Here is a 68,709-nt window from a genome sequence, read left to right as displayed (position 1 = left end):
TCTGTACAATAGTGTTACATTGAACTTGGAAAAGTTGTAACTCCATTGTGTACTGTGCTGTTATCTTGAACTTGAATGCACTGTTCTCTACAAGTTGACTAAGTGTTGCCATACAGCATTTCACAATTTTTAGGCAGATTGCTGTTGTGTGCTTTCAGGATTGTAGGCACTATAGCTGCATCACTTTGGTATGTTATTATGACAGCTTAATTGTTTTTCGCATATGTTTAATGTTTGAATCATTTGCGGAATAGCCTTAAATGTGCAAATCACCTTTGGAGTAACAGGGAGTACGCGGGGGAACCTTTACAGGGGCTGGAGATGATAAAGAGGGGGGAGATGTTGGGTATTGGGCAGGTGGTGCCTGCGTGCACCAGGGCTGGAGTCAGGGAGGTCACAAGTATCTGATGAGGCGGTTCTAGATTCTAGAACCCTTCCAATTGTGAGAACAGAAGTGCTGAGCTGTGTGCGTGTTCCACGGTGCAGAGTCCAGAGTCATTTGGTGCCCGGTGTCTGTGCTGAGCAGCATTGAGGTCTTTAGGATCATAGGAATCTGCCAGAGAGGAATCTGTTGTGTAGGTACTAAAGGTAAAAAGGCAGCATTTCTATCAGTATTGTAGGAGGGAAGGAAACTTTATCCTTAACTGCTGTTTTTGTTCCCTTTGTCATGCAGTCAGTCCAGCAACTAACTTGAGAACCCGACTTCTCCTCTCTTTAGTTTAGATTTGGGAAATTCCCTGAAAAAAAAAATTATTTTTTGGAAAATTCACTAGTGTCTGTGTGAGTAAAAGGTTCCAGCCTTTCCTTACTGACTGTAGGAAATGCTTAGCACAGAAAAGTGCAGCACTTTAATGATAGAGTTCCGAATCACTTGAATTTGATCTTCTGTCTGTCCTGGTTGTAGGTTTTACTGCATTTGATACCTTAAAAAAAAAAAGCAACCAACAAAACAAATCTAAAATACCAAAATATTTGATTTTTACATCAGAAAAGAAAAAAAACCGACCCAAACCCTTGTTGTGGCTGAGCAGAACGTGCTGCAGCTCCATGCAGTGCTGAGTTACAGTATTCAGGCACATGTGTGTGGATTTGTGTATTGATACGCACTGGCATGCTTTTGCTGTACAAGTAACAAAGACAGGGGAAGGTTTTAGTGTTTTCTTCGTAGGTGAAGAAACCTTGAAGACCAGAAATTCCAACTTACAGAATTTGACATTGGCAAAGTGAGGAGGAAAATTCTTCCTACCCCATTATTCTTAATTGACGGATTCAGTGTTGGTTCAGCCTACAGGAGAAGTGAACTGCAAGGCTTGGAAGATCGCTGTCTTTGCTGAGGTTGTCCAGGTGGTTGAGCTTGAAGACCTGCAGCGGTCAGACAAATGTGTTGGGGTTACTCACTGCTGTCACTCGTGGTGTTGAAGGAGGGGCTCCATTGGAGGGCTTGCAGCCGTGCAGCCCAGGGGCTCTGTGCTGAGTCAGGGTGATGTTACTAGAGTTTGACCAGTGTTGAGGAGGGCAATGTTTTGAAACAACTGCTCCTGAGAGACTGATTGAATGAACAGAAGAAAGCTGGGAAGATGATAGATAGGAGCACAGCTCAACTTTATGTGCTTCTGATATTTCAGTTTTTTCTTGCATGCTCAGCTTCTTTCTGCTCCTGTGGCCTTTGCCTTGTAGGTTGTTTTCCTGAATTTAAGCTTTTACTGGGTGAATGTTGTGTAGGGGGGAATTTCTTTGTTCGCCCAGTAGCCAGTTGGATGGGCAACTGGAGACTCAGCATTTATCTGTGCGGGTTTTCAGCCTTGCCTGCCATCTTTGTGCAGTGGTTGTAAGGTTAGGATCAAAGTTTTAAATTGATCCTTTTCTTCCTGTAGCTACTCTGCTGAGTCCACCAGAGTCTGCAGGTGACGATCCGAGGGCAGCTCAGATAACAGTGCAGCAGAGCAAGCTTTCTGTGCACTCCGATCGCTTTCCACAGTCATTGGAAGTGATGGAAGTGGAAAAATCAGAGACTGTCCCAAGCCCGACACATCCTCCCGTTGTCATCAATTCTGCACATGGTGACAAATGTGATGGTGAGTGTGGTTGATTTCCTGGTTCTCTAGTAGTTAATCTATTCACATAGGCTGCTTCTATGGGTTTACCAGGTAAGTGTAGCTGTTTAAATAAAGAACCCATCTGTAGTCACTTACATTTGTACTTAAGAATATTAACTGTGGGCTGAAGTGTCATTGTATGAGCTACATAAATATGGGAAATCTGATTGAATTCCTACCGCGTAACTGAAGAGACTGATTTTTTCTTTCCTTGTACAGACCAGCTTTCTAAGGAGGGAGAAGGAATAAAAACACCTGTCCAGCAACCAGCTAAAGAAAATCATCATGGATCGCGGATCATTTCCATCAGGAAATCTAATGCTGATACCAAACAAGGTATTCCAGGATTAATCAGAAGCACTTGCCAATTAACTCCAAAGCAATTTATTGAACAAACACAACAGAACATAGGGTTGCTGAATGGAATCAGCTATTTCCATGATCTTGTTCGTATCTTCATGTGCCTTTCAGATTAGGAAGGTAAACTCCTTTGTTTACAGCATTAGAGCACGACGAGGCCACAGCATGGAGTTTAAGTGCCTGTATGTGCATCTTTCCAACCAGTGGTGAAAGCCACATTTGCTGATAGAGGAATCTAATGTCGTGTGGATGGGATAAAGTAAGGGATAAAGCCTACTTTTAATATCCAGAAGGATGAAAGGAGGGCAGCAGACAGACATCAGGTCCATGGTGCTCTTAGCTATGGGGAGAGCCGACAGGGTTTGTTCTGCATGCTTCTGAGCAGGAGGCAGTTTGCAGAGCTGTGGTCCTCAGCGTGTGCCTCTGTCCTTCAGTCTCATTCACTGCTCTGTGTTCCCAGATGACAGTCTGAATTTTGGAATAAAAACACTTGAAGAAATCAGACTGAAGAAACAAAAGGATAAAACCAAACAACAAAGTGGTGAGTTCATATGCCCTACTTTGTTATCCTTCTGATAATACTCAGATAGCTGGCACTGTGTTGGGGAATAGAGCCTTGCAGTGGTTGTTGCACATTGGACAGTAGTGAGTAACAAATGTGCTTTGGTCTTTGTGACGGTTCTGTCAGGTTTGTTTTTGTTGTTGGCAGTGGCTTTTCTTTTTCCTGTTGTAAACACTGTCTGTTTGTTCACTTGGATCAGAAGGGCCTTCAGGAGCTCCTGCTCATCAGCTCCAATCTCAAACTGTTCCTGTGCCGAAGAAGGAGAATGTGCGGACACTGGTCAGAACTGTGACGCTGTCTGCAAAGCAGGGTAATGATGAGTACCTTTGCTTCCATTTGGTGGCTCCTAAGTGGAATGGATAAATTACAATTGGGACTTACCCTGAGTGCATTACAGTTGCAATATTATTTTGTGTCAGGGCTGTCAAAGTGGTGTCTTTGTTTTGGGTGGGAAATGAGCTCACAGGTCAGTAATTCTGTTGGTTTCTGTCAAATAAGCACTTTGTTTTTCTTTGTTTTAGGGGAGGTGCCTGTGATTCAACTGAATATTGCTGATAAACCTGGAAAACAGGAATCCTCTGTAGGTAAGGGCTGCTTGTGAGCTGCTGTTTGGCTGCCTCCACGTAAATGGGAGGGCACTGCTGAAGCAGGAGGGAGGAAAGTGTGTCGTGGGTCTGTGATGACTCCAAGTGGCACACAAGTGTAGCAGCTGAAAGGTGAATTTGAGAACATACACTTGGAGAAACCAAAGTTTGTGGTTGACTTGTAAAAATCTTTCTCCAAAGGAATTATCTTAGGAATGTTGTTGTTTTCTCTCTGTAGCTGATGTCAGTGGCCTTCCGCTGAAGCGCAGCCTCGCAGAAAGGCTGGGGAAGAAGATCAAGATTGACAGAGCACCAAGGAGAGGTAAATTGGTGTTTGCTGCACAGATTCTCTAGGCTTTCTGCTTATTCTTTCTCAGGAGTGTTGTTGTTGGGAACACGTATATTCTGTAATATTATGACAAATCTGGAAACTTAAGCTCTCGTTGGACTCTCATTTAATCATTATGCTTCTCCTTTCTTGATGATGACAGAGAAGGGTGCCAAGCCAGCAGGGGAGATCCATGTCAAGACTCTGGAAGAGATCCGTCTTGAAAGAGCGAATCAGCGAGGAGAAACCCCAGCTGCCCCCCAGGCAGAAGGGTGCTGTAAGGTGGAGGATCCCAGCTCCGGGGTGAGGCCTTCCCCTGCAGTTCACATTAAAACCTACTCGGAAGCCCTGGCTGAAAGGAAACACAAAGGACTGGAGGATGAGAAGCAAAATGTAGAAGAGCTTCTTACTGAGAAGAGAATTGAGGGTAAATGCAAGAACGAGAGAATTATCCCTCCACCTGGGCCGGGTAACGTGAAACTGGAAGAGCCACGGCGTAAAATCAAGAGATTGGAAGAAATTCATATTAAAACTTTGGAAGAAATCAAGCAGGAGAAAGCCCTGCGGATGCAGCAGGTCGCAAAGCCAGCAGGTAAGGAGGTGCTTCACTGTCTGCTCTGCCAAAGTGCTTCCCCTGTCAAGCAAATGGAGTTTGCTTAGAATTGCCTGGGCTGTTTCTTACAACATGCAAAGGCAGGAAGTGCCAGGATGTCCATCCATGTGTTTTTCCATTGAATCCGTGGTGTCTGTCTGCTTTATTCTGGAAAATTCATTCGCTGTGAGGTTTTGTAATTCAGTTTCTCTTGTACATTTTTTTTTCTGCCATGTTTTTGGTGTAGCATGTCCTGTGTGTTGATGCCAAGGTTGCCTTCATCTTTGGCGTGTGTTGCTTAGTTTGATATGTAAATGTATTTGAAAAGCAGGGATTGACTCCTCAACATGGGGGCCAACCTATGTCAGAAAGGTCAGGGGGGTGAATTATTCATTGGGGAGGTGAGAGAGGCTTTGTGATGAGACAGCATGTGAAGGAGGGAAGAGCTTGGATACTGTATGGACTGCGAGATGTCGCCTCTGTGCTTTGTTATTGAATGTGAGGAAATAAGCACATGGAGGAAACACTGGCACTCAGGTTTCTTTCTATGCTTGCTGTTGACCAAGTGATTTTCTTTTTCCTTGTTTTAAAGCACCTGGAAGAGAAGAGAAAAAGACTGTGGAATGGAGCAGGGCTGCTCCCAAAGCTGTCTCTTCACCCGCAGAGGTGAGTCCCTTCTGTAGATGGACACAGTGACACAATTTCTTCACATGTTCTCATGTCTCACTGCTCACCATGTGCCACCATCATGAGTGCATTCCTACCTTCCTGCCTTTGGTGAAGAGCTGCAGCCATGTTTCACAATCCTGATACTTTCAATGGCTTTCCCAGACAGCTTTGCACTCCTCAAACTCAGAATTGATCTGATTGTATCTGGCAGTGAGGCAGTAACCCTGCTGGCACCAGGTACAACATGTGAGGTTAACGTGGGGGGCACTGGATACAAAAAGGCCACGATGGCTTCGTGTTCAATGAAATCAGACTGTGGGTGGATGTTGTGTAGGGGAACAGGAATGACTTTCTGTTGCTCAGATAGAATGTGGTAGGTAACAACTCCAGTACTGCGCTGATTTAAATGAGCTTGCTTTGTTAATTGCACACGTTTGAAACAGTGTTTTCACAGCAAAGCATGGATCTTGTTATATGCAGGCATTTATGAAAGGGTCAGTGACCCAAGTGACAGGAATGTACTGTTCCAGGTGCAGCCGTTTTTGCAATATCTCCAATCTGATTTCCTTCATACACTTCCCCTGGTGTTTGTTCTTATTTTGCACTTACTTTATTTCTTTTTAGCCCTGGGATCAGAGTACACCAAATTCTAGAGCTCAAGCAAAGAGCCTTGAGGGGGCAATAAAGGAGAAGCTGCAGCTGAGACAACCGGAGAAGCTGAAGAAGGAAGTGGCTGCTGTGCCGGCTGCAGCTAAAGAAACAGTCAAAGGTAAAAGTGCAGAGCTTAGCAGTCCTGAATCCACCCTTCATGTTCAGCTTATCAGCTTGCAAAGGCCTAAGTGAAATCTCAGCACGGTGGGCAACAGCATTGCCAGGGAAACCATCAGCCCAACCTCAGGAGCAGAGAACTATGAATGAGTGTTGAGTGTGAGGTGGTCCTCGGAAGTAAAGGGACCTGAGTGCTCATGGTGGGTGCATGCCTTTGCTTAGTGCTAGAAAGGGAAATGCTTATTTTCTTAGTTCACTTGTGTTCCTTCCAGCCAGACTTCAGCTTGAGAACGAGGGACAGACAGTGGCACTGAGCTGCAGACTTACCTGTGTGATAAACCCCTGGATGTATTTTGTGGGTCTGTTGTGGCTTGCACAGTGTCTGGTTGCACACTCTTGTCTGTAGCTCCTGCTTTTTCCTTTCTCTAGAGGGACCATGTATTGCTTTCTCCTGCTGTATGGCTGTTTCCCTTGTCTGGGTTATAATATGGTGTAGCTGTGCAGTTTCTTTGTTCCTTTGGTGGGACTGTTGGTATGCAGCACTTACTGTGGAAGATACTGCTGAGATTTGTGGAAAGAGCAATGTAATTTTGCTGGCCGGATGTATTTAACTGTGGAGAAGAGCTGTGGGAATGACAGGACAACCTGGACTCCTCTCAAGGCACAATTGTACCAGCTCTCTCTTCTTCCTGTAGCCAAGGGCAACATGTGTGAGAAGCCTTGGGATGGCAAAGCCAGCAGCCCCACGAAGCGAGCAAGGAAGAGGAAGGCTGCTGAGATCTCTCCTTCTGCTGTGGCAGCTGTGAATCGTCAGAGAAGCACTGAAGAAGAGGAGCCTCCAGCTAAAAAAGCTAAAATAGCAGCTTTGGTAAGGAGAGGAGGAAGCATGAGTGCTGCCCTGGTCAGGCTTACAGATAAGGTCCTTCAGGAGCCCCTTGGCCCCCGTGTTGGGTTAAGGCTCAGCAGTGCTGAAGGAGAAGTGCTGCAGAGGAAGGATCTCCTGAGCAATCATTGACTTTGTCTTCCTTCTTTCCAGACTGCTGCTCCAGCCCTGCCAGAGGTCAGCCTGCTCACCAAGGCTGTAGAAGAAAATGACTTTGAAAAGTTCATCTCAGAAATCTTAGCAGGGGAACTGGAAGCCAAGTGCAACGTGTGTGAGAAGCCTTGGGATGGCAAAGCCAGCAGCCCCATAAAGAGAGCAAGGAAGCGGAAGGCTGCTGAGATCTCTCCTTCTGCTGTGGCAGCTGTGAATCCTCAGAGAAGCACTGAAGAAGAGGAGCCTCCAGCTAAAAAAGCTAAAATAGCAGCTTTGGTAAGGAGGGGAGGAAGCGTCAGTGCTGTCCTGGTCAGGCTTACTGTTAACGTCCTTCAGGAGCCCCTTGGCCCCATGTTGGGTTAAGGCTCAGCAGTGCTGAAGGAGAAGTGCTGCAGAGGAAGGATCTCCTGAGCAATCATTGACTTTGTCTTCCTTCTTCCCAGACTGCTGCTCCAGCCCTACCGGAGGTCAGCCTGCTCACCAAGGCTGTAGAAGAAGATGACCTCGAAAAGTTCATCTCGGAATTCTTAGAGGAAATGGAAGGACAATATGACTTGGAGCTGGAGAAGGACGTGGATGAACTCCATCTTGAACTTTCTAAGATGATTGATAGTATATCTGAGTAGTCTTGTAGTATATATATATAAAAATAAATATTTTAAAAGGCTTCACAATGAGTCTTAAAGCACAGCTGAACTGGTAAAAGATTGGCAGACTGCATTCCATTGTCCAGAGTTTTCCTGCTGGTCAGAGTTGAGGTCCTGTGCATCCATTCCCTGCTCCTGGTTGGCTCCTTTCAGCAGCAAGAGGACAAAGCAGTTCTGTGACAGCCCAGAAGGACGTCCATCTGTGTGCTGCAGTGCCTGGCAATTGATCTCCTGATCCAGTGATGCTCTGAAGGCTTCAACCTCAAGCTCCTTCCTTCCTCCTCCCTTGGCCATGCTCAGCGTTGGGTGCAGCTGGAAGCTTCTTTGGGGCTCCCATTTCTTGGGTAGTCCCTATGTCTAGCTTGGAGTTCTGCCAGCTCTTGAGTTTTGTTGGTGTATGCTTTTGTTTTTGACTTGAATCCTTTAAGGCAACTTAATGACAATGTGGGGGTGGGAGGGAGCAGAATTATTCTTTTGTTTTGGACCAAATGTGCCTCCAAGAATGGGGGGTGCTCCCTGCCTTCCAGTTATCAGCAGTGATGCAGCAGCAGTGTGAGAAGCGGGAGCTGCACACCACAGCTGCGTTATTCCCCCCTTTCCCTTTTTCTGGACTTAATAAGCCTCCCTGCTTATTAAGTGGATAATGCAGAGAGGTCTGGCTGATGAAGCTTCTCACTGTGTCAGTCGGTCAGCATTAGAGAAAGCCAGCATGGAGCTCTGTGAGCTTGTGCAGGGGATGAAGAGCCGCAGAAGCTGCTACCCGCCCTTGGTGCTCTTAGAAAGTTAACTGAATCGGCCAAGGAGGAGCGGGAGTTATGGCTAACCTGTTTCCTGCAGGGGTGAACCCCAGAGGTTTGAGACCAAATGAGGTTTGGCAGATGGATGTCACAGACTTCCCAGAGTTTGGGTGTTTCCGTCACTTGCATGTCACAACTGACACATGCAGTGGTTTTCTCTGGGCTGTGGCACAATCTGGACAGACCGCCATGCATTACATGAAAGCGTTGTGCATGGCCATCGCTGTCATGGGTGCACCTCATGAGTTAAAGACTGACAATGACCCAGGATATAGAAGTGCATGTTTTGGACACTAGTGCACAGTTTGGGGCATTAAGCATATCTTCAGCATTCCTGGCAGCAGCACCGGCCAGGTTATTGTGGAGTGTGCACATCAGAACTTGAAGGGGCGTCTTTGTGCACTTAAAGAGGGGGGAGGGCTGGAGGGGCCTGAGCTGTGCCCACACGCTCTCCTCCTGCGTGAGAGAATCGGATGGGAGACCATCAGCTGACCGAATGGACACCAATAGGTCAGGTCCTGATCAGACCCGACGGAGGGCCATGGCTCCCAGACCCTATGGCACTCCTCGTCATGGGCAGGAAACACGTCTGTGTCGGGACCCCAAGTGGGCCCTGCTGGCTGCCGGCACGTTGGGTTAAGCCGGCACCAAATGATGAGCCATCCTGTGCACCGTGAGGATCCGAACATCTCAGCACCGGTTTTGGTCAACAACTCCTTGGTTAATGTCTCCAGTGCAGCCAGTGATTTGACGTCAGCACTGGGCAGCGGCTGCTGGTAACGGCACATGAGACAGCGTTGCTCCCAATGTGCCTGAAGGTCCGAACTGGGAATCCAGCCTTCATGCCGGACTGATAGTTCGTGAGCGGGGGAGACCTTGTTCCTGGATAGTCCCCCAGTGGTGGACATTCAGAACGATTCTGCACAGCCAATATGTTTTTGTCTTCTTATTTGGTTATGGAGTGTGACATTATAATGCACACTGGACAGAACTGGATTGCCACGAAGATTCTGTACAATAGTGTTACATTGAACTTGGAGAAGTTGTAACTCCATTGTGTACTGTGCTGTTATCTTGAACTTGAATGCACTGTTCTCTACAAGTTGACTAAGTGTTGCCATACAGCATTTCACAATTTTTAGGCAGATTGCTGTTGTGTGCTTTCAGGTTTGTATTCACTGCAGCTGCATCTCTTTGGTATGTTATTATGACAGTTTCATTGTTTTTCGCATATGTTTAATGATTGATTCATTTGCGGAATAGCCTTAAATGTGCAAATCACATTTGGGGTAACAGGGAGTACGTGGGGGAACCTTTACAGGGGCTGGAGATGATAAAGAGGGGGGAGATGTTGGGTATTGGGCAGGTGGTGCCTGCGTGCACCAGGGCTGGAGTCATGGAGGTCATGGGTATCTGATAGGGGTGGTCACCTGTACCACTATATAGGGTTTGTGGTGCGGCATTAAACTGGTACTTTCAGCGTTACACACTGTGTGTTCTGGTTAGCATTTGGGCTGCTGTGCTAACAGATGTGTCTGGGGTTATCTTGTTTTAAAATGGAAGGGCTCGTAAGGAGCAGAGGGATGTGAGGTATTTCTAGTCCGCTTCATGCTCCCGATTCCAGAACCCTTCCAATTGTGAGGAAACAGAAGTGCTGAGCTGTGTGCGTGTTCCACGGTGCAGAGTCCAGTGACAGTTGGTGCCCGGTGTCTGTGCTGAGCAGCATTGAGGTCTTTAGGAACGTAGGAATCTGCCAATCCGTTGTGAAGGTACTAAAGGTAAAAAGGCAGCATTTCTATCAGTATTGGAGGAGGGTAGGAAACTTTGTCCTTAAGTGCTGTTTTTGTTCCCTTTGTCATGCAGTCAATCCAGCAACTAACTTGAGAACCCGACTTCTCCTCTCTTTAGTTTAGATTTGGGGAAATTCCCTGAAAAAAAATTAAAAAAAAAAAAAAAAAAATTCCTCGAAAATTCACTAGTGTCTGTGTGAGTAAAAGGTTCCAACCTTTATTGACTATCGGAAATGCTTAGCTCAGAAATGTGCAGCACTTTAATGAAAGAGTTCTGAATCACTTGAATTTGATCTTCTGTCTGGCCTGGTTGCAGGTTTTACTGCATTTGGTACCTTAAAAAATACAACAACAAAACAAATCTAAATATCAAAATATTTGATTTTTACATCAGAAGAGAAAAAAAAAAATGAACCAACCCAAACCCTTGTTGTGGCTGAGCAGATCGTGCTGCAGCTCCATGCAGTGCTGAGTTACAGTATACAGGCACATGTGTGTGGATTTGTGTATTGATACGCACTGGCATGCTTTTGCTGTACAGGTAATAAAGACGGAGGATGGTTTTTGTGGATTCTTCAAAGGTGAAGAATCCTTGAAGACCAGAAATTCCAACTTACAGAATTTGACATAGGCAAAGTGAGGAGGAAAATTCTTCCTAACCTGTTATAATTAATTCACGGATTCAGTGTTGGTTCGGCCTACAGGAGAAGTGAACTGCAAAGCTTTGAAGATCACTGTATTTGCTGAGGTTGTCCAGGTGGTTGAGCTTGAAGACCTGCAGCGGTCAGACAAATGTGCTGGGGTTACTCACTGCTGTCACTCGTGGTGTTGAAGGAGGGGCTCCATTGGAGGGCTTGCAGCCGTGCAGCCCAGGGACTCCGTGCTGAGTCAGGGTGATGTTACTAGAGTTTGACCAGTGTTGAGGAGGGCAATGTTTTGAAACAACTGCTCCTGAGAGACTGATTGAATGAAGAGAACAAAGCTGGGAAGACGGGTGGGCATTCCTCATTCTTTTCTGCTTTTTGGTGTTTTGCTTAGGGTTCCTTTTCAAAAGAAGATTTCACTTATCAAGACTGTAGAAGACTTTCAGTCCAAGGAAGCACGAGCCAGCTCTTTGAGCAGCACAGGAAGAGCTGCACAGAGATCCCCGAGACCAGAACTGCTTCTGTGCGCTCGTCCAGCATGTCGATTAAAGGAAATGATTGCTATTTCTACTTCTATTCCACTTGTAAAAAGGTCTGCTTGGGTTTTTTCCTTCATTTTTTCTTTCTTTCAGTTCTGAAGTTAAGAGGAATGGGTAGAATAAGTAGAAGTATTACTGGTCTTCAGCAAACTTCATAACTAATTGCATTGTACAATAGAGCAACTCGCTAAAAATAAGCTCAAAGCATGGCCAGTTCTCAGGCTGTACTATTTCATTTTCCTCTCTTGGTTTCCATTGGGTTACAGGGAGACAACTGTCCCTTCAGGCACTGTGAAGCCGCTTTGGGCAATGAAACCATCTGCACGCTGTGGAAGGAGGGCCGCTGCTTCAGGAATGTCTGCAGGTTCAGGCACATGGAGATCAGTGTGAGTGTTGGCTCCTCAGAGTTTATCACCAAACCCACTTCTCATTTCTTTAGGTGGGCTGAATGTGCTTTTGCAGATTAGGTTCATTTGCTTTGAAATGATGATGGTTCCTACGGTTAAGAATAGGGGAGGAAGCAGAGGGAAGAGAGCTCAATGGCATTGGTATATCATAGCAGAATATTCTTGTAGTTGATACCAACAGTGTTCTATCAACAGATACTAAAGAACCACATCAATCAGACAAGCATTCTGCAAGGTGTGTTAGTTTAACCCCTTCTAAACTGGTGTCCTCACCCACAGAATGCTAGGAAAGCTCAGTGAGCCTGGTGCTCCCAGCCTGCGCACTCTTCAGAGTGGTGTTTGAGTGCTGCTTTGTGGCAGTCTGCTCACTGGCACCATCTGGAGCTCAGTCTCCCTTTGCAGATCTTAGGTCCACGTTACCATCAGCTCTTCTTCCTTTCTGTCTTCAGAAAAAACGCAGCATGATTTCCTGCTACTGGGAGAACCAGCCAGCAGGCTGCCAGAAATCCAACTGTGCCTTCCATCACACCAAGGGACGTTACCTCAATGGGGTTTTCTTTCCACCAAGCCAAAGTGAGTTTGTCTTTTTTAGGTACGAAAGATTAACTCTATTACTCACAGGTGGGTATAGTGTCATAAAGAACGCCAGGTAACGTTCACTTGTGAGCTGATAGATAGGTTCAGAGCTGAACTTTGTGTGCTTCTGATACCTCAGTTTTATCTTGCATGCTCAGCTTCTCTCTGCTCCTGTGGCCTTTGCCTTGCAGGTTGTTCTCCTGCATTTAAGCTTTTACTGGGTGTCAGGGAGATGAATGTTGTGTAGGGGGGGATTTCTTTGTTCACAGAGAAGCCATTTGGATGGGCAAGTGGAGACTCAGCATTTATCTGTGTGGGTTTTCAGCCTTGCCTGCCATCTTTGTGCAGTGGATAATCTGATTGAATTCCTACCGCATAACTGAAGAGACTGATTTTTTCTTTGCTTGTACAGACCAGCTTTCTAAGGAGGGAGAAGAAACAAAAACACCTGTCCAGCAACCAGCTGAAGAAAACCATCTTGGATTGCAGATAATTTCCACTACAAAATCTGATGCTGATACAAAACAAGGTATTCCAGGATTAATCAGAAGCACTTGCCAATTAACTCCAAAGCAATTTATTGTACAAACACAACAGAACATAGGGTTGCTGAATGGAATCAGCTATTTCCATGATCTTGTTCCTACCTTGTAACTTCATGTGCCTTTCAGATTAGGAAGGTAAACTCCTTTGTTTACATCATTAGAGCAAGACGAGGCCACAGCATGGAGTTTAAGTGCCTGTATGTGCATCTTTTCAACCAGTGGTGAAAGCCACATTTGCTGATAGAGGAATCTAATGTCATATGGATGGGATAAAGTAAGGGATAAAGCCTACTTTTAATATCCAGAAGGATGAAAGGAGGGCAGCAGACAGACATCAGGTCCATGGTGCTCTTAGCTGTGGGGAGAGCTGACAGGGTTTGTTCTGCATGCTTCTGAGCAGGAGGCAGTTTGCAGAGCTGTGGTCCTCAGCGTGTGCCTCTGTCCCTCAGTCTCATTTACTGCTCTGTGTTCCCAGATGACAGTTTGAATGCTGGAATAAAAACACTTGGATCAGAAGGACCTTCAGGAGCTCCTGCTCATCGGCTCAAATCTCAGATTGTTCGTGTGCCTAAGAAGGAGAATGTGCGGACACTGGTCAGCACTGTGATGCTGCCTGCAAAGCAGGGTAATGATGAGTACCTTTGCTTCCATTTGGTGGCTCCTAAGTGGAATGGAGAAATTACAATTGGGACTTACCCTGAGTGCATTACAGTTGCAATATTATTTTGTGTCAGGGCTGTCAAAGTGGTGTCTTTTGGTTGTATTTGTTTTGGGTGGGAAATGGGCTCACAAGACAGTAATTCTGTTGGTTTCTGTCAAATAAGCACTTTGTTTTTCTTTGTTTTAGGGGAGGTGCCTGTCAGTCAACTGAATACTGCTGATAAACCTGGAAAACGGAAATCCTCTGTAGGTAAGGGCTGCTTGTGAGCTGCTGTTTGGCTGCCTCCACGTAAATGGGAGGGCAGTGCTGAAGCAGGAGGGAGGAAAGTGTGTCGTGGGTCTGTGATGACTCCAAGTGGCACACAAGTGTAGCAGCTGAAAGGTGAATTTGAGAACATACACTTGGAGAAACCAAAGTTTGTGGTTGACTTGTAAAAATCTTTCTCCAAAGGAATTATCTTAGGAATGTTGTTGTTTTCTCTCTGTAGCTGATGTCAGTGGACTTCCGCTGAAGCGCAGCCTCGTAGAAAGGCTGGGGAAGAAGATCGAGGTTGACAGAGCACCAAGGAGAGGTAAATGGTCATCGGTGTTTGCTGCACAGATTCTCTAGGCTTTCTGCTTATTCTTTCTCAGGAGCGTTGTTGTTGGGAACATGTATATTCTGTAATATTATGACAAATCTGGAAACTTGAGCTCTCGTTGGAATTTCTTGTAATCCTTATGCTTCTCCTTTCTTGATGATGACAGAGAAGGGTGCCAAGCCAGCAGGGGAGATCTGGAAGAAGAGACGACTGGAAGAAGAGAAGCAAAAAGTAGAAGAGGTTCATACTGAGAAGAGATCTAAGGATAAGCGCAAGAAGAAGAGAATTTTCCCTCCACCTGAGCCTGGTAACGTGAAACTGGAAGAGCCACCGCGTAAAATCAAGCGATTGGAAGAAATGCATATTAAAAGCTTAGAAGAAATCAAGCAGGAGAAAGCCCTGTGGATGCAGCAGATCGCAAAGCCAGCAGGTAACGAGGTGTTTCACTGTCTGCTCTGCTGAAGTGCTTCCCCTGTCAAGCAAATGGAGTTTGCTTAGAATTGCCTGGGCTGTTTCTTACCAAATGCAAAGGCAGGAAGTGCCAGGATGTCCATCCATGTGTTTTTCCATTGAATCCGTGGTGTCTGCCTGCTTCATTCTGGAGAATTCATTCGCTGTGAGGTTTTGTAATTCAGTTTCTCCTGTACTTTCTTTCTGCCATGTTTTTGGTGTGGCATGTTCTGTGTGTTGACGCCAAGGTTATCTTCATCTTTGGCGTGTTGCTTGTTTTAATATGCAAATGTGTTTGTAAAGCATGGATTGAGTTTTTAACATGGGGGCCAACCTCTGTCAGAAAGGTCAGGGGGGTGAGTTATTCATTGGGGAGGTGAGAGAGGCTTCGTGAAGAGACAGCATGTGAAGGAGGGAAGAGCTTGGATACTGTATGGACTGCGAGATGTCGCCTCTCTCGTGTTCTTTGTTATTGAATGTGAGGAAATAAGCACATGGAGGAAACGTTGGCACTCAGGTTTCTTTCTATGCTTGCTGTTGACCAAGTGATTTTCTTTTTCCTTGTTTTAAAGCACCTGGAAGAGAAGAGGAAAAGACTGTGGAATGGAGCAGGGCTGCTCCCAAAGCTGTCTCTGCACCCGCAGAGGTGAGTCCCTTCTGTAGATGGACACAGTGACACAATTTCTTCACATGTTCTCATGTCTCACTGCTCACCATGTGCCACCATCATGAGTGCATTCCTACCTTCCTGCCTTTGGTGAAGAGCTGCAGCCATGTTTCACAATCCTGGTACTTTCAATGGCTTTCCCAGACAGCTTTGCTCTCCTCAAACTCAGAATTGATCTGATTGTATCTGGCAGTGAGGCAGTAACCCTGCTGGCACCAGGTACAACTTGTGAGGTTAAGGTGGGAGCACTGGATACAAAAAGGTCACGATGGCTTCGTGTTCAATGAAATCAGACTGTGGGTGGATGTTGTGTAGGGGAACAGGAATGACTTTCTGTTGCTCAAATAGAATGTGGTATGTAACAGCTCTAGCACTGTGCTGATTTAAACGAGCACTGAAGAAGAGGAGCCTCCAGCTAAAAAAGCAGCTTTGGTAAGGAGGGGAAGAAGTGTCAGTGCTGTCCTGGTCAGGCTGATACTGAGATACAACTCCTGTAGAAAGTGTGGAGAACTGAAATGTTCTGCAGGTTTCCTTTCAAAGCAGTCGCTTTGTGCAGGATGCTGGATGAATGACAGTGTGTGCACAATGCTCTGCAGCCCTGTGATTCCTCTGTAGTGTGAAGGAATTTGTCCATTAATGCTGCATTGTTAAAAAGACCTGAGGTGCTCTGCAGCCTTCACGTGGTTGTTAACATCCTTCAGGAGCCCCTTAGCCCCCATGTTGGGTTCAGGATCAGCAGTGCTGAAGGAGAAGCACTGCAGAGGAAGGATCTCCTGAGCAATCATTGACTTTGTCTTCCTTCTTCCCAGACTGCTGCTCCAGCCCTGCCGGAGGTCAGCCTGCTCACCAAGGCTGTAGAAGATGACACTGAAAAGTTCATCTTGGAAATCTCAGGAGGGGAAATGGTAGCAGAAATTGACTTGGACCTGGAGAAGGATGAGGATGATCTCCTTCGTGAACTTTCTGAGATGATTGACAGTTGAACTGCATAGTAGTTATTATAGTATGTTTAAAAAAACAAAAAACAAAAAAAAACAAAAAAAACCCCTTTAATTTAATAAAAACCTTTTCTTTTTGGTTGGATACCCCAGGGTGGTACTTTACTAAAAGAGTCTTTGCAATAATGAGTCATAAAGCACAGCTGAACTGGTAAAAGATTGGCAGACTGCATTCCATTGTCCTGAGTTTTCCTGCTGGTCAGAGTTGAGGTCCTGTCCCTGATCCTGGTTGGCTCCTTTCAGCAGCAAGAGAAGAAAGCAGTGGGGATCTGTGCCCTGGGATGTGCCCAAGCCTCCAGCCTGGCACCCACCTGCCTGGTGCTGCCCCTGGCACGTGTGGTGCTGGGATGAGGGGGGAGCCCAGCGGGTTCTCCCTGCTGCTCCCTTCAAACCAGTGTGCGAGGTATGACCCACTGACGCCATCACCCCGGAGTGGGGCACAACGCGGTGCCAGCATCATCATCTCTGCGGGCACTGCAGCGCAGTCAGCGCGGCTCGGGGGCGGGGGGGGGGCAGAAAGGAGTTGGGAGGGAGGGAGGAACCTCACAACATCCCGCAAACGGCCCCGGTGCCAACACCGCCCACCGCCCGCCGTCCCCGCACCGCAGCCCGCGCTGCCACCTGGCGGCTGTCCCCGCAGCGCTGCCGGGGGTTCCAGCAGCCGGGCCGCCCCCAGGATGGGACAAATGCGGGGGCAATTAAATTGGATGGAGGAGCCGGAAGGGACCGAGCGGGTCCTGAGCGCTTCAGGGCTGCCCTGAAGTTAAGCACCACATTCGGGGCATTGTCCAAACGCCACTCGGTCAGTGACGGGCTCGGGGCATCCACCACCCCCCAGAAGGGCCCGTGCCTGCGTTGGACCACCCCCACGGCAAAGACGCGTTTCTCAGCCCTCCCCCGCTTCCTTCATCAGTTACGGGCAGCTCTGTGCCATTCCCCTGCTTAGGAAGCCACAACGAGCAACGGGACGGATTCTCAGCCCCATCTCCTGCAGCTCGGACGAGCCGGGGGTCCTCAGCCTCTCCTACAGGATGAACCTCGTAGCCCTTACCAGCTTTGTCGCCTCCTTGCGATGCTTTCAAGGACCTTTTTGTAGGGTGGAGTGCCCCAAAATGCACTTTGCTCCCTGAGCTGGCTCACTGAGCCCAGGCAGCTGCTCAGGTACATCCCAGAGCCACGGGGACATCCCTGCAGTCCCTGAGGACCCTGTTCCCATGTGCTCACTTCCTCACAGCACCCACGGCACAGAAGGACAGGATGCACATCAGGACGGGCGGCTCCCAGCTCTGTTCTTCCCCATAACAGTCAGCACTGCTTTGTCTCTTCCTTTCAGTAACGCTTTATTTGTGAAGACAAAGAGGCGAGGAACAAACACATCCATCGGGAAACAATTCAAACCAACGTACATCATGAGAGCGAAATAAGTTACACTATTTACAGGAACACATCGAGGGATCAAATATTTGTACACACCTTGACAAACCCAGAGCGCAGTGCTGGGCTGCACCACCCAGCAGAGAAAAAAAGCCTTCACCAACAGGAGTTGGGCTCTGTACAACAGCTCTGAGCAAGAAAAGGCACCTGCTGCTGTGTGGGATGGGCTGATGGAGCAGGCAGTGCAGCACTGCAGAGCAGGGAGCAGAGTGCAGGGTGGTGGTGGGATGCAGAGCAGTGAGCAGCTAAAGGGGCAGAGCTGCTCCACTGGGAATGGGGACAAAGGCCCGGGGTGGCAGGAAGGTGAAGGGCAACGCTTTGCTGGAAAGGCCTGGGGGGGGAGTGGGACTGTGCTGGGATCCCTCACAGTTGGGGTGGGAGCAGCACGAGGAGAGAGGGGCAGCTGGTGGGAGCCCTGGGGAGGGTGATGCTGCCTGCAGGATGGAGCAAAGCAGGGGTGAGCACGCTGCAAGGCAAGGGGACAAGTGACAGGTGCTCTGTGGGATCGTACCTGGAGCCCATCCAGTGTGGGATGGGAGGGCATCCCTGGGAGCAGACTGCCCAGGCAGGGAGCCCAAAGCAGCTGTGCTTTTGGAGGCGCTGGGGAGGAACAACGCATCCTTGTGCTTCTCGCAGCTGGCCAGGCTGGGGACAGCCCTACAGCCTTGTCTTTTGTGCCGGGAGAGCTGCAGCTCCCTGGAGGGGCTCACAGTGGTTGGTTTGGGGGCCCAAACATTTGGACTTCTGGGTCAACTCCAGCCCTTGTGTGCAAAGCTCAGCTCCAGGCAGTGCAGTGCCCTTAGCAGAGCATGAAGCTGGCTCCTGTGTGCTGGGAGGAGGAGATCCAGGAGCAAGAGGCAGAAGCCAGGAAGAAGAAGTCCCCCAGCTCTCAGCAAAGGAAGGAGCTCCCTCCCTGGACAGCAGTTATTATCTCCATGCTTGACACCACCAAAGGCACCGAGAGAGAAGCAAAATTAGGTGCACAGAGGCTCAGAGACCACAAGAAAGCAGTGCAAGTCCTGAGCCCTAAAGGAGCACCCAGCACAGTGCGAAAGGACGGAGCCCATCTGCAGCCCAGCCCTGAACCTTCACCCTCTGTGGCCAAAGCCCTCAGCCCCAGCACGGGGCCTGCAGGCACCGTGCTCTGGGGCATGGAACAGATGGCAAAACAGGCAAGTGCAGCCCCAGGGCCTCCTGCTGCCTGCCCACAGGCAGAGGCAGGGCAGCAAGGGAAGGATCTGAAGAAGCAGAGGCCAAGAAGCCACGCTCACTGGACTGCAGCTGAGTTGGGACTTTGTGCTTTAGCATTTGGGGGACCTGCCCCCCCAACCTGACAGCATGGCTCAGAGCTGCCCCCCCACAGCCCCCTGTGATGGGGAGCAGGGCAGAGCTCTGTGCCAGCTTCCTGGGGCTGTCCTCATCATGTTCAGTGCCTGGGACAGGATCTAGATTGAACTGCATTTTGGGGACAACAACTCTTAACAGCATTACGAGATTCAGTTTAACTCAGATTGCCTCGACCTCAGGCAGAGGCTGTTACAACACCAGAAACCCTTGAGCTCCCCAGCCCACCCCCAAAATGAAATCAATGACAACAGCACCCAGCTTGAACCGTGAGGTAGCTACACCAAATCAACACACACCCTCCATCTCCCCAGATCAACACCCCCCCACTCTTCCACATGGGAGATACCGACCCACACAGGTACTGAGACACCAGTACCTATGGTACACCCAGCTACAGCCACACGAACGCAGACATACACATCCCAATGGAAAAAAACAGGCTGAGAGGGCAGCGTTGCCCCCACCTCCCAGTGCTGTGCGTCACAGGGCAACCATGGGGCCTGTGATCCATCCTGCCCAGCCCCACAGCACAGGGCTCAGCTGTGACCCAGGAGCAGCCACCATCCTGTCCATGGCAGGGTGACCCTGTGCATGCTTACATCCAACTAATTGGGACCTGAAAATATAACCATGCATCATTTTAGAGGAAAGTGCACGCTAATAGAACTAAATTTGATAGTTTATTCTGTTTTCCAAGCAGGTGTTCCACTTGGGCTCTATATCATGCACTGGCCATGCGGATGTGGTGTACAACTGGAAGAAATCCTTCAGACCCTGAATGCAGGAGAGAATCTGTGATGGGTGAGAGAGGAAATGTGCGCCTTGAAGCAGGGGACGCCCTGCTGGCACTACCTGTTACATCCAACACCAACATGGCTTGCTGTTTCTCAAGGGTCAGTAAGTAATAATGCCCCTAGTGATACTCTAGTACATTTGTCCTCTAAAATTGGTTCTATTTGACATGCTATTCCATTAAATTGCGCGATCATTAATCAATTATTAGCCCGGATAACTCAGTCAGTAGAGCATGGTTATGAGCATCTTAAAAGCATTTATTGCACAAATTTTAGTGGTCATTAAAAAATCAATGTATCAGAGTATATGAAAATTGAAGACTTTTCCAAATCAGGTACAGATTAACACAATGGGACCCTCACAGATTTATTTTCAGGTTGCAGAAACTTAGGTTGCAGTACAGACATATTTGTTCTTTTTAGTGGGTTTAACAGTAATGTTGTTATGTTGTATTTGACTTGTCTCTTTTTTCACTTTTAGAGTATTGTCAATCAAGGCCTTGATTGAGTTATCATAGTTATGTTATTAATATAAGTAGTGTTGTTATTCTATAGGCAGTATCTTGAAATTGTTGTAATACAAGAAGAATTTTATGGAGCAGCAGCCATGGATCAAGATAAGGAGTTCACAGAGCAGCAGCTACGGAGCAGGATAAAACTACATGAGAACTAATTGAACAAATGAACTGAATTGCTTGTTAAATATGGTTAGTCGGTCGGTAAACTGAGCCTTTTCAGCCTAAAAGAAAACGAGGGAAATGTAGAGAGTGTTTTTTACAGCTAGTTAGCTGAGAAGGGTCGTAAACACGGTGCAGTTAATCAAGCAGCCATAACACCTGCAAGGACAGTGAGAACAACAGGATGCCCTGGGATGGTGAGAAACTAACCATGGTTCTGGGAACTCAGCAAGGGAGTAGCTTTCAGGATGATAACAAGAAGCTGCAAAGATACTTGGGGATGGTATGTAATTGGGAACCAATGATGAGCTCCACTTTTGCAATATGTATGAGCTAATTATCCGTATTATAAATGTACACGCAGCCAAGGAATAAACGAGATTAGCTGATCATATGTCAATGACAGGTGTGATCGTTTGCTTTTCTCCCGCCGTTCTGCAACAGGTGCTGTTCTTTAGAAAGCTCTGCCTGATTATGCACATCGCTCTGCATAGAGTTGGGCTTCTTTTGACAGAGGGCCCTATTACAATCTTGAAAAAAAACACAGAACATGATAACTGGAAAACTCACGTTGTAAAGCTAGATAACACCAATTTTTAACAAAGCTTGCAGCTGCACTTCCCCACAGAGAGCATGGCAAAGCTTTGATGACAGGGCTTAACAGACTTAGGAAAACTCACTGCAAGAGACTGAATGTGTCTCACTTTGTCCATTCTTCATAGGTGCCCTGCCCGCAGCAGGAGCAGAGCAAGAGGAAGACTGAATCTCCCCAGTACTCTGAGGTACTTTCTCTGAAGGATGTGCAGGGACCCCTGTTGGCTTGCTTACTTCTTGGCTTGCTTACTTCTAGGCTTGTCACCTCTGGACCCACCTCCCTCTGCTGCTGCCTCTGCCTTATGCTTCTGAACAATGAGACCTTGAAATACTTAAGCTCTAGGCCAGCTGTTCAAGGTACATAATGCTGCTAGCAGGCCTGGGTGCTTTTCACAAGCTGGAGGGGCAAAGCAGTGTGTTAGAAACAGCCTTCTAGTGGATACACAGAAACACTTTGCTCCCCCTGCAGGTTTCTGCACTGAAGCTGACATGAACCTAACAGTGGATGAGCAATGGGTATTTCTGAATTCTCCCCATCCCTGATTCTAGGAGGAGCCCAAGCTCCTGCCTTCAATGCCCAACTGTGAATTGGCCCTTTTGCTAAGCTTGTGCCACATGAAAGACTGCAGCCATATTGGGGATGTTTAATGTAAACAGGCACCAAATTACACGACAACACAAGCCATATACTCACATCAAAGCTCTGGACTCTGAGGTTTCTCCATGTCCGTCCTAAGTTTCCACGTAGTTCCCAGAGAGTGGTGCTCAGGTCTTTGCTGTAACAACCCAGAGTGGAGAGCTGATTCCTTCTCTGGGACATTTCTGTAGCTCAGGATGCTTCAGCGTGCACTCAGCTATGACAGTGACTGGGAAGGAATGGGGCTGCTGCATTCCGTGTCTGCTCCTATGAGCAGCTTAAGGTTACAGTGGGGGCATGAGCTCAGGTTGCTGTAGCACACTGAGCATCGTTTCAGCAGGGTAGATTCAGTGATATGAAAGTTGGTTGCCTTGTTTTACTAACCTGTAATTAGGAGGGCTGCCAATCAAGAAGTTGCTTTTTCCATGCTGGGAGAATTGTGTGCATGTTCCTTTCAAAAAGCTATTTTTTGAATTCTAATAGAAGGGAATGCAATTAAGTAACGTGAGTTTTTGAAAGTAGAAGTTGTCAGTTTCCCTCCATAAAGACTGCTCTTTCAGAAGTTGTGCTCTTGTGAATGTCCACAGCAAGGCCTGTCTCTCTTTCAGGCTCAAGGCTGGAAGTGACAGACTGGAAACCACAGCTCAGCAACAAAGCAAAACGAATGAAGCCCCTCAGGACAACCTTCAAGCCTTTGCTTCAGTAAGCTAGTTAAAAACCTCTGTGGGTTTTGCAAGCTCCTGAGACTAGTTAAGTAATTCTGTGAGGAAAATGCATGATGACATTTTCCTGGAGGGCCTAGGAGAGCTGAATTCCCAAGCTGTGCTGACCATAGGCTACTCTGAAAATCCTGCCATTCGTTATTTCCCCACGTTTGTGGTTTTGAGACTTGCCACGATGCTATGGCAAGCCGTAGTTAACACTAGAGAAGGTAAGGGTTTACACTAACATGCTGGTGTAAGTATTTTCAGGTTTAGATCTGCTTTAGTTGTGGTATCGAAGACCTCAGGCTGCACATTAGACATTCCTCCTCATTAGAGGTATTTGCCAAGTTTGTAGAACTGCACAGCACTGACTTAAAGTGTCTCACTGTCCTTAACGTGGTTAGAGTTGTTATAAAATAGTATTTTCATCTGAGGCCTATGAGAAGCAAATGATTCATGGATTTGGTCTGGGGAGGTAGGGAGGTGACTGCAGGCCCTGCGCTGTACTGATACTGGCAAGAGTGGCAATAAGGTGTGAACTTCAGGAAGAAACACTGCATATACAAAATAACAAAACTTAATTTTTAGTCTTTATTATTAAAGCATGTAAAAAAGAGACCAAAAAACCCACAAAACTAGTGGGATATGTGATCTTGTTTCTGTGAAACAACCACATGAGGCTGCTTTAATGGCAGTGATTGCCATTCTCAGTGAGAACTCCAGGTTTTGATCACAGTTTTGATGAAATTTTACTCTTCCTGTGCTTCAGCCTTGAAAAACAGTCACTCACAAATGTATTTACTGCCAGAAGCGGTGACACAAGTAAGAAGGAGGATATTTCTCTCTGGTAAAATGAGACTTGTAGAGGTCTGGTAGAGAGACATGATCAAACTTTTAGTTGCAACTCCATATATTCCATTTGAAAATCTGCAAGTCATGTATTTATGTCAACTGAAAATGGAGTCATAAAGAAAGCAAATAAATGATATATTTTTTTTTTCAATCTTGAAACCTATTCTTAATTTTCATTGTTAAAATGGGAAGCATAGCTGCATCTTTTTCATTTAGAGTAAGCCAAAAGGAATTCTTTCAGCATTATCAATAGAAACTAGCTGTTAATCCAGCTGAGGATTAACAGACCATGTGCATGAGATACAGTGTGAGAGCTTCAGACTGGACCAGGAACAAGCAAAACTGTATTTAAGCATACACATTGGCTGCATAGGGAAGCAAGAGTGTAACATCAAAAGCACCACCTCAGCTCCAGCTCTCCAACCTAGACAGAGCTGGAGCTGCTATAGTCTCTACCTGCAACTGCCCAGTTCTCTTCAAAGCCCTGGAGCAAGCAATGCAGAAACATGCTATCTGCCCAGCCAGATTTCCCAGCTTGTAAACACATCAGCTGCAAATCAGGCGTAGTAAATCACCTGTGGATACTGATAGGACAAGGGGAATGGTTTGAAACTAAGGCAGGGGAGGTTTAGGTTAGATATTAGGAGGAAGTTTTTCACACAGAGGGTGGTAACTCACTGAAACAGGTTGCCCAAGGGGGTTGAGGATGCCCCATCCCTGGAGACATTCAAGGCCAGGCTGGATGTGGCTATATCCAGGGGGGTTGAAACTAGATGGTCATTGTGGGCCTTTTCAATCCAGGCCATTCCATTCTATGATTAAAAGATTCTATGACCAGACAACACGCAGCACACAAGCCTTTACTGCCATTGTTACTCTTCAATAAGCAAAATACACACAGTGATTTAATAGGGGAAAAATAAAGACTGCAAAAAGAGAGCTTCAGACTGCCATTTTGTACCTCAGAGCTGCAAGGATTGTGAGCTAAATTATCCAGCCGTATTGTTATGTCAAAGGAAAGGTGAGTCTTTAGCAGACTAACCCAAATGCCAATGCTTACGCAACACTTAAGCCACACTTAAGCCCTTACTTGAAAATCTTACTGTGCTACGTGGATCTAGTACTGGGTAAGAGAAGAGGAATCACCTCACGCAGACAGCAACAGGAATAGCAATTGCTCAATGGTTCTTAGAGAAAGCTCCAGATTACCAAAGAGAACACACTGAGAATATGAGGAACTGTGACAGGAAATACCAATTTCTGAAGAAAAATAAAAAGGGGAGGGGAAGATGGGAAAACTGAAGACAGAAAGCTGACAACTGGTTTAGTAACAGGTTAAAAACGCGTGCTTTGAGATCCCTATTAAATAATACCCACAAGTAGGGCAAGAAATAACCCTGCAGACGGTTATCCCCGTGACTATTCCAAAGGCAACGGCCCCAGGACACACCGTTGCCAACCGCTTTCTGAGGCAGCCGAGCCTACAGACGCGCACACTCCTGCTCTCCGCGGGTGTGTATCCTCTTGATATCGCTTACTATCGCTTCATATCGCTTAGCATCGCTTAATATCGCACGTATAACGCATACGTGGGGCTCCCGGCTCCGGCTGGGAGCCTGAGGCTGCCCTGCAGCCTGTGGGTTGGGCCGCGGCTTCCTGAGCGTGCGCCGTGTTTCCGCGTCCTGCTCGGGGCTCGGCCCGGCAGAGTTTTAAGACGACATGAAGAAGATACTCAGCTTCGTAAAGAAGAAAAAACGGGATCCGCCGCCCGGCAGCGCCGCCTCGGCGTGCTCCGCCGGTGCGTACGAGATCCGCCGGAAGGAGCTGACCAAGCTGCACCGAGGGGCCGCCGCCGGAGACCTGGCCCTGGTGCAGCAAGGACTGAAGAAGCACGACATCGACGAGCGCGACAAGGCGCAGCGGTAAGGGCGGCGGGCCGGGCCGGGATCCCCGCTGCATGACCTGGGCACAGAGGGCTGCTGTTAACGGGGGCCGCGCGTGGCTGGGACGGCCGGTAGAGGCCGCTCCGATGTGCCCTCCCGGCCTGGATCCCTCGTAGGGCTGCTCGGCATTCCTCCGAGCTGGGAGCTCTGTTGGGGGCTGGTGAGAAAGGGCAGCGATAAGGCTGCTGGCTTCATGAAGGCTTTCTTGCTTGCGAAGCTGATGGTGGTTCCTTTAGGTTGTCATATTCCCCAGTGCTTGGTAACGGCTGCTTTTGGGTGAGGAGGGGCTCCTGCACAAAGTTGTGTTTGTTACAGTTAAATTACTCATTCGAGCTCTTTGCAGTACACTGTGCTAAATAAATAATAAATACAGTGCTCAGATCAATATTGTCAGGCTTCTATTCGGAGGTGAAGGATCTTGTATACTTATTTGGGAATTTCTCAGTGGGAACAGTCACTCTCGAGTTGTTCCATGTCTGTGACAAGGCATGATGAGTTATTTGACGTTCTGCCTGTTATTTCGTCCTCATCTTATCTGCCTTGGAGGAAGCTGGTCTTATGGAGGGTACTCATCAGCCTGCCCGTGATGGGAGCTGTTAGGACAAGAGGGAACAGCCTCAGCTTGCACCAGGGGAGGTTCACGTTGGATGCTAGGATAAGCCTCTCCAGAGAGTGGTTGTGCACTGGAATGGGCTGCCCAGGTTGGTGGTAAAGTCACCGTCCCTGGAGGTGTTCAAGAAACATGTAGATGTTGTACTAAGCGACGTGGTTTGGTGCACGCTGGTAATGGAATAAGCTTGTTTTTATTTGATTTTGTTTATTTTGGGAGGTAATTGGGATAAAGAAATTCAATTTGCCCTGTTCATGTACCACAGAGTGAAAATATTTGTTTAGCTGTCTGTTTCAATTTACACGTTTCACTTTTAGGACACCACTGCATCTTGCTTGTGCAAATGGACGTGAGGATGTCGTTACGTTTCTAGTAGAAAACAAGTGTAAGCTAAATCTTTTTGACAGTGATAACAGATCTCCACTGATGAAGGTAAGTAGAACATACTATGTTGCTGCAAGTAGGAATTATTGATTATGTATTAAATGATGTCTTTCCAGATTCTTTAAGTAAGTCTGTGTAGAAGCATGCATGCTGTAATCAGTGTGGCTTTGGCATGTGCTAGCTAATCTTGGCAGATGCTTTTATATTCCAGGAATGGGAAGTTGTAGTAGTAGTGACACAGTGAAATATGACTGCTGGAAATTTTACCTTTTTTTTTTTGTGTGTGTGTGTGTGTGTTGTTTCCAGGCAGTACAATGCCAGAAAGAAAGATGTGCAGTGATCCTGCTAGAGCATGGTGCTGATCCGAACCTGGCAGATGCTGGTGGCAACACTGCCCTTCACTTAGCTGCTGTAACTCCTAACACATTTCTAGCAGGGATGTTAATTGAGCACAGTGCCCGTATCAATGCTCAGAATAAGGTACATTTCGAGATTCAATAGAGAAGTTCAAAAAGTTGCATTGATATTTTTATTGTAGATTTTTTGTTTGTTTCTTTTTGATTTTTAACTTGAATTATTTCTGTTCTTTCAGGACGGATGTACTCCTCTTACTCTTGCTATCTCTGAAAATCACAAAGAAATGGTAGAGCTCCTTCTTAAAAAAGGAGCTGATGTTCACACTCGAGATCCGTGTGAAAGGTGAGGAGATGGTCTAAACTCTGCAGGTCACCTTAGTTGTCTTCAGGTTGGACTGATGGGAGGGATGGGAATGAGCATTGAAGTAGAAAGACACAGAGAAAGAGCTCGTTGAGTGACTGGCGAAAGCAGGTCTCAGCTTGGCAGGTGACATGCATTATTGCATGTTTTCTGCATTGAAAACTGCAAGAAAACATTGTTTCTGGTAGCCGCTGTGGCAGGAAAATTGCTATTGTGCCAGCAACATTGCTGTTATGCCAGAGAGAGTTTTTCAAATTGATGCCAAGTTTGTATGCAAGTGTTGTTAATATAGAAGCTTTTTTTTCTGTTCATAAAGTGATTTTATTTTTCTTTGAGATTGAGCAAATGGGAATTAAAATAATTACAATGTCTGACTAAATTGTATGGTTTGTCTTGTATTTTGGATGCTGTAGAACCCCACTTATGACTGCAGCGGCCGGTGGGGAGCTTAAGTTGGTAGAAATGCTTCTTCGCTATGGTGCTGAAATTTTCCATAAAGACGTTAATGGATGGACAGCTGAGGACTATGCTATCCTTCATGGAAATGCTAGGTAAACTTTTAAATTTATTGCTAGGTTTTTAGTTATCAGTGTTGAGTTTGAACCTTTTTGGTAACAGCACCAAGTTTAACGGTGCTATTTTGAAGATGTGTTCATTGACATCTTCTCACGTATACTGTTCATGTGTCTGGTGTTAATTTGAAAGTTGAGAAAAGGGCTTCTGCTCAAAATTCTCTGTAAGATTTCAAGTGTTTGTTTCTAAGCTGATGTCTGCCTGCTATACACTATTAAAATGTGTCTGTAGCCCACAGACGCAGAAGTTCAACTTGAAAAACTGAAATGTTTGTAAATTCTTCTCAAAACAGAACCCTTGTTATTACTGTCTTCAGTTCCACTGAGCAGGAACCACCTGTTTTGTTTCAGAGGAGATCTAGCTGTTATTTCTTTTGTTAAATTACTAAGCAGTTTAACTCCTCCTACACATAAGTATTTTACCCATGGGTGTTCATTCATAAGAGTGGTTGTATTTGTAAAAACTGGACTGCAAAGGGTACCGAGCAGAAGTAAATAACTTCATAGATCTGGATGTGCATCTATAAAATAGATGTGTCCATTATATTTGAGTATGTTACGGTTTGCAAAAAGTAGAGTATGTTACACTTACTGAATATGAAAATTGTTTTGGCTATGGTTAAAGCTCCCTGACTGTTTCCCAATTGATTCTTGCAGGACTCGGAGGGTTTTGAGTATCAGACTTGGGAGACAGTGAAGAAACCCAAGGCAAGTGCTGCTCAGCTGAGCAAGAAAGCCAAGAAGGAAAGCAAAAAGAAACGATAAGGGCTTGAGCAGAAAGGCACAAAGGACAGCAGAATCGCCTGGATTGCGTCCTCACAGGTGCACCAAAGGACACACACTGTGTGGTGCGGTTTTCAGGCCTGGCTGTGCTTTCCCTTTCATGGACTCCAGAGGGGAACTAAGGAAGCTGTGTCTTTAATCATTACCAGTATTCCGCCTTTTTGATTTCATATTGAAATGTATTTTGGATGCATTTGGCTTCTCTTTGTTGTAAATAAAAGCGAAACAAACATTTGATAAGTGTTGCTGCCTCTTTCAGTAGCTGCTCAATACAGTGCCTGGCTCGGGCTGGCAATTGCAGGGCCATGAAGTGGTCGGCTTCACGTCCCTCCCGGAATCACAGAATCACAGAATTGTAGGGGCTAGAAGGGACCTCTAGAGATCGTCGAGTCCAACCCCCCTGCCAAAGCAGGCTCCATATACCACATCACACAGCTCGGCGTCCGGGCGGGTCTTGAATATCTCCAGCGAAGGAGACTCCACCACCTCCCTGGGCAGCCTGTTCCAGTGCTTCGTGACCCTCACTCCCCCCCACCTGCAAGTGCAGCAGTACTGAAGGCTGAGGGCTCTTTTCGTAGGCAGGCGGGCAAAGGCAACTGAAATGCAAGTTTGCTGTCCCTCTTTGTTCTCGCGTCAGTAGGCCCTGGATATCTTCCCAGCACCTCTCTTAATCAGCCTGGAAATGTTTGCTAGCAGGAAGTAACCCCATCACATTGCCTGAGACTAATGATGCCTTTTTCCCCACTCACTGCAGGCAGCCTCTGTGATCATTTTAGACAAAAGTGCACGCTAATAGAACTAAATTTGATAGTTTATTCTGTTTTCCAAGCAGGTGTTGCACTTGGGCTCTGTATCACGTACTGGCCACGCAGATATGGTGTACAACTGGAAGAAATCCTTCAGACCCTGAATGCAGGAGAGAATCTGTGATGGGTGAGAGAGGAAATGTGCACCTTGAAGCAGGGGACGCCCTGCTGGCACCGCCTGTTACATCCAACACCAACATGGCTTGCTGTTTCTCAAGGGTCAGTAAGTAATAATGCCCCTAGTGATACTCTAGTACATTTTTCCTCTAAAATTGGTTCTATTTGACATGCTATTCCATTAAATTGCGCGATCATTAATCAATTATTAGCCCGGATAACTCAGTCAGTAGAGCATGGTTATGAGCATCTTAAAAGCATTTATTGCACAAATTTTAGTGGTCATTAAAAAATCAATGTATCAGAGTATATGAAAATTGAAGACTTTTCCAAATCAGTTACAGATTAACACAATGGGACCCTCACAGATTTATTTTCAGGTTGCAGAAACTTAGGTTGCAGTACAAACATATTTGTTCTTTTTAGTGGGTTTAACAGTAATGTTGTTATGTTGTATTTGACTTGTCTCTTTTTTCACTTTCAGAGTATTGTCAATCAAGGCCTTGATTGAGTTATCATAGTTATGTTATTAATATAAGTAGTGTTGTTATTCTATAGGCAGTATCTTGAAATTGTTGTAATACAAGAAGAATTTATGGAGCAGCAGCCATGGATCAAGATAAGGAGTTCACAGAGCAGCAGCTACGGGGCAGGATAAAACTACATGAGAACTAATTGAACAAATGAACTGAATTGCTTGTTAAATATGGTTAGTCGGTCGGTAAACTGAGCCTTTTCAGCCTAAAAGAAAACGGGGGAAATGTAGAGAGTGTTTTTTACAGCTAGTTAGCTGAGAAGGGTCGTAAACACGGTGCAGTTAATCAAGCAGCCATACCACCTGCAAGGACAGTGAGAACAACAGGATGCCCTGGGATGGTGAGAAACTAGCCATGGTTCTGTGAACTCAGCAAGGGAGTAGCTTTCAGGTTGATAACAAGAAGTTGCAAAGATACTTGGGGATGGTATGTAATTGGGAACCAATGATGAGCTCCACTTTTGCAATATGTATGAGCTAATTATCCGTATTATAAATGTACACGCAGCCAAGGAATAAACGAGATTAGCTGATCATATGTCAATGACAGGTGTGATCGTTTGCTTTTCTCCTGCCGTTCTGCAACAGGTGCTGTTCTTTAGAAAGCTCTGCCTGATTATGCACATCTCTCTGCATAGAGTTGGGCTTCTTTTGACAGAGGGCCCTATTACAATCTTGAAAAAAAACACAGAACATGATAACTGGAAAACTCACGTTGTAAAGCTAGATAACACCAATTTTTAACAAAGCTTGCAGCTGCACTTCCCCACAGAGAGCATGGCAAAGCTTTGATGACAGGGCTTAACAGACTTAGGAAAACTCACTGCAAGAGACTGAATGTGTCTCACTTTGTCCATTCTTCATAGGTGCCCTGCCCGCAGCAGGAGCAGAGCAAGAGGAAGACTGAATCTCCCCAGTACTCTGAGGTACTTTCTCTGAAGGATGTGCAGGGACCCCTGTTGGCTTGCTTACTTCTTGGCTTGCTTACTTCTAGGCTTGTCACCTCTGGACCCACCTCCCTCTGCTGCTGCCTCTGCCTTATGCTTCTGAACAATGAGACCTTGAAATACTTAAGCTCTAGGCCAGCTGTTCAAGGTACATAATGCTGCTAGCAGGCCTGGGTGCTTTTCACAAGCTGGAGGGGCAAAGCAGTGTGTTAGAAACAGCCTTCTAGTGGATACACAGAAACACTTTGCTCCCCCTGCAGGTTTCTGCACTGAAGCTGACATGAACCTAACAGTGGATGAGCAATGGGTATTTCTGAATTCTCCCCATCCCTGATTCTAGGAGGAGCCCAAGCTCCTGCCTTCAATGCCCAACTGTGAATTGGCCCTTTTGCTAAGCTTGTGCCACATGAAAGACTGCAGCCATATTGGGGATGTTTAATGTAAACAGGCACCAAATTACACGACAACACAAGCCATATACTCACATCAAAGCTCTGGACTCTGAGGTTTCTCCATGTCCGTCCTAAGTTTCCACGTAGTTCCCAGAGAGTGGTGCTCAGGTCTTTGCTGTAACAACCCAGAGTGGAGAGCTGATTCCTTCTCTGGGACATTTCTGTAGCTCAGGATGCTTCAGCGTGCACTCAGCTATGACAGTGACTGGGAAGGAATGGGGCTGCTGCATTCCGTGTCTGCTCCTATGAGCAGCTTAAGGTTACAGTGGGGGCATGAGCTCAGGTTGCTGTAGCACACTGAGCATCGTTTCAGCAGGGTAGATTCAGTGATATGAAAGTTGGTTGCCTTGTTTTACTAACCTGTAATTAGGAGGGCTGCCAATCAAGAAGTTGCTTTTTCCATGCTGGGAGAGTTTTTGAAAGTAGAAGTTGTCAGTTTCCCTCCATAAAGACTGCTCTTTCAGAAGTTGTGCTCTTGTGAATGTCCACAGCAAGGCCTGTCTCTCTTTCAGGCTCAAGGCTGGAAGTGACAGACTGGAAACCACAGCTCAGCAACAAAGCAAAACGAATGAAGCCCCTCAGGACAACCTTCAAGCCTTTGCTTCAGTAAGCTAGTTAAAAACCTCTGTGGGTTTTGCAAGCTCCTGAGACTAGTTAAGTAATTCTGTGAGGAAAATGCATGATGACATTTTCCTGGAGGGCCTAGGAGAGCTGAATTCCCAAGCTGTGCTGACCATAGGCTACTCTGAAAATCCTGCCATTCGTTATTTCCCCATGTTTGTGGTTTTGAGACTTGCCACGATGCTATGGCAAGCCGTAGTTAACACTAGAGAAGGTAAGGGTTTACACTAACATGCTGGTGTAAGTATTTTCAGGTTTAGATCTGCTTTAGTTGTGGTATCGAAGACCTCAGGCTGCACGTTAGACATTCCTCCTCATTAGAGGTATTTGCCAAGTTTGTAGAACTGCACAGCACTGACTTAAAGTGTCTCACTGTCCTTAACGTGGTTAGAGTTGTTATAAAATAGTATTTTCATCTGAGGCCTATGAGAAGCAAATGATTCATGGATTTGGTCTGGGGAGGTAGGGAGGTGACTGCAGGCCCTGCGCTGTACTGATACTGGCAAGAGTGGCAATAAGGTGTGAACTTCAGGAAGAAACACTGCATATACAAAATAACAAAACTATGTTATGTTTAGGATGGATAGTATAAGGCTCTTATTATCCCATTAAGTGTTTATGTAGCTATGGGATTATTTTTCCCAAATGCATTTCCTTTTTTGCTCTCCATAGTCTTAGTAAAACACTGGCAGAATATGCAGACCATGAGAATGCAGGGGAAGCTTCTGCAGGTGCTAAAGGAGGCATCCCTGTGCCAGTGACTCCTCACCAGGCAAGAGCTGCTGGCTTTACGTTGGGTGCAGCTGCTTCGAGCAGAGGAGGTAGGATACTTAACTGTGGTAGAGCTAATGGGCAGAATCGTGGTGGCCCCTTCCTTAGGTTGGTTTGCATCTTTTAAATTCACCGTGCTCAGTGTGGACTTCAGTGGAAGCATCAGGTGGACTGTAATAAGAAGTGTTATGAATGTGTTTGCTTGCTGCTAGTTTACACTGCATCTCCACAGGCTGTGGGGACAGTTGTGATTTGTGTGCACTACATCCATCTGCTCATACAGTTGTCACTTTCAGCACATCAAGTTGCCCATTTATTTAAATTGTCCCTTTAGCAAGGGGGAGGAGGGAAGAGAAGAAACAAAATAGGTTAAAGTAGCCTTGTTTTATGGGTGTGCAATTTTTCTTAGAGATGCTCATTTAGATTGTTGTTCAGAAAATCCAATTGCAAAAGCTGTAGTTTCATCCCAAATAGTAGTTTTATCTTCTGTAGCAGCGAAGCAGCAGATGAATTGCAAGAAGATGCATCTTTTGTTGATTACCACTGGATTTCTGTCACTTTGTTTTAATTTTAATAGTTTCACCTGCATAAAGCTCCTTTTTTGGGAGACATAATTTCTCACCTTCAATTACAATTGCTTTTGTTTGTGTTGTGGAGACGTAACAAAAATTGTCTTGGAAAAATAACTTCATAAGCAACAACAGTACATTGTTTGTATACACCGTATCTTTTTGGACATGGTTTGATTTATAATCAAATAATGTTTTTTTCAATTACTTTTATTTAAAAAAGAAAAAAAAAAACAACTGAGAAAGACTTTGTGATCCAGAAAAACTGTTACATTTTCTCATTGCCTTGTAAATAAAAGAAATACATTCCTTCAATGAATTTGTAAAATCCAGGCAGCGTTTATAAGCTCAAATTGCCCTAAATGAATCTTAGAAAGTTGCTATTTTAGTATGAATGAGATTGCCTTGCAGTTTACGTTTCAAGCCCCAACGTACGAGGTTTTATTTGTTCCTTATTTTTAAGGGTTTTGTGAGAATCATGTGTCAGATGGGCAGCAGACTGTTCAAACACAATTCATTACTTTTTTATTATAAAGACTTAGAAATATGAACAAAGAATACATGGCATATTTTTTCTTCCTGGACTTATCCCAGATGGAAGTATAGATTTTAGACCCAAGTGATGTTGCCTTTGACTTAGGAGCAGTTACTTTGAACTAGAGAGTGGTTGAAAAAGTTTCTTCGTAGCTTGGTTTTGAAGTTTTGTTTGCTTGTTTTTCAGTGGGGCTCGATACAGTTGGTTTAATCATTGAAATACTTTTTTTTATCCAAATCCACTCAGTTGCTACCTTCCATGCACGTAGATAGTTGCTCTGGTACCCCATTGTAAGGACTAACAGGCCTGGGTTAATTTAAAATATGTGATTTGAGGGTTTCTTCTTCCAAGTAGAGGGTACATTTAGACTAGATATCAGGAAGAAATTCTTTACTGTGAGGGGGATGAGACACTGGAACAGGTTGCCCAGAGAGGTTGTAAATGCTCCCTCCCTGCAAGCATTCAAAGCCAAAGGTGGATGGGGCTTTGAGCAACCTGGTCTAGAGGGAGGTGTCCCTGCCTATAGCAGGGAGTTGGATTTAGATGATATTAAAGGTCTGTTCCAACTCAAACCATTCTGTGATTCTCCCTGTGCTCAGTCTCTTAAAGATGACACCAGCATGAGGAGTAGGAGGGAGCAGAGAGAAAGTTCAGTAGCGTAGTAGAAACAATATTGGAATTAATTCTGCAGTCTCTGATTGCATCCACACCCTGAATCATGAGAGTCCTTTTAATATGCCACAGTAACAGTCTTAAAAGTGTCCTTTAGAGGAGAAGCCGGGATGTTGAGAGAGAGACCAGAGAAATACCCACTTTGGAATTCTTTTATTGTCTTTTGCTCTTCTGTTTTATTTTTCTGCTATCTAAAATTTTGACCTTATCCTTTCTGCTACTTTTGTACCTTCTAATTAGAAGAGGAGATTCTGAAGAATGTTGAACAGGTCAGCATTTTTCAACAAGTTTGCTCATGATTATTTGGATGTCAGAACATGAACCCTTTTATTAATCACGTACAGATTGGCTTCCAGAACGTATTGAATGACCGATCTCTTAGATTTTAAGTAACAATTTCTTTTTGAGGAAAACAGTAGTTGTGCTATTTCTGTTTCTAGTATGTTTGCAGTGACACTATGTTTGGCCACTGCAGCACATACTAGTGTATTGTTCAGTGTTTCCCTGAGTCATTTGCAATTGGACTTGATAATCTTTTCCAACCTTAGTGTTTCTATGATTAGAGGAATTGTCTCAGAATTGTAAAACTCTTTACAAAAGTAAATTATCACTTCTGTGTGATTTTTATCTCCTGAGGTCAGATAAAACTTTTCCTGTATTCCCTCTTAAGGAAACAGAGAAAAGCCAGAAGGGATGAGAAATCATCTTGAGGTTCTTTTCAACCCAAGCCATCCTATGATTCTTTTAAACTTTCTCTTAAGTGTATGTTTCTGATAGTAGCTGTTTTTCCACAGCACTGCATGTGTATGTGATAAAATCCATGTAAGTAGGACAACCTTCTGCTCCAGAGAAAAGTAACAGATTTATTGTGAAAGAATTTGATGTCAAGGTAGTGTTCCACAGTTTCTCTTTTGACACACAGATGTACACATGCACACAAATGCATGTCATAGTCACAGCACATTCTCCCAGTGCTGTAGCTTTGTGTGTGTGCTTTTTGTATTTTCCAAACTTGTGAGATTCCGCATTTATTCTGATGTCATTGTTGTCTGTCCTTTCCATGCCTTTCCCTTAATGGATATAGAAATGCAACGGTCCCCTGAGCAGACTCTGAGAACAGGAGAATCGAGTGAAGGTATTCATTCTGCACAGCAGTATTTTAAATACCACACATGTCTTGTGATACACAAATACTTATTCATCATAGGTGCTTATTATCTTGCAGATCTGTATCTTGATGATTTAAGATCTATGAGTTAGAGTGGATTTGGGGCAGCTTTTGTTTCTTTGCATGTTTTGCATGAGTCCCTTATTACTGAATTCAGCATTTGCTTTTATCACTTGTGATAGTGTTGGTTTTGGGGTTGTTTGTTTTGTAATCTGTTCTCCTCTTGCTCAGAAATGGTGATATAGGCTTCAGTTAAAGTGGAAACGGGTCCCTGGAGACTAGATCTCATTTCTGTGTCAGTGCATCATGGCTGTGGTTTTGGTCTAGCTGAAAGCTATCTCATCAAATTCCTGTCTCACCTTCTAAAGGATAGCAGGATCATTGGCAGTATTTATATGTTGAAAGCAAAAGTGTAGGTAATTTAATGAGCTGTTTTCCTTACTTCTAGTGGTACTCATTGAAGATGTAACTGAAGTCGTTCGTCCAGAGTTTAACTGTTCCACACAGCAGCAATTTTCTGTTCTGCGTGGAAAGTTAGCAGATAGAGTCATAGTACTGAGTTAGTTATTTAGCTTTACATACAGCAGGATTCCATTAGCATTTAAGAATATTCTGTGTTTTCTGTAGTGGAAAACATCAAAAATCAGATTGTTAGCATTTGAACCATTTAAGATGCCCTCAGATGGGAAGTTTCAGCCTCTAGCTTTTTTCTACATGAGATTTCTTTGAACATTTATACTGTACTGCATCTCAGAAAGCTGTGTTCAGATCAGGGAATATTCTCGCATACTGTGTTTAGGAAAGGCAAAATTTGAACACTCATTTGTAGGTTGTTAGTAGTAACCCTTCTTTTTGTTATAATATTTAACAGTTCAGAAACTTCAGGAATTATGATTTCTATGTGGAGATCAGATATGTCTGTTTTCCCTTCTGTGCTGGGAATCAGAAAGTCCTTCTATTATGTTTTAGTTGTTAAGAGGTGTTAGCGCTTCAAAAATTGTGTTCCTAGACTGCAGTTTTCATTAGAACGGTGACCTGAAGGATTTACTGCAGGGCGCTCTCATCAGGGTTGCTAATGATCTGAAGTAAGAGCGATTGTTGGATATGCTTCAGCACAGAGCTGGCATTCAGAGGGACTTCAATGAGCCAGGGCAATAGACTGGCAGGCATCTTAAGAAATCCATCGGGGGCAAATACCAAGACCCATTTGGGGTGAAAAAGCCCCTTCCTACAAAACATGATGGGACTGCATGGCAGGGGAGCAGCTCTGCTGAGAAAGGACACAGACCTGTCAGAAGGCAAGCTGAGCATGAGGCAGCAGGGTGCTCTGGCAGCTAAGGGCTGCAGCTTGCACTGTGCTAAGAGTAGCAAAGCCAGGAGACTGAGAGAAGAGATTGTCAGCCCCTGTTTAGCACTCACTTGACTGTGCCTTGGCTGTAATTTTGAGTTCCTTCTACGTGAGAGGTCGATGGATCAATAGCAAGCTAATTCTCTAGGGAGCCATCATATTTGTGAAGGAGTATTTGCCCTGTGAGAGAGGGCTGAGAAAGTGGACTTAGCCTGAAGAAGAGGCAGCTTTGAAGGGCCCTAACTGCAGCGTCCAATGCAGATGAGAAGACAAAGCCAGATGCTTCCCTGTGATACTTGACAGGAAGCGAAGATGGCAAGAGGTATAAATGGAAGCAAGATGGTTTCTAGCTGGAGATGAAAAGTGTTGCCATGATAAGGATGGCAAAATAGAGAAGTTGTGAACCTTCTCTTGGAGGTGTTCAAGACTAGACTGAATAAAACCCTGACCAACTTTTCCTGACCTCAAAGCTGAGCTGGCTTTAAGTAGTTGGCTGAGAGACTTCCAGAGATCCCTTTTGACCTGACCTATCCTATAGTCTTAGGTGTGAGTTACTACCTTCACTGAACTGATAAAAACTTGGGGGTGTAGTATAGCATGCCCTGCTAATGCTCCTTTTGTCTCAAGTATATCATTTTTTGATTCACTGTAGAGAAATGCTGGTGATTCTTCTAGCTAGGGATAACCTATAGCTCCTGAGTATGCTTTTTGATTTTCTTTGTATTTATAAATATACTTTATATTTATTTATAATCCATAGCAAGGTACGGCAGCAAAAAATGGTAGATATTGTAGATATGTCTGATTTGTTTTTCAGTATAATTTGAAAAAGCATTTGTTTTGTAAATACTTTCCTTCATGCTGTTCTTATTGAATTGGCCACTTCAGCTTCTGTACTCTTATGAGCTGTTTTCATGTTAAATGTCTGTATTGGTTAATTTTTAGTATGCAAAATCTAATCTCAACATGTCGATTTATATTTGAACAGCAATGGATGACTTTTTCGAAGGATACTCAACAAGGTGAGTCTTATAAAAATACCAAATGCTTATTTGAGGAATTATTTGAGAGGACCAGTACTTACTTTTCGTTGTTTTTGAAGTTCTGAAAAAGAGGGCAGTAATGGCACCTGGAATAATTCTGAGGAAGAAGAACTGGATTTTACAGCCAAGGTATGGTGCCTTTATGGGAAAATAGTTGTGTAAAATAAGTGATTTGAAGGCAATTTCCTATGAGATAGAAGGAAACTCTTTTTCCAGCCAATTCTTTTTTTTTTTTTTTTTTTTTTTTTTTTTCCTCCTTAAGAAGAGTCTCTCATCTGCCAACCTTTCTTCTGCTGTAAGTTTTTCCTAAAAATTGTTGCTTTGGCAGAACATGCAGTAGATTTGTGGTTTGAGGCAAAAGAGTAGATATTAAGATAAACTACCACATTGTATTAGTTGTTCATTGAGTGAGATTTGCCAACCCTAGGAATTGATAAGTTAATAAATAACCTGTTCTGTTCTCTTTCAAACTTCACAATTGTTTCCCCTAATTTACATGATAGGATGATTAATGAAAAAAGAACACGATAATGAAAAAGAACATTTATTTATCAAAATCTAGTGAAATTGTTCATCACCTGGTTCTCTTTCCTTCCTCACTAGGTTCCTCAAGTGTTCGATACTTGAGTTGCTCAAATAATTATTCTTTCTTTCTTTTTTCCTTCTGTGGGATGACATTCCGTGCTTGTATATAATCTCACACTGTATGACTATCTTCATTTTTTGAATATTTGGATTTTTCTCTTTATAAGCTCCATGTGCTTATCCTGCTGTTTTTATGAATGTTCCAAAGGATTACCAGTTTTTTCAATGGCGTCTGGAGTATTTAGTCTGTTGCACTGGGATTCTGCAGTGATTAGGAACTTTAGTTTGTTAGTTCAGCACACTCTGTAATGCTGGAGATGTAAGCATGTGTACTTTAAAATTTTTTCTATTTTCTTACATTGATTTTAGGGGAAGTGATTCAAATTTCTAGCATTATTTTGAAATTTACAGATATTTCACTAAGTGGAGTTATATTAACTAATTTATTCTTCAAGCTTCAGGAACTTTAATTGATACTTGAGTTGTGCATACTTACAAGTAAGTAATTGCGAGTGTAGTTGTATTTTACCAATAGATTAAAGTACCTTTTTAGAATTGTTACGCATTTACAGATAGTTTTGAATAGTCACTGACTTGTACACAAGAGGAGAGGAATGTTTGTGTAATTAAAGTTGAAGGATCTAGCAAGTATCTGAGTCCTTTCAAAAGGGGACAGCCTGGTTGTATTTACTGTTCAAGATTTGATGTAAGTAAAGGATTTGCTTTAAAACAAAAAAGCAAACAAAAACAGATCAAATAATTCTTTTAAAATGTGTTTTTATTTGCAGAAGCCACAGAAGCCAAACTTGACATCGTTAATGAATGTTCCCCAAAAGTTCAGAAATACTGGTAAGTTATTTGGAAAGTACTTCATAATACAATGACATACAAAAGTAAACTTACTAAGTAATTTCATTTCGGTTTTTGTTGTTGTTGTTTTCACTTGGCTGTAGTAATTGAGGAAAGTAGTGTTATAAGAACAGAACAGATGGTCATGTCAGAATAAAATAAGTAAGATAATGGAAATGACCATACTGAGTCCCCTCCTAAGCCTTTGTGTCTGATGTGTCCTTCTCCCATCCTGCCCTTACCTGGCTTCTTTTCCATACAGTCCCAGATGACTACTTTCCTGTGTTTTTAATGGGTAAAATGCCTGCTGCTATTTATATAACCCATTTGATTCATATTCCTCTTTCCCTTTCTCATGCTTTAAGGTGGTGGTGATAGTTCTAGAATTGAAATTCCTAAGTCACAGAAGAAAAGCCTCAAACAAAAAAAACCAACAGGTGCAAATCTGAGCAGAGGAGAATGTGGACAGTTGTTGAAACAAGATGTCTCAGATTCAGGCAACCTTGAGGAAGATGAATTGGTGGAAGAGGAAGAAGGGCAGTGCAAAGAGGTACATAATAAATTCCATGAAACACTAAAACAAGAAAGTGAAAACCTGGGCCTAAATAGATATGAGGAAAATCTATGGGCAGCATTTCCCTCAAGCACAAAAGTAAGTGTACAGGGATGATTCAATTGGAAGAGTTTGTTAAGGGTAATACAGGGAAGCGACAGTAAACTATTTTCCTGTTAATACTCAATCACGTATCTGTATTCAATCATTGTATTTTGATACTGAAAACATCTTGTTCATAGCCAAACTCAGACATTATTTTCAATATTTTTATTATGAGATTGGAGAGTTTTGGAAGGAGAAAGACAGGAAACTTCATTCTTTCTGGAATCTGTGCACTTTCTGTTATGTAAAACTGAGGGAATGGATAATATCCATTAGAAGTTGTAGCCATTTAGTAGAATTCATGAGGTAATGACTGGAAATGAAGAAACAAAAGGAAGTTTTGAATGAAATTGAGGGCAGGAAACTAGTGAAATTGTGAGATATGGAGGCAGAAAGAAGACTTTCTGAATAATATCAATGAAACTGCATTTAGATTGACACAAGGAAGTGCTTCTCATAGCCAGAGATGAAGTTTACAACATGAGGCACTGCAGTTTAATTGTGCAGATTCCCACTAAAAATTGTAGGCCTTTAGAAACCATGTTGCACTTTGCTTCATTTAAGTCTTACCCAAGAAAACCGTTTTCCAAGTTGTTAATGGGTGGTGAAGTAGATATTGATTTCTGTGCTTTTCAGCTGTTTTGGTCAATCTGTTTTAGAAGGAGTCACCTAAATGGAAAGAAGAACAGGAGAAGGAAGATACTAGAAGGAAGCTGCAAACGACAGTTTTGGGGGATGTGAAACATTCTGTTTCTAGTAATAAACATCAAGTCCGTAAAGTTTCAGAAGACACAGCTTATGCGAGAAGTGAGTTTAAATATGATCCTGATTGCTCCTCTATAAGTATTGATGTTCAGTAAATAAAGTAAAATGATGATTATCCACAAAGATGATAAACTTTCCTGTTACCTGTGAACCCTAGCCTGCTGTGGTAGAGAAGGTCTGCAGCTTTTGTTTTTTTTCGTTCTTACCTAACGGTCACAAATGGTGGTGCTGGATTCCTAATGATTACGTATGATGCAAGTTTCTTTATTAATTTTGTTGCTGTGTTCTCCTTGATGCCGTCTGAACAAAACAAGAAGCTAATCTAATCTATCTTCTGTGTGACAATATTGTTTCCCTTTCCGATGCTACTATCTGATTGAAAAGCTGTGGTTTTTCAGGGCTTCAGCCAAAAGCAGACCTGATTCAAACTCAGAGAAGACTCTTCCAGTACCTCAACTTGTTCAGTTGTAGAATGTAGGAGATCTCTCCTTTGCTAAACCTCTGTGGGCTTGAGAGCATGACCAGCTCAGAGAGAGTTGGGTAATTTGGCATAGACCCCAGGGTGTGAAAGCAGAAGATACTATTTCCATTGTCTGACTCCAGAGCACTGCTTGTTGCAGTAGACTTCTTCGGAGCATGTGTAGCTATTGGTCAGATGCTGCACAGAACATTATCCAAACATGGTGAACGTAGCCATGTCAGCTGTCCTGCTTGGGCATCTTCTGCTGGAAAACAGATGAAGAGGAGTGAAGAGAATACTGTGATGTGACTTGGTGTAAAGTTACCCTTGAGTGGGACTCACTGTTTGGTTTGTTCTTTGCTGTAGAATTACTGCTCGTCTTTCAGATCCTTTATTTGACTGATGGGGTATAAAAGTGTAGTGCAGTATATTTCTCAGTGTCTGTATTTCTCCTTTTTTTTTGTAGAAGCCCAAACCACAGTAGGAGCAGAGAAAAAGGAAGAGTCTGATTCTCCCTGGGATTCTGAGGTACTTTCTGTGATATGTGCATCTCCCCGGTCTGTGGGAGAGCCAGATGAGAACTACGTGAGAGCTTGCCTTTGCGTTGAGCCCTGCCCCTGGTGAGGCTTATTTACCCCATATTACTGCTGCTCGATGTCCTGTATCTGAGGGTCAACGAAATACTTGTAGTGTAGGTTCTGTGTGGAGATAGTACTGGGACAAAGTTAGGTTAAGCTTCTTGTATCGGCCCTTTGGTTGCAGGCTTTTGAGTTGATTTTCTAGCACAGTAGTGAAACAGAATAACTACTTCCCCTCTAGCCTTTGTTGTTGGGAAAAAAACTAATTCCCCACTCCTTTCTTAAAAATACGAGACTTTCTAGATAGCTTAATCGCTATCAGCTTTGCCTTTTTGGCCTTTAAGCAAATCAAATCTTGCTTTTGCAACGTAGTGATGCACTCACTCAACATTGTGGGACATGTGCCCCAGCAATGTGGGCTGATATTTGAATGCCAGGTGCAAATTTGATGCCAATGTTCAATCAACACAGAGCTGCAGCTTCTTGTTCACAATCAACATCTTGATTTCCTGTATTAATTTCTTGTGTGGCTCTGTGATTTGCCAGCCTTAATCAACATTATGGAATAGTTTAGATGAATTGTGAGGATTTTTTTGCCCTTTTATTTAAAATGCAAAAGCCTTTGTTAGATTTTATTTAAAAAAAATTGTTTTGTACAAATTCTTACGCGTATGTACTGTATTGTACAGCCGTGTTCTGAAGGTTCGAGGAAAGCATCTCCTCCTGTGTTTCTCCCACCTGCAGTTGAACATGGAGTACGCTTGCAGAGTGTTTCAGGGGAGCACAACAAGGGTAACTATCTCATAGATTGGATTTGTCTGTGTTTATAGACAAGTGAACTTTTTCTTTTGTTTTCCTTGTTAGTCCTGTTGTTCAGTGAGTATGTGCTGTAGCAATGAAGTGCTTGGCTGATGTTAATTAACAGCAGTGAACACTGAACTTGCTGGCCTGCTTAATTAGTCCAGGAGGTTCTTGCGTTCATTATGTATACTTTTTGGATATGTATTTGTTCGGGTGTTTTTCTTTGCTTTAAGTGGTTGCTTAAAGTGGTGGGAGTGGTATCTGGTTTAAGATTTAGCTGTGAACCCTAGCCTGCTGTGGTAGAGAAGGTCTGCAGCTTTTGTTGCTTTTCGTTCTTTCCTAAAGGTCACAAATGGTGGTGCTGGGTTCCTAATGATTATGTATGATGCAAGTTTCTTTATTAATTTTGTTGCTGTGTTCTCCTTGATCTGCACAAAACAAGTAGGTAGTCTAGTGTGCCTTGTGTGTGACACTATTGATTCCCTTTCTAATGGGTACTATCAGATTGAAAAGCTGTGGTTTTTCAGGGCTTCAGCCAAGAGCTGACCTGATTCAAAGTCGGAGAAGACTCTTCCAGTGCCTCACCTTGTTCAGTTGTAAAATGTAGGAGATCTCTCCTGTGCTACTCGTTTGTATGCTTGAGAGCATGACCTGATCAGAGAGAGGTGGGTGCTTAGGTACTCACCCCAGGGTCTCAGAGCAGAAGATAGTATGTCCGTCTCCAGAGGATATCTTGTTGCTGTAGATGTTTTCAGAGCTCGTGTAGCTATTGGTCAGTTGCTGCTCAGAAGGTGTGGAAGCAGCACTCACGGTGCATTCACTTTTCTCTTAGTGCATTTTATGTGCAAAAAGTTTATTTTGGAAAAGCGTGAATAGTCAGCACTCAGGCTGGAATCAGCAGTTATGGTTTTCCAGAGTGGACGCCATTGCTCCTGTCTGGCTCATTCCTGTAAATTTTCCTTGCGTTTCTGTGTGAGTCAATCCTGAGTTTGTTTTACATAATGGAGTAGCTTAGAAGAGAGAACTGACTGTGGTCTGCTCTAGATGGGAGTTTGGTGGTCAGAAGATACTAGACTTTGAAGTGATAAGATTTAAAATGCTTGCAGTGTTCTGGACTGTATTGGAGCTGTGAGCTTCTGTTTCATTCCTAAATGTCAGTTTCTTATGTATGTACCTGGTCAGAAGTTGCAGGATTATGAATCATGGTCAGGTGAGGTATCCCTTGATAGCACTAAGCAAGGAGCCGTGTGTGTTGGCAGCTTCCTCTTAGTGTGAGGTTGTTTTGTATCGTGCTTTTGTGGTATGTCCTGTAGAGTGGAATGTGATAGTAAGTGCCAGATGATGGAGGTGTAGGCAAGAGGGAAGATGACTCAGGGTGTCCATATGCTGAGACTGAAGCATGCTGGAGTTTCTTCCTTAACGTTGTCCCAACACGAGGGACATTGTCATGTCAGCCACCATTCTTATGCATCTTTTGCTGGAAAAGAAATGAAGAGGAGAAAAGAGAATAATGTGATGTGACTGGGTGTAAAGCTACCGTTGAGTGTAACTCATTTCTTGGTTTGTCCTTTGCTGTAGTACTGTTACTCATCTTTCAGATCCTTTGTTTGACTGATGGGGTATAAAAGTGGAGTGCAGTAAATTCTCAGTGTCTCTCTTTGTCCATTTTTTTGTAGGTGCTCTGCCAGCAGTAGGAACAGAGAAAAAGGAAGAGTCTGATTCTCCCTGGGATTCTGAGGTACTTTCTGTGATATGTGCATCTCCCCGGTCTGTGGGAGAGCCAGATGAGAACTACGTGAGAGCTTGCCTTTGAGTTGAGCCCCGCCCCTGGTGAGGCTTATTTACCCCATGTTGCTGCTGCTCGATGTCCTGTATCTGAGGGTCATTGAAATACCTGTAGCGTAGGTTCTCTGTTGAGATAGTACTGGGACAAAGTTATGTCAGACTACTTACGTTGGCCTCCTGGCTGCAGGCTTTGGGGTTGATTTTCTAGCACAGTTTTAATACAGCAGTTTATTGCTGCTTTTAAACTTATGAACTTCTCAGGCATATTTTTGTGAGAATTTTTTTTTTTCCTACTATTCAGATCTATTCTGCTGATCCAGTCAGAGTTTAACGGATGCCAATACATTGAGCAACCCAGACATTTAGATTTTTCTGTATAGAACCTCTGTCTTCTCTAGATAGACTTAATCCGATTTTGAAAATCATGTTCAGCAGACACCAAGTGTGCTGGCTGTGTTTATCCTTTCTGTCTGATAATTCTCAAGATGAGAGTGAGCAGGGTCTGTAGCTACTACCCCTCTAGCCTTTGTTGTTGGGAAAAAAACTAATTCCCCACTCCTTTCTTAAAAATACGAGACTTTCTAGATAGCTTAATCGCTATCAGCTTTGCCTTTTTGGCCTTTAAGCAAATCAAATCTTGCTTTTGCAACGTAGTGATGCACTCACTCAACATTGTGGGACATGTGCCCCAGCAATGTGGGCTGATATTTGAATGCCAGGTGCAAATTTGATGCCAATGTTCAATCAACACAGAGCTGCAGCTTCTTGTTCACAATCAACATCTTGATTTCCTGTATTAATTTCTTGTGTGGCTCTGTGATTTGCCAGCCTTAATCAACATTATGGAATAGTTTAGATGAATTGTGAGGATTTTTTTGCCCTTTTATTTAAAATGCAAAAGCCTTTGTTAGATTTTATTTAAAAAAAATTGTTTTGTACAAATTCTTACGCGTATGTACTGTATTGTACAGCCGTGTTCTGAAGGTTCGAGGAAAGCATCTCCTCCTGTGTTTCTCCCACCTGCAGTTGAACATGGAGTACGCTTGCAGAGTGTTTCAGGGGAGCACAACAAGGGTAACTATCTCATAGATTGGATTTGTCTGTGTTTATAGACAAGTGAACTTTTTCTTTTGTTTTCCTTGTTAGTCCTGTTGTTCAGTGAGTATGTGCTGTAGCAATGAAGTGCTTGGCTGATGTTAATTAACAGCAGTGAACACTGAACTTGCTGGCCTGCTTAATTAGTCCAGGAGGTTCTTGCGTTCATTATGTATACTTTTTGGATATGTATTTGTTCGGGTGTTTTTCTTTGCTTTAAGTGGTTGCTTAAAGTGGTGGGAGTGGTATCTGGTTTAAGATTTAGCTGTGAACCCTAGCCTGCTGTGGTAGAGAAGGTCTGCAGCTTTTGTTGCTTTTCGTTCTTTCCTAAAGGTCACAAATGGTGGTGCTGGGTTCCTAATGATTATGTATGATGCAAGTTTCTTTATTAATTTTGTTGCTGTGTTCTCCTTGATCTGCACAAAACAAGTAGGTAGTCTAGTGTGCCTTGTGTGTGACACTATTGATTCCCTTTCTAATGGGTACTATCAGATTGAAAAGCTGTGGTTTTTCAGGGCTTCAGCCAAGAGCTGACCTGATTCAAAGTCGGAGAAGACTCTTCCAGTGCCTCACCTTGTTCAGTTGTAAAATGTAGGAGATCTCTCCTGTGCTACTCGTTTGTATGCTTGAGAGCATGACCTGATCAGAGAGAGGTGGGTGCTTAGGTACTCACCCCAGGGTCTCAGAGCAGAAGATAGTATGTCCGTCTCCAGAGGATATCTTGTTGCTGTAGATGTTTTCAGAGCTCGTGTAGCTATTGGTCAGTTGCTGCTCAGAAAGTGTGGAAGCAGCACTCACGGTGCATTCACTTTTCTCTTAGTGCATTTTATGTGCAAAAAGTTTATTTTGGAAAAGCGTGAATAGTCAGCACTCAGGCTGGAATCAGCAGTTATGGTTTTCCAGAGTGGACGCCATTGCTCCTGTCTGGCTCATTCCTGTAAATTTTCCTTGCGTTTCTGTGTGAGTCAATCCTGAGTTTGTTTTACATAATGGAGTAGCTTAGAAGAGAGAACTGACTGTGGTCTGCTCTAGATGGGAGTTTGGTGGTCAGAAGATACTAGACTTTGAAGTGATAAGATTTAAAATGCTTGCAGTGTTCTGGACTGTATTGGAGCTGTGAGCTTCTGTTTCATTCCTAAATGTCAGTTTCTTATGTATGTACCTGGTCAGAAGTTGCAGGATTATGAATCATGGTCAGGTGAGGTATCCCTTGATAGCACTAAGCAAGGAGCCGTGTGTGTTGGCAGCTTCCTCTTAGTGTGAGGTTGTTTTGTATCGTGCTTTTGTGGTATGTCCTGTAGAGTGGAATGTGATAGTAAGTGCCAGATGATGGAGGTGTAGGCAAGAGGGAAGATGACTCAGGGTGTCCATATGCTGAGACTGAAGCATGCTGGAGTTTCTTCCTTAACGTTGTCCCAACACGAGGGACATTGTCATGTCAGCCACCATTCTTATGCATCTTTTGCTGGAAAAGAAATGAAGAGGAGAAAAGAGAATAATGTGATGTGACTGGGTGTAAAGCTACCGTTGAGTGTAACTCATTTCTTGGTTTGTCCTTTGCTGTAGTACTGTTACTCATCTTTCAGATCCTTTGTTTGACTGATGGGGTATAAAAGTGGAGTGCAGTAAATTCTCAGTGTCTCTCTTTGTCCATTTTTTTGTAGGTGCTCTGCCAGCAGTAGGAACAGAGAAAAAGGAAGAGTCTGATTCTCCCTGGGATTCTGAGGTACTTTCTGTGATATGTGCATCTCCCCGGTCTGTGGGAGAGCCAGATGAGAACTACGTGAGAGCTTGCCTTTGAGTTGAGCCCCGCCCCTGGTGAGGCTTATTTACCCCATGTTGCTGCTGCTCGATGTCCTGTATCTGAGGGTCATTGAAATACCTGTAGCGTAGGTTCTCTGTTAAGATAGTACTGGAACAAAGTTATGTCAGACTACTTACGTTGGCCTCCTGGCTGCAGGCTTTGGGGTTGATTTTCTAGCACAGTTTTAATACAGCAGTTTATTGCTGCTTTTAAACTTATGAACTTCTCAGGCATATTTTTGTGAGAATTTTTTTTTTTCCTACTATTCAGATCTATTCTGCTGATCCAGTCAGAGTTTAACGGATGCCAATACATTGAGCAACCCAGACATTTAGATTTTTCTGTATAGAACCTCTGTCTTCTCTAGATAGACTTAATCCGATTTTGAAAATCATGTTCAGCAGACACCAAGTGTGCTGGCTGTGTTTATCCTTTCTGTCTGATAATTCTCAAGATGAGAGTGAGCAGGGTCTGTAGCTACTTCCCCTCTAGCCTTTGTTGTTGGGAAAAAAACTAATTCCCCACTCCTTTCTTAAAAATACAAGACTTTCTAGATAGCTTAATCGCTATCAGCTTTGCCTTTTTGGCCTTTAAGCAAATCAAATCTTGCTTTTGCAACGTAGTGATGCACTCACTCAACATTGTGGGACATGTGCCCCAGCAATGTGGGCTGATATTTGAATGCCAGGTGCAAATTTGATGCCAATGTTCAATCAACACAGAGCTGCAGCTTCTTGTTCACAATCAACATCTTGATTTCCTGTATTAATTTCTTGTGTGGCTCTGTGATTTGCCAGCCTTAATCAACATTATGGAATAGTTTAGATGAATTGTGAGGATTTTTTTGCCCTTTTATTTAAAATGCAAAAGCCTTTGTTAGATTTTATTTAAAAAAAATTGTTTTGTACAAATTCTTACGCGTATGTACTGTATTGTACAGCCGTGTTCTGAAGGTTCGAGGAAAGCATCTCCTCCTGTGTTTCTCCCACCTGCAGTTGAACATGGAGTACGCTTGCAGAGTGTTTCAGGGGAGCACAACAAGGGTAACTATCTCATAGATTGGATTTGTCTGTGTTTATATACAAGTGAACTTTTTCTTTTGTTTTCCTTGTTAGTCCTGTTGTTCAGTGAGTATGTGCTGTAGCAATGAAGTGCTTGGCTGATGTTAATTAACAGCAGTGAACACTGAACTTGCTGGCCTGCTTGATTAGTCCAGGCGGTTCTTGGGTTCATTATGTATACTTTTTGGATATGTATTTGTTCGGGTGTTTTTCTTTGCTTTAAGTGGTTGCTTAAAGTGGTGGGAGTGGTATCTGGTTTAAGATTTAGCTGTGAACCCTAGCCTGCTGTGGTAGAGAAGGTCTGCAGCTTTTGTTGCTTTTCGTTCTTTCCTAAAGGTCACAAATGGTGGTGCTGGGTTCCTAATGATTATGTATGATGCAAGTTTCTTTATTAATTTTGTTGCTGTGTTCTCCTTGATCTGCACAAAACAAGTAGGTAGTCTAGTGTGCCTTGTGTGTGACACTATTGATTCCCTTTCTAATGGGTACTATCAGATTGAAAAGCTGTGGTTTTTCAGGGCTTCAGCCAAGAGCTGACCTGATTCAAAGTCGGAGAAGACTCTTCCAGTGCCTCACCTTGTTCAGTTGTAAAATGTAGGAGATCTCTCCTGTGCTACTCGTTTGTATGCTTGAGAGCATGACCTGATCAGAGAGAGGTGGGTGCTTAGGTACTCACCCCAGGGTCTCAGAGCAGAAGATAGTATGTCCGTCTCCAGAGGATATCTTGTTGCTGTAGATGTTTTCAGAGCTCGTGTAGCTATTGGTCAGTTGCTGCTCAGAAGGTGTGGAAGCAGCACTCACGGTGCATTCACTTTTCTCTTAGTGCATTTTATGTGCAAAAAGTTTATTTTGGAAAAGCGTGAATAGTCAGCACTCAGGCTGGAATCAGCAGTTATGGTTTTCCAGAGTGGACGCCATTGCTCCTGTCTGGCTCATTCCTGTAAATTTTCCTTGCGTTTCTGTGTGAGTCAATCCTGAGTTTGTTTTACATAATGGAGTAGCTTAGAAGAGAGAACTGACTGTGGTCTGCTCTAGATGGGAGTTTGGTGGTCAGAAGATACTAGACTTTGAAGTGATAAGATTTAAAATGCTTGCAGTGTTCTGGACTGTATTGGAGCTGTGAGCTTCTGTTTCATTCCTAAATGTCAGTTTCTTATGTATGTACCTGGTCAGAAGTTGCAGGATTATGAATCATGGTCAGGTGAGGTATCCCTTGATAGCACTAAGCAAGGAGCCGTGTGTGTTGGCAGCTTCCTCTTAGTGTGAGGTTGTTTTGTATCGTGCTTTTGTGGTATGTCCTGTAGAGTGGAATGTGATAGTAAGTGCCAGATGATGGAGGTGTAGGCAAGAGGGAAGATGACTCAGGGTGTCCATATGCTGAGACTGAAGCATGCTGGAGTTTCTTCCTTAACGTTGTCCCAACACGAGGGACATTGTCATGTCAGCCACCATTCTTATGCATCTTTTGCTGGAAAAGAAATGAAGAGGAGAAAAGAGAATAATGTGATGTGACTGGGTGTAAAGCTACCGTTGAGTGTAACTCATTTCTTGGTTTGTCCTTTGCTGTAGTACTGTTACTCATCTTTCAGATCCTTTGTTTGACTGATGGGGTATAAAAGTGGAGTGCAGTAAATTCTCAGTGTCTCTCTTTGTCCATTTTTTTGTAGGTGCTCTGCCAGCAGTAGGAACAGAGAAAAAGGAAGAGTCTGATTCTCCCTGGGATTCTGAGGTACTTTCTGTGATATGTGCATCTCCCCGGTCTGTGGGAGAGCCAGATGAGAACTACGTGAGAGCTTGCCTTTGAGTTGAGCCCCGCCCCTGGTGAGGCTTATTTACCCCATGTTGCTGCTGCTCGATGTCCTGTATCTGAGGGTCATTGAAATACCTGTAGCGTAGGTTCTCTGTTGAGATAGTACTGGGACAAAGTTATGTCAGACTACTTACGTTGGCCTCCTGGCTGCAGGCTTTGGGGTTGATTTTCTAGCACAGTTTTAATACAGCAGTTTATTGCTGCTTTTAAACTTATGAACTTCTCAGGCATATTTTTGTGAGAATTTTTTTTTTTCCTACTATTCAGATCTATTCTGCTGATCCAGTCAGAGTTTAACGGATGCCAATACATTGAGCAACCCAGACATTTAGATTTTTCTGTATAGAACCTCTGTCTTCTCTAGATAGACTTAATCCGATTTTGAAAATCATGTTCAGCAGACACCAAGTGTGCTGGCTGTGTTTATCCTTTCTGTCTGATAATTCTCAAGATGAGAGTGAGCAGGGTCTGTAGCTACTTCCCCTCTAGCCTTTGTTGTTGGGAAAAAAACTAATTCCCCACTCCTTTCTTAAAAATACAAGACTTTCTAGATAGCTTAATCGCTATCAGCTTTGCCTTTTTGGCCTTTAAGCAAATCAAATCTTGCTTTTGCAACGTAGTGATGCACTCACTCAACATTGTGGGACATGTGCCCCAGCAATGTGGGCTGATATTTGAATGCCAGGTGCAAATTTGATGCCAATGTTCAATCAACACAGAGCTGCAGCTTCTTGTTCACAATCAACATCTTGATTTCCTGTATTAATTTCTTGTGTGGCTCTGTGATTTGCCAGCCTTAATCAACATTATGGAATAGTTTAGATGAATTGTGAGGATTTTTTTGCCCTTTTATTTAAAATGCAAAAGCCTTTGTTAGATTTTATTTAAAAAAAATTGTTTTGTACAAATTCTTACGCGTATGTACTGTATTGTACAGCCGTGTTCTGAAGGTTCGAGGAAAGCATCTCCTTCTGTGTTTCTCCCACCTGCAGTTGAACATGGAGTACGCTTGCAGAGTGTTTCAGGGGAGCACAACAAGGGTAACTATCTCATAGATTGGATTTGTCTGTGTTTATAGACAAGTGAACTTTTTCTTTTGTTTTCCTTGTTAGTCCTGTTGTTCAGTGAGTATGTGCTGTAGCAATGAAGTGCTTGGCTGATGTTAATTAACAGCAGTGAACACTGAACTTGCTGGCCTGCTTAATTAGTCCAGGAGGTTCTTGCGTTCATTATGTATACTTTTTGGATATGTATTTGTTCGGGTGTTTTTCTTTGCTTTAAGTGGTTGCTTAAAGTGGTGGGAGTGGTATCTGGTTTAAGATTTAGCTGTGAACCCTAGCCTGCTGTGGTAGAGAAGGTCTGCAGCTTTTGTTGCTTTTCGTTCTTTCCTAAAGGTCACAAATGGTGGTGCTGGGTTCCTAATGATTATGTATGATGCAAGTTTCTTTATTAATTTTGTTGCTGTGTTCTCCTTGATCTGCACAAAACAAGTAGGTAGTCTAGTGTGCCTTGTGTGTGACACTATTGATTCCCTTTCTAATGGGTACTATCAGATTGAAAAGCTGTGGTTTTTCAGGGCTTCAGCCAAGAGCTGACCTGATTCAAAGTCGGAGAAGACTCTTCCAGTGCCTCACCTTGTTCAGTTGTAAAATGTAGGAGATCTCTCCTGTGCTACTCGTTTGTATGCTTGAGAGCATGACCTGATCAGAGAGAGGTGGGTGCTTAGGTACTCACCCCAGGGTCTCAGAGCAGAAGATAGTATGTCCGTCTCCAGAGGATATCTTGTTGCTGTAGATGTTTTCAGAGCTCGTGTAGCTATTGGTCAGTTGCTGCTCAGAAGGTGTGGAAGCAGCACTCACGGTGCATTCACTTTTCTCTTAGTGCATTTTATGTGCAAAAAGTTTATTTTGGAAAAGCGTGAATAGTCAGCACTCAGGCTGGAATCAGCAGTTATGGTTTTCCAGAGTGGACGCCATTGCTCCTGTCTGGCTCATTCCTGTAAATTTTCCTTGCGTTTCTGTGTGAGTCAATCCTGAGTTTGTTTTACATAATGGAGTAGCTTAGAAGAGAGAACTGACTGTGGTCTGCTCTAGATGGGAGTTTGGTGGTCAGAAGATACTAGACTTTGAAGTGATAAGATTTAAAATGCTTGCAGTGTTCTGGACTGTATTGGAGCTGTGAGCTTCTGTTTCATTCCTAAATGTCAGTTTCTTATGTATGTACCTGGTCAGAAGTTGCAGGATTATGAATCATGGTCAGGTGAGGTATCCCTTGATAGCACTAAGCAAGGAGCCGTGTGTGTTGGCAGCTTCCTCTTAGTGTGAGGTTGTTTTGTATCGTGCTTTTGTGGTATGTCCTGTAGAGTGGAATGTGATAGTAAGTGCCAGATGATGGAGGTGTAGGCAAGAGGGAAGATGACTCAGGGTGTCCATATGCTGAGACTGAAGCATGCTGGAGTTTCTTCCTTAACGTTGTCCCAACACGAGGGACATTGTCATGTCAGCCACCATTCTTATGCATCTTTTGCTGGAAAAGAAATGAAGAGGAGAAAAGAGAATAATGTGATGTGACTGGGTGTAAAGCTACCGTTGAGTGTAACTCATTTCTTGGTTTGTCCTTTGCTGTAGTACTGTTACTCATCTTTCAGATCCTTTGTTTGACTGATGGGGTATAAAATTGGAGTGCAGTAAATTCTCAGTGTCTCTCTTTGTCCATTTTTTTGTAGGTGCTCTGCCAGCAGTAGGAACAGAGAAAAAGGAAGAGTCTGATTCTCCCTGGGATTCTGAGGTACTTTCTGAGATATGTGCATCTCCCCGGTCTGTGGGAGAGCCTGATGAGAACTACGTGAGAGCTTGCCTTTGAGTTGAGCCCCGCCCCTGGTGAGGCTTATTTACCCCATGTTGCTGCTGCTCGATGTCCTGTATCTGAGGGTCATTGAAATACCTGTAGCGTAGGTTCTCTGTTGAGATAGTACTGGGACAAAGTTATGTCAGACTACTTACGTTGGCCTCCTGGCTGCAGGCTTTGGAGTTGATTTTCTAGCACAGTTTTAATACAGCAGTTTATTGCTGCTTTTAAACTTATGAACTTCTCAGGCATATTTTTGTGAGGATTTTTTTTTTCCTACTATTCAGATCTATTCTGCTGATCCAGTCAGAGTTTAATGGATGCCAATACATTGAGCAACCCAGACATTTAGATTTTTCTGTATAGAACCTCTGTCTTCTCTAGATAGACTTAATCCGATTTTGAAAATCGTGTTCAGCAGACACCAAGTGTGCTGGCTGTGTTTATCCTTTCTGTCTGATAATTCTCAAGATGAGAGTGAGCAGGGTCTGTAGCTACTTCCCCTCTAGCCTTTGTTGTTGGGAAAAAAACTAATTCCCCACTCCTTTCTTAAAAATACAAGACTTTCTAGATAGCTTAATCGCTATCAGCTTTGCCTTTTTGGCCTTTAAGCAAATCAAATCTTGCTTTTGCAACGTAGTGATGCACTCACTCAACATTGTGGGACATGTGCCCCAGCAATGTAGGCTGATATTTGAATGCCAGGTGCAAATTTGATGCCAATGTTCAATCAACACAGAGCTGCAGCTTCTTGTTCACAATCAACATCTTGATTTCCTGTGTTAATTTCTTGTGTGGCTCTGTGATTTGCCAGCCTTAATCAACATTATGGAATAGTTTAGATGAATTGTGAGGATTTTTTTGCCCTTTTATTTAAAATGCAAAAGCCTTTGTTAGATTTTATTTTAAAAAAATTGTTTTGTACAAATTCTTACGCGTATGTACTGTATTGTACAGCCGTGTTCTGAAGGTTCGAGGAAAGCATCTCCTCCTGTGTTTCTCCCACCTGCAGTTGAACATGGAGTACGCTTGCAGAGTGTTTCAGGGGAGCACAACAAGGGTAACTATCTCATAGATTGGATTTGTCTGTGTTTATAGACAAGTGAACTTTTTCTTTTGTTTTCCTTGTCAGTCCTGTTGTTCAGTGAGTATGTGCTGTAGCAATGAAGTGCTTGGCTGATGTTAATTAACAGCAGTGAACACTGAACTTGCTGGTCTGCTTGATTAGTCCAGGCGGTTCTTGCGTTCATTATGTATACTTTTTGGATATGTATTTGTTCGGGTGTTTTTCTTTGCTTTAAGTGGTTGCTTAAAGTGGTGAGAGTGGTATCTGGTTTAAGATTTATCTGTCTGAGGATTTGGATATTTCTGGATAATCAGCAGAAGAAAAATATCATTTGGTTAATCTTTTTGTTTGTTTATTTAATTTTTTTTAGTTTCCTGTTTTTCTTTAAGAACTAAAATATGTGGGCAAATTCTTGTTATGTTTCTGCGGGTTTCCACCTGCAGCTCATGGCAGTTGCTTTATGACCATCCTGATTGATCATAAGTGTGCTGGAAAATTTTGCTATTGGAATAAATCTTTTATCTTTTTGATAGTGCTTTGGCAATGTGGCTTATAATATGGATTCAATGACATAGCCTAAAAGGCAAGTCCAATTTTATTTTTGTAAGCAGACACCAAATCTTAGCAAGCTTCTGGAATCCATAAATCAACTTACCAATTGTCTTTAATGTCTGCTTCATATGATTCTGCTAAGCTTTAAATCAGTGTGGGAGGGGGGAAGAGGTGACTGTGGTAGTCTTTTTAATGTATTTCCATGTTACTTGACCACCTAGTGTTCGAAAATCAAGTTTTGATGATTTGTTTTTAGTATTTTTTAAATCTAAAAATTATTTTGTGGAACAATTCGTAGAAGCATTTTGTATGCTTGTTTCATGAATGGAGTCGTAAAGTATAAGATGACTGCAGCACAGGGCAGTAGGTTGTGTGAGTTAGGAAATAAGATTTGACACTAAACTTGGAGATTTGGAATAACGCACATGTTGTGCATTACAACCAAGCAATGTTTGTATCATTTATTTCCTTGCAAACTGATCCAGAGAGGTCCGTTGAGAACCAGATTGTTTTTACCTCATTGAATGATGTTTGTATGAGGTTGCTGTGTCTGTACCCTTGCTCTCCATAAGCTGTTAATGAGAAAGTAGCCTCAACATTATGCACTGCTAGAATAGAAGTAGTCATAGTTCTGCTGGGTTCTTTCTTGATTGGTCATTAAGAAGCCAAAGCTATCTGCTCTAATTAATTTTTCCAGAAAGCAGAATTCAGCTTCCAAAAGGAACAAAATATTTTAATCTTGTTCTCTTAATAGACATGACTTAATGCTTCACATGAATTGTTGTCATTCTGTGATTTGATTCTTTTTTTTTTTTTTTAATAAAAGTTGGATGATGGGAATTACTCTGTATTTCTTATATACTACTACAAGTTCTCTGTGATAAGATAATTGGATATTAGCTATTTCACTCTCAATGAAGTAATTTGTGCAAGAAACAATTACAGAGCCTACTAATGTTGTAAAGAATAAAAGATATCTTCAATTAAATAAAATAACGCTTTCATTTTTCATCTCCAGGCTTTTCAGAGAAACCCAGTAATTTGCAGGTAAATGCTTTTCATTGAAATCTACTTGTCCTGCTCATTAATGAATATGTAGTTACTTTGAATGTATGGGTGTTTATTTTTCATTGGTTTGTCTTTCATAGTTAAAGGTTTCTGCAGTTTTAGAGATGAATGAAACATCTTCAAAAACAGAAAAGCAAAAATCAGGTAATGTTGTCTTTTATATTCTGATTTTAGCTTCAAAATCTTTCTGATAAGCATATTTAATTAAGCATTTGATTCATTTGTTTTGCAGATCCACAGGAGAAATTGAGTGTAGATGATATTGAAAGTATTTATAAATAGTTGTTGGTTTTTTTTTTGTCATGTCCCTTTGTGGGCAGATACATTGTAGTTGTAAATTCTTCATATTAAATTAATGTTTTGCTAGCAAGATGTTATTTCAGCAGCAGATTTAATGAAATATGGCTCTATCTTTGGGTGTTTTCTCCACTACAGCTCCATTCAACATTTCTAAACATCCTTCTACAGTGTAAGGTTCCTCCAGCATACCTGCTATCATCACCCCTTGTCAGGCAGTCCACATTTACTCATTTCCTTCTCATTGCCAAATATACCAATCTGCAGAGGAGCAATAGGGGTCATGTCCTGTGTCTGATTCCTGGCTAGGGTCTGCAGATGGAGCTGTCCAGGAGCTGCAGGTGGGACAGAATGGGTGATTCACAGGCTTATGCTTCATAAGCATGATTGATTATTTACCTGGCTTTTTCTTTGCCTCTCTGGCAGTTGTATGAAAACATGTATTACATATGCTCTTCCAAAGCCATCCTCTCATGTTTTGTTTAAACTGGCCACTGAGTTTAGAGATAGTGGAAGGACATGGGAAAGAGAGTGTAGGTGGGAGGTAGTGAGTGGAAGTATGTTGGCAGGTATTCCTTTTGGTTGGGAAAGATAAATAAAAGTGAAGCAGCTAGATCATTTGTTATACATGGGAGAGAGTATATCTAACCTCAATGGGTTCTTAGTTTCTTAATTCTGATATATGTGAATTTAATTATTTGTTAGCGAGATACAAAACAGTTCCCTATTAAGGTCTTAGAATTTCTACAACAAGCCCTGAAAATTACAAATCAGGTGAAAACCTATATAAGCAAGCATATGAAGTAGATGATTAGATAAGAGTTCAGAAAACTATTGCAACTTCTAAGTATGGAATGGAAATTGCTCCAAGCTGTTTGACATCCATGTCTTGGGAAAAAAAGGTACTGTTTCTTTTGATGACAATAGAGGTTAAACTTCTTTCTAGAAAAAAAATGTACGTGTGTTTGCATAAAGAAAAGGAGATTCTCTACTGCAGTGATATTGTTTTTGTAAGATGCACAAAAGGTGGTTAGAATCATTGAATTATAGAATTGGGCTGGAAAGGACCTTTAAAAATCACCTAATTGAAACTTCCCAGCTGTGGGTAACCTGTTGCAGTGCCTTATCACCCTCATCAAGAATTTATTCCTTATATCTAATCCGAACGATCTTTTAGTTTAAAACTGTTACCCTTTGCTCTGTCACTACAGGCCATAGTTAAAAGTCTTTCGTGTAAGCCCCCATTAATTATTGAAAGGCCATCATATGGTCTCTGCAAACTCTTATATTCCCCAACTCTGTCAGCTTTCCTCATAGGAAAAGTGTTCCAGTCCTCAAATTGTTTTTTGAGACCCTTCCCTGGACCTGCTCTAGCCAGAGATTTTTTGTGCTGGGGGCCCCGGAGATGAACTCGGTGCTCCTGGTAGGGTTTTGAAAGAGTGGAGTAGAAGGGGACGCCACCTCTCTTGGCCTGCTGGCCATGCAGTGCTTCTTTTTTTGTGGCCCAGGATGCAATTGGATTTTTGGACTGCAAGCATGCATTCTCAGCTTATATGTAATTCTTCATCCAGCATTATCCCCAAGTCCTTTTCCACAGGACTGCTCTCAGTCTGTTCATTGTCCAGCCTGTGCTGAAGCTGATGACTTCCCAACCCAGGTGCAGGATCTTGCGCTTGGCCTTGCTGAACATCATAAGACCTGCTTCTGTAGGCTGTCAGTATCTGTCTGAATGCGATCTCTTTTCACTAACATATCAGATACACCACTTGGCAGCACTTCCCTGTCTACCAAAGAATCCATCCATGATATTTCTCCAATTTAGAGAGATGAGCTCTCTAGGTAGCTAACATCAGTTGCTATTTCTTTATCCTCCACTCTAGTCACTCCATAATAGAAGGTTGTCTGGGCCTTGGAAAGTACCTCCTTTCTTAAACTCTTTAAAAACAAGTGTGATGTTTCCCTTTCTCCTGTCACTAAGGGTTTTACCTGACTGCCACAACTCTTTAAATATGGTGGATAGTGACTTAGCAACCTAATTTACCCATGATCTTGGAGGTCTTTTCCATCCTTTGTGTTTCTGTGATTCTGTGAGTTCTTGTTTTGTCTGTTTTATGTAGTCATGTGAAATGTAGTCCAGTGATGGTGTGGGACGTGGCAAAGTTAGATAGGAAAAACAGTCTTTTCATAGCTCATTTAATGTCATCATTTCATGTATTTTCCGTTCATCCTTCCTCGTGTCTGTTTTTTTTCTATAATCCATGTATTTGCTCAAAGATCAGGTATTAAGAAATATATGTGAAAGTTTGTCTCAAACTCCTATGTTTGGGTTTCAGCAAGCTGTATTTCTTCTGCAGAGTGTTATAATTCCTATGGTACAAGTATTTCTAACTCTAAAAGGGTTAAACGAGACCCTTTGTGGCACAAAACAAGGAGAAATGAAAGTAGCTAGAGGAATCTAGCCGATTGCTGTCTAGCATACAGTGTGTCATGTATGTATAAATATAGTTCTACATGTAAACCATTTGAGATTCTTAAAGGTGTATTTCTGACTGATTTTCATCAAATTTCCCTTAGGAATGAAAGGGAAAATGCCCTGAGAGGGATTAGTTCGCACAGAGGCATCTTCAAACTGTTTTGTAATATTATGTTCAAATCGTAAATAATCATACGCTTGAGAGGCTGTGTTAGTTTGTGCTATTTTCTCACAAATGCAATGATTCAGGATGTACTCTAGGTATAATTAATTTGTAATAAGTCATGTTCGTTATAAAGATGTAATTTTTTCACTGTAGGTGAGCGCTCAGAATCTACCGTTCATGTGTCGTCATCAGCTAAAAAAGAGATGGTCAAGGATGCCACTGAAAACTTTGGGAGGCAGGTATGTGAAACCAAATATTGTGTTTTTCCTTGCGTGCAATTCTGAGAAACAGTGCAGTCATGTGGTGGGTTTTTTGTTTTTTCCTATGCAAAATACATACTCATTTGGGAGCAAAATTTTATATCATGTGATTATTTCTTTGACAAAACACGCCAGATTTTCCTCTGTGTATTAGAAAGATTAAGTAAAAACCTGAAATATGATCTGTCAGTGCTTTCTCTGCCTCTGCAAAATATCTCCTTATCTGATCAAGTTAGTAAGTGTTCGAAAATATTTTTTGAAGGTCATTATGGAGGAATATAGGCTAGGCGTCCTGTTTGTATTGAGCATACAGGACTGGGTAGGGATCTTCATTGAGTGTCTGGAGTCTTCTGTAATACCTCAAGGGAAGTGGAGGAAGTAATATCATCATACATCCAAGGCACTGTGGAAGAGGGATGTGATTCATTTCAGCAGGTAGAGAGCGGAACTCAAGTATTGGAAGGTGGTAGCAGATGTGCAAAGTGAATGGAGCTTGGAAATGAAGTGGCTGAGACAGGTGGTGACTGAGATGCTCTCCATTGTGAAAGATTTTTGTGGAGTTACGATGTGGAAGGAGAAAAGGGCCTCTATAACCAGAGTAAGAAGGACAATAGTTGTGGTTCCTTGGGATGCCAAGGCTGCAGACCTTGTTCAGAAGGGAACACAAGCCAAGGGCAACTTTGCAGGGACTGTGAAGTCAGAGACAGTAAGAAGGCTGGAGAGAGGAGCTGGTCAGTGAGCTTGAGGCATGGTACCGTTTGGATAGATGTCTCAGTTCTTGATTTTGGGCTGAGGGCAGGAATGAACAGGTATTCCTTGTAAATATTTGTCTTGGGAGCTTGGAATAGAATTTAATAATTCTGACTCTGAGGAGCATAAGTGATTGTAATGTAGCCAGTCCCTTGTGGTGGTTAGTAAAAAAGCTTGTTATGATCACTCACGCTTGTTATGAACGCTCACCAGCAGGGGGTTTAAAGGGACAGTCAGTAGAAAGTAATGGAGTATGGGAAAATTTGGGCAGTTGTGTTTTCTGTTGTTACTGATTGGTTTTGATCTGTTTGATTGGTTTATGTTTCTAAACTAGATCCTTCTGTTTTGAGGAAAAAATAAATAAGGTATCTTTGTTTTGTTGTTGTTGTATGATGGGATGAGTTTGCAATGTAAATTATATGGCTTAACGGTAATTTCATTTTTCTTGGTAATTTTTCTGTCTTTACCTGCTTACTTAAGGATAAATATGTTTTAGAAACTACCAACTTGATAGAAAATACAGCACATGAAAAGCAGACTGACAAAGCAGAAATTTCTCATCAGGAAGCCCTAGCAGAAAATGAGGAATCCCACAGTGCTGACAAGCAGTTAAGTCTAAAGCTGTGGGAAGAAAGATACAAAAAATGTGGATTGAAAAAGAGAAAAGGGAGTTGAAAAGAAATTTTACAAACATTACAGCAGAGCTGAAGCAGCTGTTTGGTGAAATTAATGAATCTGAGAAAGCTCCATCCCTTGTGGCAGAAGTGTCAGAAGATGACCTCATTGAAGAATTGAAGAGTCTTTGTGTTTCGTCTTGTGTGACAGAATCAAGTGATAAGTTAGAAAGTAAAGGTGAATTTGGAGATGTGAAGCTTAATGTAGACCTAAAAGAACCCAAACCTGAAATAGTTATTCTGAGTCTCTGTGTCCTTCCTGATCACAATAACTTAAATGCGAGCATGGAAAATACCTGGAGAATACCAGATGAAGAAGGCTGCACTAATTACACAGATAATACAAAAGTACATCTATCAAAAGCAGAGGAAATGGAAGAGAATGAGAATGGGATTAGTAGAGATGTAGAGGGAAGTCCTGAGTATTCCCTGAGACATTGTTTAAAAACAAATATTTGGGATGACATTTCTAATAATCTTCCTAATATAAGACCTGTTTCCACAAATGGTGAAAGTACACTTGGCTTTATAAGTGAGAAGAAAATTGGCAAGGACATCTGTCTTAGTGACAGTGTTCCCAGAGACTGCCTTATCAAAAACAAGGAAATAGGAGAAACAGAAATCGAAAATCTTTTCCCGCATGCTCAGCAACCTTGTGGCATGCTGAAAAGGAATCTGGATGAAGAACTAAAACAAGATGTGGAAAGATTTAAGAGTAAGGTAGGAATGCTGCAAATGGTATTCCTGGCTTAGGAAAAAGAGAAGGTAGAGCTACAAAAAGAGGTAGAAGTTCACCTGCTTTTCCTTATTCTTTAGTCTTTCTCAGTATCGGTGGTCCTGTTCATGTTAGCTATTGATCATTAAAAGAAGGTGCTTTGTGCAAATTGGTTTTTTTGTCTTAAGAGAAGAACGTTACTCATAAATAAGGAAAGCAGTGGAGAACTGTGCTTTTCCCCATAATGTAATCAGAAGGTTTTGAGAAAGCAAAGTGTATTGTTTCAGTTTGACAGTAGGTGGCAGTCATTTCCAGTGTAAGTAGTTATCACCTCATTACCATAAAAAGAAATTCATACAAGTACACCAGTTTTGATTGTCGATCAAGGAATGAAAATAGCTTCTGAACAGGGTCTTGATTTATCTCTTCATTTGCTGTGGTTTGTGCATGGTGTGCCTTCATTGCCTCTCACTAAAATTCCTGATTGCTGTGAAGCTGTTTCTGCTTTTGAGTTCAGTTTGCTTTTTTCCTCATCATTAAGGAAGTACGACATCATACATCCACTCATACTTTGTGTTTCTACAACTACTGTTGTGTAGTCCATCTGATTTCTTATCCATCAGTAACGCTTCTATTGTTTGTTTCCTTAGGGCTGCTTTGCTTTTTTGTTTTTGTTTGATTGTTATACTTCAAATCAAGAGTGAATTCAGAGTATATTTGTTGACTTGGTACATTTTGTAGAGTAATTTTTGGGGAAAATCTTTTTTATTTTACATTATTTTAAAAGTCAAGCTTAGATTATTTGGTCTTGGATCTCCTTTAGAATCAGAAAAATATATGAAGCTTAATTTTCTCTTCATAGATTGAGAAGGAAAAAAGGAAGCAGAAACATTTCAAAATGCAAGCAGTGGAGAAACAGGAAAGTCTTGATAAATCAAATACACCAGTGGGCAATATTACCCATCAACCAGTAAAAGAAAAGCTTGCTCTAAGGAAGAATGAAAAAATGATAGAAGAAAAACACACAAAGAATTCTTCATCTGAGGAGAGACCAAAATTACTTGAAATGCCAGTAAAAGGGTAAGCTAATAAAATAATCCGTAGAATTAGATTGTTTTAAATCTTGTAATTGAAGCACTTTCCTCGGTATTGAAAGCTATGCTGAGTAGTCCCCTGCTCCCCAAACTGTTTTAAAAGTATATTTTTCAAAGAACTAAATGCACAGTGGAGGTTCAGATTAATTTTGCTGGAAGTGATAGAGGTCTTAATCACAGAATCATAGAATGGCCCAGGTTCAAAAGGACCACAATGATCATCTAGTTTCAACCCCCCTGCTATGTGCAGGGTCACCAACCACCAGACCAGGCTTCCCAGAGAATTTCTTCCTTAACACTGACTCTAATCGTGTCTTTAGAATCTTACCTCCTATGCCTAATAAATTAATCAAGAACGAATTCAAAGCCCTTGCACGTGGGATGGAGGAACCCCTTGTGTACACAGTGAAATGCTCTGGCTGGTGAGCTGATTCGCTGAGAAGCCTCTGGGGGCTTTGGCAGAGATTAAGTGCAACATGAGTCAGAATGATCTTGCAGCTGAGAAGGCCAGCAGCATCCTGGGTTGCAGAGTCAAGAAGCTGAAGGGAGGAGTCCATCCCTACTTAGCATCTAGTTGGTCTGTGTCTGGAGCACTGGGTCCAACTTTTGGCCTCCAAGTACTTGTGTGCATTTCTTTTTATGGCCTTCAAGAGATCGTAGTCAACATGTGTGAGTTCAGTAGAGGCTTTCCAGGCTGATCACAGAGCATGAAACTCTGTGAGAATAAGCTGAGGGAAATAAACTTCAGGATGTGCCAGCAGTCTCCCAGTACGTGGAAGGGGATTGTAAGTAAGACAAAGCCATTCCTGATTTGGCCTGGATTTGATTCTAAACATTTTTCAGAATTCCCAAACATCTGTAAATAGAAGGAATTAATTTTTTCTTCTATGTAAAATCTCAAAACAGTATTAGCTATACATGAGTAAAAGCTGTACTTTTTGGGAAGCTAAAGACTACATGTAAATCTTTCTCCTTTAGAATAAGCTGCTTCAATACTGATGTTACAGCCAATGTTTTGAACTACTTGTTAGTGGTTGCTGATATTCAAATCTTTTTTTGAACACTATCCTTATCCTTTAATTTATTAAAAGAAATGAAAAGGTTCATCCGCACATGGTAAGCAGTTGTTATAGTCTTAGGGAAGGCTTCTTAAAAGTTTTTGAATTGTCTTAGATAAGTGATGTGATGTTTTATCGGTATTACTTGCAGTCATTATGAATCTGTACTATGTAGGTGATGATCAACTTATTAAAAACAGTGTATTTTTGTTAGTAAAAGTTCATGGTTTACTGTTCATGTTTACCTATGTCGACATGGAAATACATGATGAATTTTGTACATCACTTAAGGGCTTATTTGTCAGTCTTGTGCAGCTCATGTATAAGGTGTCTTCCACCACTAATGGAATGAAATTAGAGTGATGTTAAAAGTTTAAAATTGCAGAAAAACTTCTATATTTGAAAAGGTGTGACATTTCTACAGTTTTAAGTTGTTTCTCCTGGTTCATGATGTGGCATATTTACTTTTTTGTCAGTGCTTTAATTCCTCAAATACTCTCTTTTAAATCCCAGATTTTCTGTGAAACAAGGAGAGGAAAAGAGACATAGAGCTGAAATGCGATATGAAAAAACAAGAAAGCAACTAAAGAGGGAAGAGGATCAATATTCTAGAGAGACAGAGGAAAAACAACAACTTGAGTTTCGTGTAAGGAATTTAGAAACAGAGTTAATAACGCTGAAACGGCTCAAGAAACAGGTATATTAAATATATATCTTCTGTTTTTCTGTTTCTTTCAAACTGATATTTTATGCTAGTATGTTCAACTTGTTGGTGAAAGAGACATTAGGTAATTATCTTGGTGCATTTTGAGGACCATTGTCATGAAACCAGCGTGAACAAACAAGTTCATGATACCTTTTCACATTTTTCAGAATTATAGTTTGGTTTGTGCTTCAGGCAAAGCTTCTCTTTGAGTTATTTTTCCTAATTACTACAGAACTCTGTGCGCGTGTGTGTATATGTATGTCTATATATCTATCTATATATTATATGTGTATATATATATATATAAAATGTTTTTATTATTATTGTTTTTTTTCTTCAGAAGGAAATTACAGTTACTGTTTGTAGTATTCTTTCAATTATACTTACATGAATTTAAATTTAGGCCTAAATGTTACTGTTTACCTGATAATCTGTAAATTGCCTCAGTTGCTTACAATCAAGACTGAATCCAGAAAAACTCTCACCTTTATTTTTATTACAAGTTTAGTGGCTTATTTAATGCAATTGAGATGATGATGTTCTCACTGTACACAACCTGCATGAATTCTTCAGTTCTTACATACAGTTTGGAGGGTCTTTTCACTGGCCTTTACCTACTTTTCAGCATTCCTGTCATGGTTCTACGCAGTTTGAAATATACCTCGGAAATTCGGTCTGTTGTGTTGTATTTTTCCCCATAAATAGTAAGCCTCAAATTTTCAGAACTTGTATTTGCAAACATATTAAGAACATGTGAAAGTGGTCATTAAGGATCCTCAGTGGCCACGTTGCTCTGGCAGAAGCAGTAAGTAGTTAGCATCACCTCTTTCAGTCTGCCTGGATTTAACAGGGACATCATTGGCATTAGTTTACCTCCTGGTCTGCTGTTCAGCTGGTCAGTCCTCTTCTGTGTCTCACTTCATTAATAGCCTTTGGAAATCTCATACAACTCAATTTATCCAGCAGTATTGCTAGATTTTGGTAAACTGAAAATGGATTGGCACATTTTCTGAAGCATTTCTAAATATTAGTAGAAGAGATGTAGACTTAAGACCTTGCAGTGGGGTAAAGTAAGTGTAGTTATTGTGCTTTTGGAAATCTTAGTCATTTGTTTTGTGCAGTTCTTAGTGTTAGTGCTCATATTGATGAATAGATGTTTTTAAATCTTTGACTGTAAGCATATGAGTGTCCATCTCTGGTTTTAGTATGTATATATAGTTTGTTAGAAAGATAACTTGGGTTTCTACTTAAACTCTGTATGTTTCCAAGAATAGTAGTTCTAGTTTGTTTGTTTTTTTCTTGTGTTATAGAGGGAGATTCATTAAGTATAAAACTTCTATGATGCTGATTTGTGCAAAGGACTCACACTATCCTTATAACTTTCAATTCAGATAAATCTAAAGATGTTTGTTTGCAAACATGGAAAATTGATATGCAGGTCATTCTATGATTTTATGATAAATGACTCTTAATAGAATTAATAGAATGTAAGAATAAAAAGAATGAAATAGGAAGGTATTGCTAATTCTGATTTTGTTCAAGATTCACAAGTTCAACTATATTACTGTAGGTTGAAGAAGAGCGTGATGAAACACAGAGACAGCTCTCTAATGAAAGGAGTGCTAGAGCTCTGCAAGAAGGAATTTTGAGCAACCACCTGTGGAGACAGAAGGAGCTGGAAGAAGAGACAAGAAAAACTATTGGGAAAAATTCAGAGGTAAGCAGTTCCATTCCTAATTAATTTGGTTATACTTCACTGTGCTCATTCTAAAACCTTAAGAAAAATAACCTTTTGTGCCTTTTCGTGGATTATCTACAGTTTATCAATATAACCAAATTTTGTTACTGTTGTCTAAAAACTCTGAATAGCATCATCAATCCCACATAGACCTGAATTGCATGTGGAAGTAGGAAGCCACTGGAAAATAAGACATTGTGTTCCCAGTCTCTTAAACTGCCTGCTGTTCTTCACTGTATAGTTGTTACAATCATTTCTAAGGTTTCTACCCGTGAAATGTCCAGATATCTGGAGATTCACTAGGAAAGAAGCTGGCTGAGGCTGTTTGTGATCCTATTACTTGGCTTTTGAATTCGTTATTATACTGTCATCACTTTCTTGTTTCCATGTCCTTCATCTTTTTGCTTAATAAATTATTTTTATCACAGCCCATGAGTTCTGTTTTGTTTCCTGTTCTCTCCCTCATCCCACTTAGTGATGAGAGTGTGGTGCCTAGCTGCCTGATGGGTTAAACCTGAATTTATTTCCCAACTAACTATTCATTATTGTCCTTTATCACACAGAAATCTGACACTAATGACAGAGAAAAGGATTTGCTACACAGAAATCAGTTACTGCAAGAAGAGATTGCTATGCTAAGACTGGAACTCAATCAAGTAAAACTTAAGCACCAGGAGGATGAAGGAAAATACTTAGAGGAAAATGAGTCTTTGAAAGAAAAGAATGATTCTCTTCAGAAGGAACTTAAACTGAGTGAGGAAACCTTAACACAGACAGTATTTCAGTACAATGGACAGCTGAATTTACTCAAGACGGAATCTGCAATGCTAACTTCCAAGCTTGAACAGAAAAAAGAAAGCAAAGACAGACTGGAAACAGAGATTGAATCATTCTGTTCCCGCTTGAATGCAGTGGTTCAAGATCTCGAACGTCATCAGTCATTGAAAAGTGATGCCGAACGAACATTTCAGAGAGAACGTGATGAATGGCTTCGTTTACAAGACAAGCTCCATCGTGAGCTCTCTGAGGTGCGAGAGAGCAACAAGAGCTTGTCTCAGCAGCTGAGTAAAACGGAAAGCAAAGTTAATAGTCTAGAAAACGAGCTTCACCAGTTGGAACAAACACTTCGAGAAAAAACACTGCTTTTAGAAATGACACAAAAAGACTTAAATCAAGCCCAGTGTCAAGCAAAAGAAAATGAGCATGCGTGGCAACTTGAGAAAGATCAAGTCAGTAAATTTATGATAAAGCATGAATCTATGCAGGAACAATTGGCCCAGCTCCAAAGTGAAAACCTTTTACTCCGTCAGCAGCTGGAAGATTTGCGGAACAAGGAGATCATCAAAGAAAAGGTTGTGAATGATGTCCAGGACAGATTTCATGATATGTTCAACAAACTCAGAGCTGACAGTGAAAAGCAGGTTTACCTCATGGAAGAGAGAAACAAGGAATTAAATACCAAGTGTACTGATTTAAAGGAACAAGTCTTTAAATATGAGACTGACAAAGTAGAAAGAGAGGTAAGCTATACAATTAGAATAAATTAAAATTTTTCAATTCATAAAATGATTTTGTATTTCTAAAATGCATCAGGTGTAAGTTTTACACATAGGACCAAATTGTGTTGTTTTGTTGTGGTTCATTGTTTTTTCTCTTAGAATTAAGGAGGACCGGTAAATGACTGAACTGTATAATATAGTCAGTTTAAAGGAGTAAAGTCAAGTTTCATGTTTTTCCTCATGTTTATCTGTTTCCTTAGGGTTTGGTCAGACAGCTGCAGCAGGAGCTTGCTGATGCTCTTAAAAAGCAGTCTATGTCAGAAGCTTCCCTTGTAGTTACTACATGCTACCGCAGTGACCTTGAGGAAGACAAATTGCACTTGCAGAAGGAACTGGACAGGATTAAAGCTAAGGTACAGAGAGGCTGTAACTTACACATAAAATCTGAGGGTGATTTTTCCCTGTTTCTGGTGAAGAAGAGAAAAATAATGTTCTGAGAGCAAGTACCAGAGAGAGCTAAGGAGGTTAGCAGTGATACCCTGTCATAATTCATGAAGCTGGTGAAATCTTTGCCAGCTGGCCTCCTCCTCTGTAGTGAAAGATAAGTGTTACTAGAATCATCAAAAAGCCAACTAGTTTCTTTTGCAAGTAGGAGCCGTTCTTCAGCCCCACAGCTAAAGTTCTTCTTGTGGCTCCAGGGTGTTGTAGCAGTGTTCTTTCTTTTCCCAACTTACTTCCCTCTCCTGGTGTCAAACACAATTAAGAATTTATTTGTGGATGGGATGTGTACAAACTACCAACTATCTGAAGCAACATTACACAGGTGCTCTGAATTTACAAATTGTTTTTCTGTGTCTTATAAGGTTGGTTGTAAACACTATAAGGTGGTCTTTATCCCCTTAGTCTTCTCAACTTGCCCCTTGTCATCTGTGATCACAGTCATGCCTGTGCCAAATCAGAGCAGAGAGTTCAAAGTATAAGCAAATGTCCTCCTATCCTAGAAATAAATTCAGGGGTATAGATTTAAAGACAAGTATATGAACTGCATTGTTCTGTGCACTTGGTGTCCATGACTGGGTGGTCTTCGACACGAAGTCATTATGTCTTTAACTGGAGAAGATCTGTATTTGATAAGCTGCTTTGCAAAATGACCTGGTGTCTCAGCAGGTTATCGCTTTTGGTTTGGCCAAGTTTGGTGTCTGATTTCTGAGAAAAAGTAGAAATACTGGACAGCTGAATTTGAGTTTTTCTTTTTTGCTCTCTGTGAGAGTTGTGGGTTTTTTCTGAAACATCTACCATAATAACATACTAATGAGCTGTGAAATCACTTTAGGAAAAGGATGAGGTTTTTTGGTTAATATTTTCGATAGAATAGCAAACAAGTAATTTCAGGATGTCACAAGTCACTGAGAAGGTAGGATTGGCAGTGTCAATGCTCATAATGGTGTTATAGAAAATCCTTTGTACAGATGGGAGAGGCCAGTGTCACAGATGATGAAATATCATCTGTTATTGTTCATTTGCTAAGAGAAATGAAGGCTTGAATGAATTGGAAACGATTCCAGTA

General features: G+C 42.5%; 4 protein-coding genes across 6 annotated transcripts in view; all 4 read left to right on the top strand.

Annotated features, from left to right (window-relative positions):
• Positions 1–15,125: 15,125 nt before the first annotated feature.
• On the top strand, positions 15,126–16,335 carry LOC146757052 (zinc finger CCCH domain-containing protein 11A-like). The gene is made up of 3 exons (XM_085523312.1): positions 15,126–15,136; positions 15,178–15,277; positions 16,108–16,335. Exons 1-3 carry the CDS (start codon positions 15,126–15,128, stop codon positions 16,279–16,281), a joined length of 285 nt encoding a protein of 94 aa, XP_085379438.1. The 3' UTR covers positions 16,282–16,335.
• Positions 16,336–26,862: 10,527 nt separating this feature from the next.
• Positions 26,863–38,131, top strand: LOC146757051 (uncharacterized). 3 transcript variants are annotated; one of them, XM_085523402.1, is made up of 5 exons: positions 26,878–26,971; positions 32,495–32,643; positions 35,454–35,504; positions 37,874–37,907; positions 37,988–38,131. In XM_085523402.1, the coding sequence occupies exons 1-5, from the start codon at positions 26,913–26,915 to the stop codon at positions 38,088–38,090; spliced, it is 396 nt and encodes a 131-aa protein (XP_085379528.1). In that variant the 5' UTR covers positions 26,878–26,912; the 3' UTR covers positions 38,091–38,131. The 3 variants fall into 3 exon arrangements, 2 of the variants coding, with proteins under 2 accessions (XP_085379528.1, XP_085379529.1); XM_085523403.1 differs by lacking the exon at positions 35,454–35,504 and having other exon boundaries at positions 37,988–38,127; XR_014936968.1 differs by lacking the exons at positions 32,495–32,643; positions 35,454–35,504 and having other exon boundaries at positions 26,863–26,971.
• A 968-nt stretch (positions 38,132–39,099) lies between these two features.
• LOC146757050 (uncharacterized) lies at positions 39,100–40,880 on the top strand. The gene is made up of 3 exons (XM_085523310.1): positions 39,100–39,362; positions 39,728–39,912; positions 40,680–40,880. Exons 1-3 carry the CDS (start codon positions 39,284–39,286, stop codon positions 40,878–40,880), a joined length of 465 nt encoding a protein of 154 aa, XP_085379436.1. The 5' UTR covers positions 39,100–39,283.
• Positions 40,881–55,593: 14,713 nt separating this feature from the next.
• Positions 55,594–68,709, top strand: part of LOC146757049 (ankyrin repeat domain-containing protein 26-like) — a 23,965-nt gene continuing 10,849 nt past the window's right edge. Inside the window, exons 1-8 of the mRNA XM_085523331.1 lie at positions 55,594–55,691; positions 55,793–55,856; positions 58,802–58,887; positions 61,910–62,127; positions 63,713–63,896; positions 65,476–65,622; positions 66,207–67,163; positions 67,403–67,555. Coding sequence (XP_085379457.1) covers positions 55,817–55,856; positions 58,802–58,887; positions 61,910–62,127; positions 63,713–63,896; positions 65,476–65,622; positions 66,207–67,163; positions 67,403–67,555 — 1,785 coding nt within the window. The 5' untranslated portion in view covers positions 55,594–55,691; positions 55,793–55,816. The remainder of the gene's footprint in view (positions 55,692–55,792; positions 55,857–58,801; positions 58,888–61,909; positions 62,128–63,712; positions 63,897–65,475; positions 65,623–66,206; positions 67,164–67,402; positions 67,556–68,709) is intronic.

The sequence above is a fragment of the Coturnix japonica genome, chromosome 24 (assembly GCF_054131305.1).
Source record: "Coturnix japonica strain WE chromosome 24, WE-NBRP24, whole genome shotgun sequence".
In the NCBI taxonomy this organism is placed as follows: Eukaryota; Metazoa; Chordata; class Aves; order Galliformes; family Phasianidae; genus Coturnix; species Coturnix japonica.
The sequence above is the reverse complement of the archived record's forward strand: the minus strand, read 5'-3'. Positions and strand labels throughout refer to the sequence as shown.

Excerpts from the sequence above, each read along its gene's own strand:
- LOC146757051 (XM_085523402.1), top strand. The coding sequence starts at position 26,913 with ATGGTAGAGCTCCTTCTTAAAAAAGGAGCTGATGTTCACACTCGAGAT. Across the intron at positions 26,972-32,494 it reads ACTCGAGATCCGTGTGAAAG|TCTTAGTAAAACACTGGCAG; the intron begins GTGAGGAGATGG and ends TGCTCTCCATAG. Across the intron at positions 35,505-37,873 it reads AACAGGAGAATCGAGTGAAG|CAATGGATGACTTTTTCGAA; the intron begins GTATTCATTCTG and ends ATATTTGAACAG.
- LOC146757050 (XM_085523310.1), top strand. The coding sequence starts at position 39,284 with ATGTGTTTTTATTTGCAGAAGCCACAGAAGCCAAACTTGACATCGTTA. Across the intron at positions 39,363-39,727 it reads CCAAAAGTTCAGAAATACTG|GTGGTGGTGATAGTTCTAGA; the intron begins GTAAGTTATTTG and ends TCATGCTTTAAG. Across the intron at positions 39,913-40,679 it reads AAGAAGGGCAGTGCAAAGAG|AAGGAGTCACCTAAATGGAA; the intron begins GTACATAATAAA and ends AATCTGTTTTAG.
- LOC146757052 (XM_085523312.1), top strand. Across the intron at positions 15,278-16,107 it reads CTGTCTCTGCACCCGCAGAG|ACTGCTGCTCCAGCCCTGCC; the intron begins GTGAGTCCCTTC and ends CCTTCTTCCCAG.